Source organism: Convolutriloba macropyga, unplaced genomic scaffold, assembly GCF_964194025.1.
Source record: "Convolutriloba macropyga unplaced genomic scaffold, txConMacr16.3 SCAFFOLD_1118, whole genome shotgun sequence".
Lineage (NCBI taxonomy): Eukaryota > Metazoa > Xenacoelomorpha > Acoela > Convolutidae > Convolutriloba > Convolutriloba macropyga.
In genome coordinates, this window is record NW_027451200.1 from 1 (window position 1) to 65000 (window position 65000).

Here is a 65000-nt window from a genome sequence, read left to right on the forward strand (position 1 = left end):
CAAGATAAACATGCATCTTACAAGGTTCTTCAAGATAAACAGTCGTCCTACAAGATTTTTACAAGATAAACCTGCATCTTAAAATTTCTTGTAAGATTAGCATTCCTGTTGCAAGAGTCTTCTCAGGTATGATTGACTTTGATGATTATCGACATATGACAAAAAGGGTTCTTTTCCGTTTGTGCCCCCTAGTACGTTATGCGCCCCCCAGTTACAGTGCACGTGCCGTTACATAGTAAATTATTATAAAAAATATGGCTCTTTTTTAAATTTGCCGGAATTTTTTTGAGAGAACGATTAAACAAACCTAAAAATTGATTGCAATTGAAATATTAAGTGCAATGATGTAAATATTTTGCATCTAGTTCAAACCTTTTAGTCAACATTTTGAACGTTTAGAAAATGAAAAATCTTCTAAAAATCTTCTGAAAATCTTCTAAGAACGTTTAGAAAATCTCTTATAATTAGGATCTTTTTTGTGAATTTTTCGCTTGACCGATTTTTTCTCCGACCCTTTTGACTTTTTGTCCTCAAAAACGGGATAAACAGGTATCGCCCAGGGAACATTAAGTATATGTTAGCACATGAATCTTAGCGGCCCGAGGGACTTAGTGCCCTGACACGAGGACGGTTGCGCCCGAGTCTGGGCACATGGTCCAAGGGAGTAAAGATTCATGTGCTTACCTGTTTAGAGGACCAAAGGGAACAAAGGGGGTTAAACTTTAATTAAAATTGAATCTAAGAGTACAGTTTTGCAAATTATTAAACAAGAAGTTTTCGTCAATTGTTTTTTCCTCATCGCTGTCAAAATTGTTGCTACCATAAGACTTTTTTGCCCTGTTTGGCAACCCTATCAGAGACATATTTGCCGGTTCTTTGAGAGCAATTCGCCCGACGTTAATTGGTTGTTTTTATTTCTTTTGTTAATAGCCGCCCTCATCTTCTCAGCCGGCTATTATTGCGCTCGTATTTTTTTTTTACTTCGTCAAACTTTTTTTCGCTTTACCATTTTGCCGCTTTTTCGACATTTTGCGTGAAATCTTTTTGACTTCTCTAGGCTAGTTTCTCTCTTCTCTCATTCTGCTAAAAGTGAATTTGAACATCAGTTGCTAAGTAAAGCAATTCAAAATGAACAGAGTCGGTATAAAAAATAGAAATAGAAACGGGATAAACCCATAAAGCCCAATTTTAGATGCCCGCTATTTGAACGTCGTTCCTATAAGTCTTAGTTACCACCTCTAATGGTTATTGTTGTTGATAGTAGCCCCTGTAGCCTCTCTCTAAGAATTAGAAGTATGTTCAACTACGAAATGCCATCAAAATAAATCGGACTTAAAAAATATTTTTATACAAAAATCTTTTTTTTTCAATATATTCTATTCGTTCAATCCCAATCATGCTTATTGGAATCAACGGCGGCTATTTTCCGGCAATCTGCCGGGTATGTTTAAAATTTTTAGCTGATAGGCACACTATTTTTGTGAAAATCTCACTAAAGTTTTTTGATGGCTTTGGGTCAGTCCTTATATGTTTGATACCCAAATTGGTCCAATTCCCCAAAATATGCAACCCAAATAGATCTGAAATCCCATTGCGCAAACTAAAAAATTCGGACTAGAGCTGATTTTGTAATGCATGCTCTACGGCCACTTTTGAAAGCTCAATTGGTCGAAACTTAGCTGTTTCTGCACTACCATGTAGGCTGCAATGAAACAGAAAAATTGAAACGATACAGAAACTCAAAAGATATCTCTACACATAATGAAAAAAAGTTGTTGATTTTTACACAATGTGTGCTAAAAACGGTATTGTATTGTTTGTTTTTATTGTTTTTTGTATATTTTGAAATAATCGCTTTGATTAAAATCAACGTCTCTATTCAATAGGTATTAATTGGTGTTTGTAAGTGTTTGTAAGTTGTTTTAATAAACATTTTGTTTGCACATAAGGGTGGGAATAGCTAACATAACACAGTTGACGAGCAGAGCTTTGATCCTAAGAATAGATCACATAGTTTGAAGCACGTAAACTAGTCGTGTGATCATTTTCACGCATCAACAAGGAGTTTTTGGTATGGCATAGGTCTTTTTAGCTGATGCCAATTTGTTCACGTCAATGTTCAAACAAATACCACTGTTTTTGAACGCTAACTTCGGTTTTCGATCATTTTCGGTACCTTTGTTAAATCTACTGAGAAAATACTGTTATTGTAGGCCATTTTGTATTGTCAGTCTTGTCCACAAAATGGCTCTAAAATCCCTTTGTGGACAACACTGATGGATTAGCGTAAGTCTATTTCAAATTTCCGTATGTAAAATCCCATTGGCCTAAAATAAGGAAAAGTTTGAACTCAATTAAGGGGTCTGTTTTGATCAGTAATGGCATGCAAATCGCCGAGAATATTTTGGAGGAATAAATACATTATGTTAAGGGCGCTTCTTAGGGAAGCGTGCTCCCATTTAGCGAAAATCTACAATCCTCCCATCCAGTCGGTCTGTAGTTTGACATGAATACAAACCCCCGTTTTCCTTTTTGTCACCTCGCCCTCTCCCAGTACATTTTTGTTCACTACCACCCGCATGCATGGTGCTACCCGGGGTGAAGTCCAGACCCAAATTGGTTTATGATCAGATCCAGTCGAGCGCACGCCCGTGTGTTCCCAGACCGGAATTACAGGGTCTGGAAGAAATTTCGAGCGCACTACAGTCTGGACGATGGTCTGGAGATGGTCTGATCAGAGGTCGATTTGTTCTGAAAAGTCTGGTCATAGGCGGATTCCAGCGCACTTGGGTCTGATCATAACCTCTTCGAGCGCACTTTTGTCTGATAAGAGGCGACTTCGAGGGGGACAATTAAATCAAATAATATTTCAAGGCTAGAAGGTTTTTATAACTCACTTTTTTTTGGAGTGTAAAAGACACAATCAGGCCCAGGATGGGCAAGTGATCTTTTCGGCGGTGTCAATATTAAGCAGTTCGGGAGCCCAGAGTACAATTTTATCGGTCACTAAAACTTATAGGCTGAGAGCTTATTTTGGAAGTTTGATACCCAAATTGGCCCAATTCCCCAAATTATGCAACCCAAATAGATCTGAAATCCCCGTGCCCAAACAAAAAAAATTCGGATTAGAGCTGATTTTGTAATGCATGGTCTACGGCCACTTTTGAAAGCTCAATTGGTCGAAACTTAGCTGGTTCTGCATTACCACGTATGCTGCAATGAAACAGAAAAAAGTGAAATGATACAAAAACTCAAAAGACATTTCTACGCATAATGAAAAAAAATTGTTTATTTTTACACAAAGTGTGCTAAAAACGGTATTGTATTGTTTGTTTTTATTGTTTTTTGTTTATTTTGAAATAATCGCTTTGATTAAAATCAACGTCTCTATTCAATAGGTATTAATATGTGTCTCATACGTGTTTGTAAGTTGTTTTTATAAACATTTTGTTTACACATAAGGGTGTGAATAGCTGACATAACACAGTTGACAAGCAGAGCTTAGATCCTAAGAACAGATCACTTAGTTTGAAGCACTTAAACTAGTCGTGTGATCATTTTCACGCACCAACAAGGAGTTTTTGGTATGGCATAGGTTTTTTTAGTTGATGCCAATTTGTTCACGTCAATGTTCAAACAAATACCACTGTTTTTGAACGCCAACTTCGGTTTTCGATCATTTTCGGTACTTTCGTTAAATCTACTGAGAAAATTCTGTTAGTGTAGGCCAATTTGTATTGTCAGTCTTGTCCACAAAATGGCTCTAAAATTCCTTTGTGGACAGCACTGACGGATTAGCGTAAGTCTGTTTCAAGTTTCCGTATGTTAAATCCCATTGATCTAAATCAAGGAAAAATTTGAACTCAATTAAGGGGTCTGTTTTGACCAGTAATGGCATGCAAATCGCCGAAAATGTTTTTGAGGCATTAATTCATAATGTTAAGGCTCTTCTTAGGGAAGCTTGCTCCCATTTAGCAAAAATCTTGAATCCTCCCATCCAGCTCGTCTGTATTTTGACATAAATACAAATCCCCGTTTTCTTTTTTGTCACCTCGCCCTCTCCCAGTACATTTTCGTTCACTACCACCCGCATGCATGGTGCAACTCAGGGTGAGGTCCAGACCCAAATTTGTTTATGATCAGACCCAGTTGAGGGCACACCCGTGTGTTCCCAGACCAGAATTACAGGGTCTGGAAGAAATTTCGAGCGCACTACAGTCTAGACGATGGTCTGGAGATAGTCTGATCAGAGGTCGATTTGGTCTGAAAAGTCTGGTCTTAGGCGGATTCCAGCGCACTTGGGTCTGATCAGAGGCGACTTCGAGAGCAATTGGGTCTGATCATAACCTCTTCGAGCGCTCTTTTGTCTGATCAGAGGCGACTTCGATGGGGACAATTCAATCAAATAATATTTCAAGTCTACAAAGTTTTTCTAACTCACTTTTTTGTAGTGTAAAAGACACAATCAGGCCCAAGATGGGCAAGTGATCTCTTCGCCAGTGTCAATATTAAGCAGTTTGAGAACCCAGTGTACGATTTTATCGGTCACTAAAACTTATAGGCTGAGAGCTTAGTTTGGAATTTTGAACTTAGAGTTAAAGAACTGGAAATATAACTTTTTGTCCTAAACTTAGTGTCCTATAAGACACCAAGCTTAGGGCAAAAAATCGGACTTTGACATCCTGTTTCAAACCACTATCAATCGGCTGCTCCGCTATCAGAGAGGGAAAAATTTGGTTTATTTCAACTCATATATATTTTTATGATAATTTTTTTTGCTAATCTGCCAAATTGTAATCATAAGTTCAATTTTAGGTGAAATTCAACACTTTCGTACCCTTAAGTTCCTTAAATACATTCGAACAAAATCTTGGTCACCCTCTAACGATTATTTTTTTGTTCGAACATATTCAGAGAGATAATCTCATTGGATGCAACAAAACAAATTTATAACTCTTTTAGACCGCTTAGACAATCATCTGAAACCTAATTGTTTTAGAGAAAAAATTTCAATCTTTGAAAGAATTATATTCAAGTTGTAAAACGCCACATATATCAACCCGGGTTGAGGAAAAGTCGGAAAAATATATGTAAGATAAGCGTTGAAAATTGTTTTTTTTCGCCCCAAATTTTGTGCACAATTTTGCGATGAAATGCGATGAAATTATGCAATTTCACTGCTAGAGTAAACGGTGAACTTACAGAAAGCCACCACATTTCACCACCTACTAGGCATTAACGTCTTTACATGGGTTCAAACCTCTCAACCCTTGCAGGTCAGCAACTTCTTCTTCCAATGCGCCTTTTCTCACCAACTTCTATTATTTTTGTTTTGAATATACATAAAATTCAATCTACTTTCTGTAAAACATTCGCGTTGAATTTTTGTTTGCGATTTGCGATTTTTAGCGGTGAAATTACAAATTTTAGCGGTGAAATGTAGTGTGTTTTTGTAATTTCACAGCTTACTCTAGTGGTGAAACTACATAAATTCACCGGGGGGTTAAATCTAACAATTCCTCCCTTACTCTACTTTACACCCTTCTCTTGCATCGTTTTAACCCCCTAATATTACCCCTAACATTACAGCTTTTTGACATTCTTTTCTTAGCGGTGAAATGATGCAAGTTCATCACTAAATTAAGCGGTGAAATTAGGTAATTTCATCGGATTCACCGCTTATGTCAAATAAATTGGACACCTTTTTCAAAGCTGTGAATTTATGTAATTTCACCACTAAAACCAGCGGTAAGATTATGTAATTTCACTGCTACCAATCGATAGAGTTTTCACCGCATTCACCGCCTGATTTATATAATTTCAACGCATTCACCGCTTATCTTACAAAATTTCCTGCGTTCACCGCTTATCCTGCATAGTTTTTCGTTGAATGGCGGTGATACCTCGACCCGGGTTGTGCCATATTCTACAGTCACCGTTTTTTTTTACTATAAAGGGTACCGGACTTGACAACTGCCAGAGTTCCAGGTTCAATCACGTTGACATCACTCTGCTAAATTTGCTGGGAAATTATCTTTTCACGTTTCTGATTAACGCCAGGAATGTCCCTGTGACGTCACTAAATTCACTTAACATATAATTAGACGACGCCACTATCTTTAGTACTACTACCATATCAATGCATTGTTTTACTACCCGGGCCGAGTAATTTCCCAAAGAAGACGATGAAGTAGGCGCTCCAACGTTCTAATAAAGGACTCACATATTCGTTAAGTTGGAGTGATTAGATAAAATTGGGTTGACGAGTTATCAGGCAGTTGATCTATATATGATAGTTGAGTTATTGGGCACTTTTTCTGCCATTTAGCTCTATAAGTTCAAAACACTAATGCTTTTTGACACTTACTTTTTTTCACTTTTTCTCTGAAATTTTTTCAATCCATTCATAACTGGATACGTCAAAAAAGCGGAAATCTAAAACTCACATACTTAGTAACAATTAGTCAATAAAAATAACTGCAACAAGTTTTTTAACTTCCCAGTCCGTTCATCACGAAATCGTGCTCCATCGAGGCAAAAGATACATCAGCAACTGTCAACTTGGAAAATTAACTGAGCGGGTGCAAAAAAAACTCTACTTGTCAAAACAAATGAAAAACTATGTGTCACAGTGGTGTTGAATAATATAAAACTATTGCTTACAACATACAAACCAAACTGGGCAAGTTTTTTTCAAGATCTTTATGGGATCCGGGGCATTTTGGCATTTAAAACCCCAATAATGGGTCTTTTTTATTCTTTTCAGGATATGGTCATACTCAAAATAGTCCTTTTCTATTCGGGGATATTGTTTTTCTCCTGTTCTGAAAAAAAGCAATTTTTTTTCAAGTTTGTTTTGCCTGCTTTTAAGACATTAATCCGATCATTTAAAAACATATTCATTTTATCAAATTTTATTAGATAAAAGATATTGCACAGTGAACCTTTCAACTAGTTAATCCATCAAGATAGAAATTTGTCTTGAACGGATATTTGATTGTTTGCTGTTTTATGAGTGTCTCTAAGTGTGATTTTCCACGCATCTGATTACTTTTTATGATGACTTTACAACAACTTAAAAACAACACATTTTTTGTCTTACACAAGCATTAGATAATGTCATTTCAGACCTTGCACGATTAAAACTTTTCTTATATATATATATATATATATATATATATATATATATATATATTTACATATATTTATATATATATATATATATATATATATATATATATATATAAATTATAAGACAAATTAACTATGTGATAGCCCTCACTACTCATTTTTGCGCCTCCTATTTGATGGAAAACTTGCTGAGTGTAATTTATTGCACCATTTTGGGGCTGGAAACGTTCTCACAGGCAACAAGTAAGTTACTCGCTTCTGTTAGTTATACTCTGAAAACTGTTACTGAACACCCTCAGAAAATATTTGTCATAATGTTGAAACTCTTCGTACGAAATTTTTATAGGCAGTTTTTTCAGCGAAGTGAGACCTCTTCTTTGAAGGGTACCAAGGATTGTCTAAAAAAACAAATCTAACATTGATTGCGATTGAAGTGCACTGATGGAACACATAATGCATATAGGTCATTGCTGTAGTATTTTGTACGTTTAAAAATGGAGGACTTTGAGTAAGATTCTTGATTACAAACTTGGCCGATGATATCCATTTTTGGGTCTTTCCCCTTATAGCTCCCAGGAAATTATAGCCCCCATTATGGTATATATACTATGATTGGGGGCTATAAGATATCTGACCTTTAAGCTGGGGGGGGGCTACTACAATGGGAAAGACACCATTTTTTACAATAATTCGAACATCCTGTTGATTTTCATTTTAATTTACCAAGTTTAGAGCCAATAAAACTCTCAGAATTAATAAATCTCTCCTGTTCTATTTCCACATAAAAATATAACCCTCATTATGGTTTACTTCCGGTAAAGCAGTACAGAATAAAAAATGTTCGAAAAAACTGTAAACATAACTGAGTAGTTAAATGCCGTATCTTCATTGGGGATTTTTCAAGTAACTGCTTATAAAAGTCCGAGAAATCTGGTGATTACAAAATTGCTAATTAGTTCAGAGAAAAATTTTCTTTGTGAACTGTTTTGTATTTTAACATTTCAAAGCTTAAAGTTGAAAAAAAATGTTACTTTTTTTAAATTTTCAATTGATAGGTGCACTATTTTTTGTGAAAATTGCACTAGTTATTTGATGGCTCATGGTCAACTAAAATATGTGTGATACCGCAATTAGTCTAATTAACCAAATTAGGCAACAAAAATAGATCTGACACCTCTGTGTGCAAACAAAAGAGTTCTGATCAAAGCTGATTTTGTTATGCATGGTCTACGGCCATTTTTGAAAGCTCAATTGGTCCAGCTTTAGCTGGCGTTGGTTCTGCACTACCACGTAGGCTGCAATGAAACAGAAAAAGTAAAACAATGCAGAAACTCAAAAGTTATCTTTTACTCAAAATTTGAAGAAAAAGATGTTAATTTTTACACCATATGTGCTAAAAACGGTGTTTGTTTGTTTTGTTTTGTTTGTTTTTTGTTTATTTTGGAATCATCGCTTCGATTAAAAACAACCTCTCTTTGCAATAGGTATGAATTGGTGTCTTTGTTCATACGTGGCTACAATTCATAGAAATAATTATTAATTGCTCTCAAACGAAGTTTGTAGCAATTATATTAGTCCTGTCGGTCTTTTTTTTATGCGATTTTTCGCTTGACCAATTTTTCGTCTGACGCTTTTGACTTTTCGTCCTCAAAAACGGGATAAACAGGTAGCGCCCAGTGGGCATTAAGTGCTCTTAGAGCCTTTTAGCTCTGTTTTAGCTCAAACAGTTTTGGAGTCTTATACTTATGGTGTGAACAGCGGTTCTTAGAGGTTGAAGACCCCCCCACCCGCACCCCCACTGCTGACCCCCCCCCCCCACTATTGCCCCCCACCGCCCTGTTGCCCCCCCCCACCCGACTGTCGCCACCCCCATCGGCACCCCCGTGCACCCTCCCCCCACCCGTGGCTAGCTACTGACGAACAACCGCTAGCTAAAAACGCAAATTTATACTAATTTTCACAATTTTTTTCAAGATTTTTGAAAATTTTTGTCAGTTTTTTAAGTTTTTTCAGCCCTAGCAGCCCTAGGTGTCAAGGAATCCACTCTAGGATTTGATAATAGGTTATTGAAAAGTTTCTAGTGGTAATAGAATGGTTTCAACATTTCAACACTGCGAATTTTTTGCATTTTTTTGATAAATTTTGCAAATTTTTTCAATGTTTTTGAAAGTTTTTGTCGTTTTTTAGGTTTATCCAGCCTCAAGAGCCAAGGAAATTCCTCGAGGGTTTAATAATAGGTTACTATGTAGTTTCTAGAAGTAATGGAATCATTTTCAAGATTTAAACAACACGAATTTTAGCATTTTTTGACAAAAATTGCTATATTTTTTAAAATTTTAGACATATATTTTCATTATTCAAGATTTTTCAGCCTCAGGGTTCAGACAACCCCCTGAAGGGTTTGATAAAACGTTGCTGCTTAGTTTCTAGTGGTAATAGAATGTTTTTCAACATTTAAACATCACGAGTTTTAGCAATTGTTGGATAAAACATGAATTTTTTTTTTCAAATTTTTCAAAGTTTGTCATTATCTAAGTGCTTCCAGCCCCAAGAAACCTCGTATAAGTTTTGATAATAGGTTACTGAACAATTTTTATTGCGATATAATAGTTTTGAACTTTTTAATATCACAAATTTTATCGATTTTTTAATAAAACTTATGATTTTTTCAATTTTTTTTGAAATTTTTGTCTTTTTATTTGCAGTTTTTGAGTCCTTTTTTGAGTTTAACGATTAATACTGGCCAACGAAGCTTTTTAAGTCTTGCAGATGGGTTACATGACAAAAATCCAGAGGCAAAAATTGTTCTTTGAACATTTTCGTCACTGCGAAATGTGGAAAGTTTTCTTCTGAATTTTGCACTTTCAGTTTTTTATATGATTTAGTTACTAACGAGGCTAGAATCTCATGGAAAAAATTTCTAGCTCTCTCTCTTTCTCTGTGTGTGTGTGTTGGTTGGCGTTTCTTTCCCTCTCTTTCTCGCTCACGTTTTACCTCTCACTCTCTCTCTCTCTCTCTCTCTCTCTCTCTCTCCTTTACTCTTTTGTTGACTTCAGCGGCTTTTGTGGCGTGATAATATCGTCTATTACCCTAGCCTCACACCTCTTCAATCAAGCGAAAGCTAACCTCACTAAACAGTGGCTAGGTGCTGACAACCGCCCGCAAGTCGTTTGAGAGCAATTCGCCCGACGTTAGTCGGTTATGTTTTTTTTTACGCAGCAGGGTGGGGATAGCTCATGATCTTATGTAGAGATCACACCCCAAAACATTAGCATGTTGATCAGGCTTAACATATAGTTAAATGCTCTCAAACGAACTTCCAAGCACTTTAATTAGTCGAGTGATCTTTTTCATGAATCGACAATAAGACCAATTCGGTTTTCGAACATCTTCGTATGTAGTAGTAGCTGTTTTGTATGGTATAGTAATTGAGAGAAGCAAAATTTGGTAGCAATATTTGAGGCAAAAAGGTCAATTTGAGAACATTTGATCCCTTGTAAGTTCCACTACCTATCGAAACTACAGACCAAGTATCTACCGATTCACCCCCTCCCCGCTTACCGCAACCTTCCCCCTCCACATCTATTATCTACAACCGTCAACTCCTATCCCCCACCTACCTATGTACCTACCCAGACTTGCCTTACTAAAATTGGTTGTTTCTAACCATATATTGGTGTTTTTATTGCTGGACTTCTCCGATATTCAACAAGCTTTGTTTTTAATGTGAATTTTCACTTGCTCAATTTCTCCTCTGAGACTTTTGACCCTTCATCCTCAAAAACAGGACATGAAAGTAACGCCCAGAAGGCATTAAGCTCTCCTAGAACTACAGTTCTCCGGCTTACTAAACTCTATGCATTAGTGGTCAGTACAGAGCCCCAAATTGGGCATAATTGACCGATTTGTGCAAGTGGATTTTACACATAATCTTAATAACCTAATTCTGTGGAAAACACATATTCGCTAAACTGGCCTGGATTGAAATATGTCGAGGAATTAGTCAGTCTTCTTGACAAACGCGTTTTAATGAAAACACTTACAGATTAATGTAGATTTTCAAAAGGCAAAAGTATTTAGATTTGACAATTTGAGTAATTAAATTTCGCGATATATGTAAATCGGAATTAATTGCCCTTAATTACAGATGAAAATCTCAATTATAGGAGAAAGGATATTTTTGCATATAATCATCGGTTAAGTATATAAGTGATTAGAAAAATTTTTGGAATTAACGAAAGTAAAACTGCTTCATGCTCTGTTAAATCTACTGACAAAATTCCGTCACTGTAGGCCATTTTTATTGTCAGCCTTGTGCACGAAATGCCTCCAAAAGCCCTTTGTGGACAACACTAACGGAGCGTAAGTCTAGCTCAAGTTTCTGTATGTGAACTCGACTGGTCTGAAATAAGTGAGAAAATGAACAAAATTAAAGATCTGTTTCGACCAGTAATGGCATGCGAATTACTGAGAATACATTGGAGACACGAATTCATTATTTCAAGGGCGCTTTTCGAAAATGTACAATCCTACCATCCAGTCGGTCTGGATTTTTGACAAAAAGTACAAATCCCCGTTTTCCTTTTTGTCACCTCGCCCTCTCCCAGTAAAATTTTGTTCACTACCACCCGCATGCATGGTGCTAGTAGGCAACACGCTGGGATTAAAATTAAAAAACAGAGCAGATTAACATGGATAATGATAATGTTGGTATTGTAGCCTTAGAAATACTGGATGTACTCTTTCAACTAATCAGAGATTGAGAAGACCTTTTTCTCTTTTATATAGCAGTAACTTCACTGACTGTAGTCACTCTGTTAGTTTAGATACTCCCTGTATATACTCTTGACTCCAGTGCTGTATTTTATTACCACCGTATTAATAGAAGTTTATCTTCAAGGTTATACAGAGTCGATTAGGCTGAGAGATATAGATAAGCCTACTTCGAGCGCAGAAATATGTAGCCCTAGCTCTTTATACCTAAAAGCTGTAAAAGCGCCTGCCTTAACTGGTGTGACCAGTGAGTTATCAAACTCTAACCGTAAAAAGAACCCACAAAAAACACACTATTCCCTTTCGAGAAAGAAACTTAGAACTAGTTTATATAATTTTATAATTTTCTTACATTTAAAGTTCAGAAAACGGGGAACACAATCCCATAAAATACTTCAGAAAATAACAAAAGTACCTTATTATTAACAGAATGAGCCGTCAGACTGGCCAAACGTCATTAACAACGGATTCACATTCCCATGAGTTACAATTAGCTGTTTCTACAAAACGGAGCAAAGCTCTTATACACAAATGTTCACCCTTTAAAATTGCACAATATCAACACCAAGATGAATTAAACATACTTTTAAACACAGCAAAGCAACTCAAATACCACTATTTTGCAGTAAAGCAACAACCTTTTCTCACTTTACCACATAAAGCTTCACAAAACTCACGAATATCTTTCTTCTCATACTTAATCGAAATTTATGGAGCTCAATTCACAAAAGGCTCAGTTGTCTTTATCTGTGATCAATTAAACACAAAGTTTGTCTCACTTATACACGATACATTATTTAATCCACTATCAGACAAACTATTTGAATATCTCAATGGAGATCGGACATAATTACAACATTCAGATAGAGCTGACACATTTGGGAAATCATAATTCGAATTTCTTAAACATTTAGCGCCGGCACTAAATACTGCCGCTTTACAACCACGAAAAGAGAGCGTGCATAAAATTGCTAGACTAGAGATTGAAGGTTTCACTCGCCTCAAAAAACAAATATAAGCTCTGCACAAGACAGAGATTTATCACAAGAAGAGATAATAGATTCTCTCTCACTTTTATCCTGGTACAAACACAGATTTCGGAAAAAACTACTAAAACATATTTTTCAGGCTACAAAACTAAAAGCCGGCACATAGCCGCACTTAACGAATATATTGCCCGAAACACTACATTATATTTATGATTCAAACCTTATAACTATCAAAGAAATTCCATCAGAAATTATTCAAAAAAAAAACAATTTGTTAAAATAATATTGAAATTAAAAACTACAACGCGGAAAATCAACCATTCACCTTCAACATACATTCCGGAAAACACCAATACATCTCTTGAAGCATCACCAACAGATAATATAGATACTATAGTCAATTCTCGACCAGTGGACACGAATCATAACGAAACTAAAGGAACATATTTCAATTCTACATTATTAGAAGATCGAACACTTTATCATCACACACAGTAAATACTCTCTCACTAATTGACCTTGAAAACTATGACAACAGTAGTAATCACTATATCAACTATAATGATTTTGCGAATGACACTAAAAACATAGACATTTACGAAAATCACAGGCAACCCGTAAATTCAAATGAATTAGCACACAATTCAGATCCCTTGAACACAAGTTCAGTCCACTTTAAAACCGAACCGGCCTTTTTTTGAAGACGTCCGACCAACCAACATCAACCACTAATCAAATTATCCAACTGGCTCCAAAACAATTTTTTAAATTTTATTAGGCAGTTTACAACACAAGATAACCAACAAAAAAACAATTTCTCCTACTCCTTACTGTTTACAAGGAGCATCGACTCGAACACTTTCACTTGTTGTTAGACGCACAAATGATTAATCTATATTTAGGAGGCTCAGTAACCTTGCGACAGTACTTAAGACCATTTAATTGTACTGACCCCAAATTCACAACGGAAGATTTTTAAATGCTATTACAGCAATTATGGCAATGACAACAGGACCCGAGCAAGTTGATTCATCGTATCATGAAGTATGGATTCTAAAGCAAATCTTCTCGATACAAATGTCCTTAATCGGCCCGAAACAGCAACGGTGCTTACAACTAGCAAATTAAGTAAAATTGGCAAGCGTTTTGCCGAGAATTCCAGGAAACTTTTCATAACCAACAATTGCAAACACAAGTGAAACTTTATTACATAAATTAACACGTGCTTCTGGAGAAAAAAATCACTAGCACGCAGAATCGTACAAATGGCTCGAAAAGCATATGTAAATGGCTCGAAATATGAGAAATGCACAAATGAATGACGCACTCGTTAAAGCACTTGATCCACAATTAGCTCGAATAGCTCTTAAAAATATCGCAAATTGAAAATCAACTGCATTGGAACCACAACTTCCCTTTGCTCAACTAGTTGAAAAAGTACATCGAGAAGATAATTACTAGAACACACATAGATAGACGTAAAATACTCACACATTCCACTCTTTCCTCGTCCATAAATTATATATCTCTAGACATTGATAATCTCACAAAAGATGATATACGCACAATCGAGCAAGATATAGCCTACGGGATCATCGTGCGACACAAGTACTCAAACGATCCAAATGTAAAGAAAACCCATTTTCCATAAATTTGTAAGAGGTGTTCACGATCAGGACACCATCAGACCTGACAAACGAAATGCAAAACCGCTAGTTAAACCTAAACTCCAAAAACAAACTTTCAATCAAGCGCTGAAAGGGATCCAAAATCTCCCTAAGAAACAAATCGAGTAAAATATTATGACTGGTAAACTACTACCACTTCCCTGTCGCTCTAGAAGCAACAGTCGGGATAATCGAGACACTTTTCGACCCAAAAAAATTCCAACACATCATTCTTTGCCAACTCGAAGACTTATTTTGGAAGCATTAGCTTTAGGCCACTAGGTAGTTCGGATTCACTCTACCCAAGACTATGAAATTCTCAGAAAAAATCCAATTATAACAAAAACAATGATAGCTATTCTATTAACTCTAGACCACAATCGCCTAATTATAATAGAGATAGCAATCGTTCACGACGACCCTTCTCTTGTAATTGCCTTAGGAATGTACGAAGCTACATGAAGTCACTATTAGACCAAGAACGAACGTGCGATACAACGACTAGCATAGAACATATGGAAACACAAAGTGTTTGAAAAGAACAACTCCTAGAACAACAATTCAATGATTTACTGTTAGAATTAAATCAAGATACACAAGACAAATACTTTAATTGTCACGAAGAATGTAACACTATCACAGAAGCATACATTCTTTCCACATTGTGTATAAGTAATATTTGGGTATCATTACTTACGATATAGACACAACAAACACTCGATCTCACAAATTAGTTTCTCCACCACATCTTGAAATTGATTTCTTAATAGACTAGGGGGCCACACTTAATGTATTGAATAATGATTTTTGGAGCGAAATCAAAAAATACCACAAATTACAATTAAAAACATCGACATTTTGTTCTCTCAGCTGCAAAAAATTGTAAATAGAATCAAATGGAACAGTTAAACTCTATCTAATTTCTATCCGGACTTAACGAAACACAGAAATTATCGTAATATAAATTTCAAACTTAATTTTCACGATTCAAACACAAATATTCTAGGAAAACCGTTTCTAGAAAAATATGTTGAATCTATGAAACGCTCATCTCACACATTAGAAATAAAGCACAATAATGATTTGAATCCTTAAAAATTTTTGATTTGTCAACAAAGTCACATTCACGGTGATGTCCTGTTAATAGTGACCATTCATCCTATTTTTAACCCTTTGAGCACAGAATCCCAACTTATTCACTCACTGCATACGAATGCAAACATAAATATGCAACTGGAACTGAATTTTATATTTCTGATTTCACATTTATACCACTACGTAGAAACATGTTCTTCTCTATAATGGATATAAATAATCTTGAATACCCCTACCAATCATATATTCAAATTCTTATACAAAATTCTTTAGATCGCCCACTAATACTTGTTAAAAGATGAATAGGATACGCACAACAAGACAATTCCAAACAAGATTTCCAAACAACGAATTATAGCGTAAATAAATATCACAGAATTCATGGACGCCTATACGAAATTCGCAAAAATAAAGTAATCACATATCTTGATGGTGTTGTCATCCAAGACACCACAAAAAACACAATATTAAAAACACTAGACCAATATCACAAAAATGAAAACCTCAAAGCCGCTCCAGGTAAACCCTTCCTTTTTTTAGAATCAGTCAAACTTTTAGTACATCAAATACAAAATAACCATATAAATTCAATAAAATAAAAAATAGACGGATTCCAAAAATTCACAACCACCAAAAAACAAAAAATAAATACAAAACTATTTTGGTTTTCTCACTTTTATCTCAAAATTTATTTATAATCTACAAGTTATTTTGAGGCCGTTCCACCTTCAACTCCGAGACATGACAGATTTTAAATGGACTCCAGAACTCCAACAAACATTCGATAGAACAAAAAAGGAACTTACAGATGGCACACTACGCAAAGCAATTCCTAATTCAGATAAACCCTTTTATAATCTCTTTGACGCCTCCATCTATGGCATCGGAGCTGCAATGCTTCAAAAAAATCAATTCGAAAATTCGGAATTAGCTTCCGCAAGTTTTCGTTTATTTTCAACCACTGAACTTAGACTCTCAACTATTCTTTGTGAACGTTCTGCAATAATTTACGAACTGTCTGAATATGAATTTCTAATCCAAGAGTCACAACACCCTATTTTTCTCCACATTGACCACAAAACCATACTCCTTTTGCTCACACAGAAGAACAAACCTAATCAAGGAGTGTACAAATTTCAACTCAATCCCAGGAAATTTCCAAACTTTCACACAGTTTGGACGGAAGTCAAGAAACTTTCACTTCCGGATCTATTATTTCGTTCACTTACAACAACATCACAAGACAAACACCGTCCAAGAACAGTAGAAATTCCGGTTTCAATAAAATTCTTTATGACACATAGCTAACAAAAACAACCGATAAATTGCCACTACGCTTTATCAAAAGAATACAATAACACAGTAACTACAGTAACTACAGACACTCCAATATACCTATATACTTTCCTATATACTTTCCAATATACCTAAAAATCAAAATATCTATTTTAAACCACAATTAGAGAAAATTTTCCCTATCTTCCCGTTTCATATCACGGATATAAAACAAAAGAACAACCTTTAGAGCTTGTTCATTGCTACAAAACTCAGCAGTTGAAATAAAAACAGTCACATTTTGAAACCTATCCTATTGTACAACACACAGATGTTACACTGAATACAAATATAAAAGAACCATTCACTCCAAATACTCAAAATGCAAACTATGCAGAACTGATAAATAGCATCAAATTTTCACTACCAGCAATGGTTGATTCTGTACCTAACACACCAGATATATATATATATATATATATATATATATATATATATATTTCAATAATTAACAGACAAAAAAAATTTATTACAGGAAACACAACAACGCGATCCTGTTTCATGACAACTTCTTCTTTGGAAGAAACGCAAATATCGACCCTCTCTTCCTCAGCTAACAATTCGAGCAAATAAGGGATTGTTACTTCAATAAAGACGCTTTCAGAATTTAAGCATAAATGAAACCAACCAACTATTATACTATAGTCAAGAAAAACAATATACAAAAAAATGCCTACCACACTCTCTCTCTCTCTCTCTCACTCTCTCTGTCTCTCTCTCCTCCTAATAGTATTTCAATTTGCACATTCACGCAATCTTTTCGGTGATCCCGGCCGTGAAAAAACGTACACAACAATAACAGAGAACTGTATAAAAACATGTATTGCAATCCTTACACAAGATTGCCTAAACGGCCAAACCAACAAACCCATGGCGGGTCTTCTCATGGGTTCATAACAACCAGAAGCTTCTCCATACTTCAATCACCATAATTCAATGGACACGAAAGGCCCAATTTCTCCATCCTCAGATAGAAATTCTTATGCACATGTCTTTTTTAGATGCGTTCACACACTACGTTGTTCTTCACCCCTCTCCAAAAAATGATCCAACAAATGCATTAAATACATTTTTTGACCATTGGATAATTACATTCGGAATACTTGACATCTTAGTGACAGATAATGGAAACAAATATATTTTGCCGTGTATAAAATGTACAATTTAAACCACGTACGCCATATGCACAATGGTAATACGGATTAGTAGAATATAGTAACAGACAATTAAATATATTTTTACGCACAGTTTTGGCAACGCAATACAACAAATGGTCGCAAAAGTTAAAACATTTTACTTTGCATTTAGCTCACAAATTAAAACGAACACGAACCTTTCACCATATGAACTGGTTTTTGGCATGAAACCCAGAAAGCCAATAATTTTTAACCTATCTTCCACCACAGATAGCTATCATAAATGTCAGTCTTCACAAAATTCAGCCCGTTACTTTTTTCTAAATACACACAAACTACCAACTTAATCACTACCCGCATATTAAAAAATTGCAAAAAGGAACCTTCGAACACTGGTTTCTAAATTGCGAAAAGATACACTCAAATGTTTACAATGAAGTTCACAAAAACCTGAAACAAAATAAACATTTACGCAAATTCATAAATGGCCGTTTTAGAACGGCTCAACTACTTAAAATTAATACGTATGTTCTTGTTGCAAATAAAGCTCCACCAATTGGTATCTCACACAAACTCCAACACAAAAAATTGGGACTTATAAAATAATTGATACCCCATCACTGGTCACATTAAAATTAGAGGATTTTTCAGATAAACAAATAACTCGCCACCGCAGTAATATTTTACCATATTACCCCAAAAAACTTTTGGTTCGAGAACAAAGGGAAAAATACTTTTCCGACATCTCCCTATTACGACTTCAGCCTCACAAACTGACTATCACCAAGTCCAAAATCTGTCTCGTTTAGTCTAGACAACTCAGACATACTATCAAATAAGGAACCTTCCCACCACCACGTTGTAGTTTTTTCAGAAATACCCGAAAGTCACTCAGAAAATACAATACAGGGGACCCTCGTTTACGGAAACAACCGACGAAAGAATACAGAATCTTTAAACAACAGTCCAAAAATTTCAGCTTCACGGGAAACACACTTTTGAAGCATGTATGTACCACAACAAAAACACATAAAATCGCTTCTCTCGCTCTCTTTAGCCCGATTCAAATTAGGATAACACACTAAATGGCCCATAAATAGAAAAACAATAAAAAAACAATTCCCCAGTTCCCTTATATGAGAGGGATATTTCGGATAGTTCTTTCACCCCACTCCCCCCTAATACATTTACTTTCACTGGGAAAAATAACAAAGCCCCTCCACACAGCTAACAAAGAGCCGGGACTATCTTTCCACTTTCTACCCTAGCAGAACCACAAAAACTCCTTCATCAGGAAATGAAAAAGAGGGAAATAGAGGCCATTCCCCACGAGAAAACAGGGAAGTAAATTAACTAAAATTTGAGTTAGTAGCCGACCCACAGATCGGTATGCAAATAATTCCCCAAAATAATTAATCTAACGAGATATGATTTGGTAACTTTTTTCTCCCCAAAGGAAGTAGTAGTCACGCTCAACTGTCTGGTCTTAAATGGATTCACAGTCCACACAGTTTGCAACTATTTTTTTTTCTTTTCTCCTTCTTTATTCTTGAATCAAAACTATACTGTGCATTTTTCTCTCTCGCTCTTTCAGAATATCTCACCTTTTCAACTTCTAAGTTCCTAAAAAATTCAAAGTTCCTAAAAGCTACTCTCACTAGTTAATATTTTTTCTTTCTCTAAAAATAAGAACTGTCCCACAGGACAGTTCTTACTACAAACCATAAAGACAGTGTCAAACAGCTCACAGCAGCGCAAATTGAACAAACCCGCTCACAGTAGCCAACATTTCAATATAATCAACAAGTTTCAGTCTCTAGCACTGAAAGTTTAAAACGTCCTTCATACAACGAGCAGGTATTCAAATTACTTCACAACACAAACTCGAAGTGTTGTTTCGTAGAATTCCATACGCTGACACTGTTACTTATATTAAAAGAAGGCTTACTTATATTAACAACGTTTTAAAACAAAGCAATTTCTTTTGCGAGGTATTTTTTTAAAATTTAGATCACAATTTATATTCACACACATGTTGTAAATGGGTCTTTATATTAAAAACTTTAATAAAGAAGTTATTGCTCTCTTTTTTCTTTCAATTTTTTCACCACATTCAAAATCCAAAACAGCTGAAACTCTCTATAACGATATCGTATATACTCTAAATCTAGACGCTATCCCAGCTTCTTATGATATCAAATATACTAAAGACCTTCCTAAATTGGATGAACAATACCAACAACTTGCAAAGCAGCAACTCACAAAGGGAAATCACGTATCCACACACTACTTTTTCTATCGCTCAAAAAAATTACACAATTGAAGAGTTGCTAGTCTTTTTTTCTACTGATTTTATAGATCTCACCTCTCAACAGAATGTCTTCCCACCAGAATTACCCTTTGCAGTAATCCGAGTTAGAATACCTACTTTAAGTTTAGTGATAATTGTCATTCCATCTTTCACTCATTCTAAGCTATTCTTCTGTGATAATTGCCCCACTCTGGGCCAAGGATTAACATCACAATTGTGTCCTCTAATCAACAGTGAAACACTTACCCAAATGCTACCCCAGACTCAGAATCACCAAGTTGCTCATACAGTGACACTAACAAACAATCCACACTCAAAAAGTCCTCATTTGAACTCTTTAATAAAATCAACAAGCACGACAGGCCGAAGAACATCGATTCTTAGTCGTTACTTCTGCCAAGTCTACAGATAGACCTCGGCCTACTGGACACTCTCCCCACTTTACCCCTCAGTCAATAATCCGATATCCACCCATCAAAGTCAAGCGCAAATACACCAAGCGCAAACACAACAACAACAAATAAACACAAACTTTTTTGCCAAATTCAGATTTTTTTGCGAACGCAACTTTACAACAACAAACACCACTAAATTTGCTCCACCACGAGCACCACAACCAGAATTGCTTAACTACTCAATTACACTACAAGTTTCTACTCATCTCATTGAGTCCACCAACACAGATAAAACAAATAGTTATGAATTGCCACAGCTAATAAATACTGTTTCTACTATAGAAACTGCTCCACAAGATATCATGTTCATCTCTCATACTTCTAGCTCTGATCCACTTAACTCTCAATTTTCTTCAACTACTCCGTCACAAATTGCAAACAATCCTTTTAATCCGCCACAAGGACCAGGATCTAATATTGAACGTTTGCTTTCAGAAGCTCACTGGAATCACTGTCACCCATTTAATATAGTCAAATCATCTCTTTCCTTCCAAAGCTCACTGCCACTCAGTTTCCAAGGTACTCCACCTATAACCTCTCTGAGCTGAAATTCACCTACATCAGACCCAAATCATCGTTCTCACCATTGAATTTGAAAACAACCGGATACAGCAAGAGCTTATCCAACTTAACCACTATAACTTGATCAAAAAATATATTCCCCCCCGCCCACATTTATTGAAGACTAAAATAAGGGTGAACAATTACACAATTGGATGAAACAACAAATTTCTATATCATACAAAATTACACCATTTCAAGAGTAACGAGAACACGATTTATTGAAACAATCGAAAATTACTTTCTCCGTTGAGATTGTAGTCGAACTCGATAAATTAATTTTTCGCCCACAAGCTGCGAATTTGCCGATCTTTAGGGTAAAATTAAACCATCATCAATCAATTGTCAAGAAATCCACTATCAATTTGACAGATACACAAAAAACATTGCAGGATATTTTGGTTTTTCAAATCCACACTCTGGACTTTCTTACACATATCTATTACAAATATAATCTTATTTCTCACTATTCTATTCCTTTCATTCGCAACTCCCATATAGCAACCAAATAAATTCGAAAACCGCAATTTTTCCATATCTAAGTCAGGAGTCCAAGATTGCTCCCACAGCTTATCTCAAATATGCAGTATTATAAGCTTAAAAGAATTGGTGAATGTAAAATAAGTCGACAGACTTTCAAATCTTTCCTACCTAAGTGTCTATCTTCTCTCAAATTCGAACACTTCAAGTACGCGCATACGCCATATATGCATTGATCACCGATAAAGAAAGCTTTTGCCACCAAATCTCACTTAAACAAGGCTTCCAAAACGAGGTAATTGGAGTGTTAACAATATGGAATGACTTTTTATTCACACAGAAACTGAAGCACGTAGAGTAATTGCACGCATTGGTCTCGTAAGTAAACATCACTATCACCCACAGATGATACAAATTGATGTACTAAATGTCCACATTGGCAGGCAAATATGGAAGCCAAACAAGGCCGTTTCTACCTCGATTGCTACCGACCAGTTGCTTTCAAACACGGAAACGTGGTATATTATCCACGGGACCACGAATGGATCCCTAACGCCAAAGATATTCCCTGGGCTAACTGTCCCCGCAAAAACCCAACAAATTAGGAATATCACTTCATCCACACACACTACGGTGGTCACTTCAATTAACTAACATCACGCGTTGTTTTGACGTCAAATCAGGAAAAACTAACTATGGAAAAAAACATATTGAATGTGCTCTCGCGAGAGGCTTTTCCCTCCAAATTAGGCTATTAAATCCACAGTTGTTTGGGAACCCAATAATCACTGCAGAGTTTTTGATGTTGGTAGATCTCGCACACGCAAGATAAAATTTTTAAAACGCTTTTTTTGAATCACTTGCTAGTAACAAAACAAATCGAGGACACCAACAAAATGCACACTTGACTACTAGTCGTTTTCTAGACCGCCTTTATGATGAATTAGCACTCTCTCAAACTGAAGTACTCACTAAACCTATTCATAAATGTAAGGGGGATCGCCCTATGTTAAGCGACACAAAATAATGAATTTTTTATACAGAATCACGAAGGTTTTAATTTCGTATCTGGAAATCCATCACTTGAATTTGAAGATATTCACTTAACTATACCAAATTAAGCACCCTCAATAACACCGTATACTAAAGCAGATATCCGTAACAGTGTCATATGTAATTTCACAAGAATCACCATAATAACGAAAATCTGAAAAGTACGAACTTTTTTGTAAATAAAATTGGTTTGCCGCTGTACATCCTAATGCACAGATTAACGCTAAACTCGACTATTTGATTAGTAGAGTACTACTTGAAATGGATCGCACATTTTTATCCTTTTATAAAAAACTCTGCGAACTTGATCGCAATCTAAAACAAACCGCTTTTATTCTCTGAATACAAAAAGTCCCACTTGTCGGATATGTTAATACAGGACAGCGAAACACATTCGCTATACTCAAAAACTCTAATGTTCTTTCACTTTTTCAATGAAAAACTGTCTCTTCAACACTTTATGTTCTAGAGAACCAGTGTTTAGAGCGCAATCCTATATTTTACCAAAATAAACACCGACTTGTTGATCAAATTCCACGTAAAACCTTCACTTGGTCTTTTAAAGCACCATGTAAAACTGTAAATCACGTACCCACACACAATTTCTTCTATCGCTGGAAAAATTACACAATTGAAGAGTTGCTAGTCCTTTTTTCTCCTGATTTTTTAAGATCTCATCTGTCAACAGAATGTCCTCCCACCAAAATTACCCTTTGCAGCAATCCGAGTTAGAATACCTACTTTAAATTTAGTGATAATTGTCATTCCATCATTGACATTTTCTAAGATATTCTATTGTGATAATTGCCCCACTCTGGGTCAACGATTAACAATTGCGTCCTCTAATCAACAGCGTCCTCTAATCACAATTGCGTCCTCTAATCAACAGTGAAACACTAACCCAACTGCTACCCCTGGCTCCGAATCAACAAGTTGCTCATACAGTGACACTACTAAACAATCAACCCCCAAAAGGTCTTCATTTGAACTCTTTAAGAAAACAACAAGCACGACAGGCCGAATTACATCCATACTCAATCATTACTACTGCCAAATCTACAGTCAAACAGTAATCCAAGTGCTACCCCCGACTCAGAATCACCAAGTTGCTCATACAGTGACACTATCAAACAATCCACCCTCAAAATTCCTCATTTGAACTCTTTAATAGGAAACAACAAGCACGACAGACCGAAGAACATCCATACTCTGTCATTAATACTGCCAACTCTACATATAGACCTCGTCCTACTGGACACTCACCCCCACTTTACCCCTCAGTCAATAATCCGATATCCACCTATCAAAGTCAAGCGCAAAAACACCAAACGCAAACACAAAAACAACAAATAAACACACAAATTTTATTGCCATGTTCAAATTTTCTTGCAAACGCAATTTTACAACAACAGACACCACTAAAACCTGCTCAACCACGAGCACCACAACCAAAATTGCCTAACTACTCAATTACCCTACAAGATTCTGCTCATCTGATTGAATTCGACAAGACAGATAAAACAAATAGTTCTGAATTGCCACAGCTAATAAATACTGCTTCTACTATAGAAACTGCTCCACAAGATATCACCTGCATCTCTGATACTTCTAGCTCTTGTCCACTTAACTCTCAATTTTTTTCACCTACTCCGTCACAGTTTGCAGACAATCCTTCAAATCCGCCACAAGGACCAGGATCTAATATTGAACGTTTGCTTTCACAAGTTCACTGGAATCACTGTCACCAAATTAATATAGTCAAATCATCTCTTTCCTTCCAAAGCTCACTGCTACTCAGTTTCCAAAGTACTCCACCTATAACCTCTCTGAGCTGAAATTCACCTATATCAGACCCAAATCAACGTTCTCACCATTGCATTGGAAAACAACCGGATACAGCAAGAGCTTATCAACTTTACTACTATAACTTGATCAAAAATTTATATTGCCCCCGCCCACATTTGTTGCAGACCAAAATAACGGTGAACAACTAAACAATTGGGCGAAACAACAAATTTCTGTATAATACAAAATTACACCATTTCAAGAGTAACGAGAACACGATTTATTGAAACAATCGAAAATTACTTTCTCCGTTGAGATTGTAGTCGAACTCGATAAATTAATTTTTCGCCCACAAGCTGCGAATTTGCCAATCTTTAGGGTAAAATTAAACCATCACTAATCATTTGTCAAGAAATCCACTATCACTTTGACAGATACACAAAAAAAACTGCAGGATATTTTGTTTTTACAATCCACACCCTGGACTTTCTTACACATATTTATTACAAATGTAATCATATTTCTCACTAATGTATTCTTTTCGTTCGCAACTCCCATAAAGCAACCAATTAAAGTTGAAAACCGCAATATTTTCACATCCAATTCAGGAGTTCAAGATTGCTCCCACAGCATATCACAAATATGCAGTATTATAGGCTTAATAGAATTGGTGAATGTAAAATGAAGTCGACAGACCTTCAAATCCTTCCTGCCTAAGTGTTTATCTTCTCTCAAATTCGAACACTTCAAGTACGCGCATACGCCATATATGCATTGCTCAGCGATAAAGAAAATTTTTGCCACCAAACCTCACTTAACAGAGGCTACCGGTTTAATCACCGTAATTGGAATGTTAACAATATGGAATGACTTTCCGTTCCCACAGAAACTGGAGCACGTAGAGTAATTGCACGCGTTGCTCCCGTAAGTAAAAATCACTATCACCCACAGATGATAGATTGATGTCCTGAATTATCCACGCTGGCAGGCAAATATCGAAGCCAAACAAGGCATTTTTTAAATCGATTGGTACCGACCAGTTGCTTTCCAACATGGAAACATTATATATAACCCACGGGACCACGAATGAATCCCTAACGCCAGAGATATTCCCTGGGCTAACGGTCCCGGCAAAACCCAGAACACGAATATCACGTCATTGACACACACTACGGTGGTCACTTCAATCAACTAATATCACTCATTGTTTTGACATCAAATCAGAAAGTATTTACTAAGAAAAAACACATATCGATTAGAGGCTTTGTCCGTCCAAATCAGGCTATTAACGCCACAGTTATTTGGGAACCCAATAATCACTGCAGAGTTTATGATGCTGGTAGATCTCACGCACGCCTGATAAAACTTTAAAAACGCTACTTTATTGAATCACTTGCAAGTAACTAAACAAATCGAGGACACCAACACAACGCACACTTGTATACCAGTCGTTTTCCAGACCGCTTTTTTGATGCACTTTCCCAACTTGAAGTACTCACTGAACCTATTCATAAATGTAATGAGGATCGCCCTTATTACGCGAAGAACATTTTTATACAATTTCACGAGGGTTTTAATTTTGTTTCTGGAAAACCATTACATGAAATTGAAGATGTTCACTTAACTGTACCATATAAAGCACGCTCAATAACACCGTATACTAAAGCAGATATCCGTAGCGGATATATAACTCCACAAGAATCACCAGTATACCAACAGTCTGAAAAATACGAAATTTTTTGAAAAGAAAATTGGTTTGGCGCTGTACATCCTAACGTACAGATTGACCCCAAACTCGACAATATGATTAGTAGAGTACTATTTGAAATGGATCACACAATTGCATCCATTTATAAAAAACTCTGCGATCTGATCGCGATCTAAAACAAACCGCTTTTATTCTCTGAACACATAAAATCCCACTTAATGGATATGTTAATACATGACAGCGAAACACATTCGCTATACTCAAAAATTCTAATGTTATTTCACTTCTTCAAAGTAAAACTGTCTCTTCGCCACTTTATGTTGTAGAGAACCAGTGTTTTGAGCGCATTCCTATATTTTTACCAAAATAAACTCCAACTTGTCGATCAACTTACACGTAAAACCTTCACTTGGTTTATTAAAACACCATGTCAAAACTGAAAAATTTCGTCAACAAATATCACTCGATTCAGATGGCGATGAGTAATATCGCTCAACGTCTTATCCAATTAAAGCGCGAAACCCCGTAACTTTTACACCTGGCAAAGTTGAGAACCGCTTCAACCATGCGGACTTAAAGCACAACAACATGGCATATATAGTCAAAGAGACTGGACAAACTCAATAGATAAGATGATATTTAACCAATTAGTAGATGACGCCGTCGAAAAATTTGAAGTAGCTCAAGCAGTAAATTTTGCAGATCTGGCAAAATTAGCACTAATGCATGCACAATTCTCGCAATTTCAAAGTCCATACAAAATTTATTTTAACAAATTCCTTGTTAATGGAAAGGAATTTACACTTCGCCGTCTCGATTTGCGTGTTTTTATCAACGGCAACTAATTAAAATAGTCCCAAATAGGAATCTTTGGATACCGTTTGTGCGTATTAAAAGAAATAGCCATAATATGGACTAATTTCAATTTTTTACAGTGCCTCTTCGGACTTATTCGTAGCGCATTTAAAGCGTACAATCCTAATTCACTACTAAGCCCCAATATCACATTAGCTAAGGTTACCACATCTGGATTTTTTGGAGTATTTTCACAATCTATCTTTAATGTATTACAATCTGACACTACAACATTTGAACAACCATCACCTAAGAAAGGACGAAAACACTCGGTTGATAGTAATACTTTGTACTCTCAAGACGAATTGAATCTATTAAAAAGAGAATTTAGAAATTTCTAAATGAAATTTTCCTCTCTCGTAAACAACAACTCTAACAAGCATAGAGCCTCTACTCTTCCTACTCTTCCCATATCTATTTATGAATGCTATGGAAAACCTCTAGAATCACATCGAAAACCTGATTTTCAATCACTCCACTTACACACTTTTCAAGCTAGCAAACGTAAACACTCACGTGTAATATCATTTTCTAAGAATTTTTCTGAGGATGATCTTGATTATCAGTCCCAGAAGAAATGTCCCAGAAGAAATGATTTTAAACTTACCAAATTCTCGTATCTAACACTTTTTTGTTCTAGCGATACCACAGTCGCTGCCACACAAGAAGCAGGGTCACATATCCCCCCAAATGTCGACCCGACGGCATATAACCTCATTATGCTGGATGTTGACGACATCCTGCCCTCTACTCTAACGCCTTTGGTGCTAACTACACCTGTAGCAGAGCCTGTGTGAGAGATACAAACGCCGGCCCTCTTCACGATGGCCCAAACCTCTCCTCAGCCACAGTTTGTGGACTAAGTAACCGATGCGCGGGTGAGTCCACTGTCTTCACCCGCCACTTCCTCCTCCTCATCAGGGGAATCACATTTGTAGATAGAGAGCAACACAAGCCCTCTAACACAAATCGGACGTACAAGTTTGTTACCAGAACTTCTATTAAGCTCGCTCTCATACGGTGTCATAATCACCAAGCTGTGACGCTAGTTACTCTCTAGCGTCACAGCCGCCATTCTCAGTAACCCAGCCATCACATCAACTCCCGAACAGCTCTTCTTGGGCTGATGAAGTCGCTGCGGCACAATGGGGTCGGTCAACACCCGAGACAGTAGCCCCAAATTGGGCCTACTGTAGTCGAATCCGTGGCCTATGACCACGTAGCCGACCACTAGCCTACCCTCCACCAGTGATGCCCACACCACTGTCATTTGCCACTGCCAATCCGCCTTCACACAGATATGGCCCGGCAATACCTACAGTCCGGCCCCAACCAACTTTTCCCCAACCCCTCCTTACGATCGGCCAACATCTACCGATAATTATCCTTGCACGGACCCTTCCCCACGAAGACGCCCCAGGGCCATGGCTCACGAGATTTACCCATTTCGCTCCTCACCAATGCAGACCTCACAACCGCCGACACGGCATACTGCCAGCCCTCCCAGAGGACCACAGCCCTCATCCTCCAAGGGTCGAGTCAATCCCTTTGCCCCTACACAAGGTGTGATGCACAAGTCCTCGGGACCCAAATTTAGATTCCACCAATTTTTAAATCCTCTGGGCATAAACACGGATCACAGTATTTATGTCTCCGAGAGGATTCGTTACGTTTCAACTCCCCCACACCACACGTTGAAACCATAATCATGTTCCTTGGGTCAGCTGGAAAATGAATATACTGAAGAAAGATGGGATTAGGACCTCCCATTTGATTGTCTCCATTTCCCGACAAATCCCCAATTTACAGAACGCTTTTGGGCACCTTTCTTTGCCCTAGCAGATCGTCAAAAAGACTATCTCAATACCTTCTTCACGGGAGATGTCGCCCCCTAACCGCATGTATCAGAAGTACGACCCTATTTACCTACAGTTTGGTTTCTTGCATCCCACACAGATTGATGTAAACAAACAAACTTACAAAGTCGTCATGACGAACATGTTAAACAATCCTCAATTATCTCTTCGTCCAGCACCACTTTCAACGGACAAACGCACTTGTACGTATGAATTCTCTCCTCGAATATGCGAACATTAAACTAACACCACCTTATTATCTCAATTACAGTTATATAACAAAACCCACTTATTACGTGGAAACACTCAGAAACTTCGATCCCATAAAAAAATAATTTTTTGTTTTCGCCACTCTATGCAAAAACATAATGCCCGACACTTGTTCCCACTGGATACCTTTAGTGTGTAGAGGGAGGCGCAACGAAATGCAAGTACGGACACACATGCAACCTCCTCTACAAAGACTGGATAGTAGACCAGTTGGCCAATCGAGAACCGACACCAGAGGAGACACAGGTCCTCAACCACCTCTTCGCATTGCAACCCCACTGAAACGTGGATCTCTTCCCTCGGGCACTCTCCGCTTGTCTTGAACGAGACAATGACTTCCTCGAATTTTTCAGGGATCCGGACAATCGGGCCCCTGATTTCGAATTCGAAATTCGAACATAGGCCACAGCCCTACCACTTGGCGCTCACAGACCCACAAAAACTCTGAGACTCACTGTTCTCTCATACTCACTCTAAAGTGATTTTTTTTTCTTTTCTTTCTATCTATCTTTTATATTATCTTTTTATTTAAAATTCTTTATTCTTTTTTTCATTGCCACAATTGAAGATTTGGATCAGTTCTTTATTTCTTTTCTCAGGTCGGAGCTTACTCAGCAGGCACTAAACTTCACTAAAAGTTTAAAAGAATAAGTAGCTCACACAGTAGTTAAAAGACGGATTTCCACCAGAAGGTAACCTAGTAAATCCGACTGCTTAAACCCTGTACCAGATGGAGACAAACAAAACATCCTTGTACAATCAGACAGAGACTACAGAATACAACCGATCCTCCAAGTGGGAACAAATCCTCACTACAGGACACAGAGAGACAGTTGGGTACCCTGACAGGGCTCATGTTACTGGCCAGCACACCCTGTAACTGGCATTCCTACTGACTCCACACTTGAGGAGGATAAATTACTGAGCACACTAGTCAACACTTCACTGAATGGGCTTCCTGACAACGGCACAAGTCACAACTTCACTGCAACGACAACACGACTCTTCACTCCTTCTACACAGAGGAACACTCATCCGACGTATTTCTGCTACAATTCACAGATTCGGATTTAAAACTCTTGACCCCGGATGGATGTAGCAGTAGATGTACTGGATGTGCTCCTTCAACCAATCACAGACTGAGAAGACACTATTTTCTTTTATATAGCAGTAAATTCACTGACTGTAGTCAGTCTGTTAGTTTAGATACCCCATGTGTATACTCTTGACTCCGGTGCTGTATTGTATTACCCCCGTATTAATAGAAGTTTATCCTCAGTGTTTTACAGAGTCGTGAGTCTAAGAGATATAGGTAAGCCTACTTCACGTGCAGAAATAAGTAGCCCTAGCTCTTTATACCTTAAGACTGAAAAAGGAGCCCACCTTGGGTCTGCCTTAGTATTAATTCTTTTTTGTTGTATTGAACTGCCATGCTGGAGAGACAAATTAACGGCAAAGAGGAATTCCAAAAAATGTAATTTTACATAACGGCAACAGTGTTAAATTGGCACAGTCATTGATATCGTAGTTCGTCTACCAAAATGGCATTGAATTATCTTGCCTTAATCCCCATATGGCCTGGTCCTCATTTTCGTTTAAAACACGATTTTACTTACGACACAGGAAACATGTAATTGAGAATGCTAATTTCTGATCGGATTATTAAACAAATTGAGTTGTTTCTTATACTTTCTTCTTAAATGAGCCTAAATTTGGACCCTGTATAGTAAAATGATGTGAGTTGATATTTTCTTAGAGGGTGAATGATGTCGTTGATGAGATGTCGACCTAAAACCGATCGCTGCTGTCGACCCATATGAGTATGAAAAGAATGTGATCGGTCATTATTGCTCAAAAGGTTCTGTCAAATTTCTTGGTCATGTCAATCATGTTGCTCGGGGTCGTTCTTGATAAATTACTGATGGGGGGGGCTATAATGGGAAAGACCCGCGGGGACCCGCGAAATCAACTCTCACCTCAAGAATATATTTATTTTTGTATGGCCGATCTTTCAAACTGTTTTTTTTCAGAAATTTGGATTTTTCACGATCCGTGCACCTGCAAAGCAATAAAATTACAGTTTTATAGTGTTTTGTCTCAATTTAGAATACGAACATAATGATACATCTTTATTGAACACTGAAGTGGATTATCTGGAAGAACATTCTGCCATTGGAGTTCGCAACCGAACATCTAACAAGAAATTAGAAAGGAAAAAATGCGACTGGATGTCTTTTTACAAAGGTTAATACTTTGACTTATCCATAAGTAACCCTCCAGCTGAGAAAAACCATATAAAAATACTGTGCTCGGCTCAAAAAAACCCATCAAAATACTTTAGCTTGGCTTATGCGTTGAATTAGATTTTAGTTTTAGATTTGAATTAGATTCGATCCAAATTATCGATGATGGACTAAAACTTCACCCAATTTTTGGCCTCTGGTCCTTAGCTGAACCAAATTTTGATGCTCAACTTCAGTTCGACCAAAAATGTTCTCACAGAAGCCCAAAAATTTGGCTAGTGTGTATATCAAAATCAACGGGTCTGACGGACAGTTCAATTGAAAAGAGTGATCTGTATTCTTCTATTGAAATATTGTTATAGTCAAATGAAGTTATTCATTGCACACTTAACTGATTTCTGGTGAAATAATGTTAAAATTGTGCTATCTTGTTCCGTTCAGCCATTCAATTTTTCGTAAGAGTTTTTTGGAGAAGTTACAAATGCATTGCAACGCTGGTTACCTGTTGCAACGCTGGTTTGATGTTGCTGGTAGATGTTTGTGCATCAACAGAAAAATAGTTTTATATTAATCGCACGAGAGCAATGTCTGGACTCATGAAAAGAGCGTGGTGGACCATAATTTGTTATGAAGAGAAAGGTTTCACTTCGAATTTGACAATACTCTAATTATTTATTTTTTGATGGTCAAGCCTTGTCCTCCCTGCCAGAAATGTCAAGTCTTTTCATAAGTCGTGGTAAATACTAGGGTTCGTCTTTTTCACATTATAAAATATATAAAGTTCCCTTGCAGACGAGCAAGAAAAAATTTGGCTTCGTTTATGATATGTAAATAATTTTGAGCCTATTTTTAATGCAAATTTTATAAGACATAAGTACTTTTTATTACCATTTTAAGAGCTATATCTTTTGGTAATCCAAACAAAGACCCGCAAATTATACTAATTGTCACAATTTTTCTCAAGCGTTTTGGAAACTTTTGCCAATTTCTCACTTTTTAGCCATAGCTGTCAAGGAACCTCGACTAGGATTTGACAATAGCTTAATGCATAGTTTCTAGTGGTTTTCAACGTTCTAACATCACGCAATAAGCATTTTTTGTTAATCGTGTAGAACCAAAAAACCTCCTCTAGAGTTTGATAATAGGATATTTTATAGTTTCTAGATGTAATGAAGTATTTTTTTTTTGAAGATTTTAGCATCAAGATTTTTAGAAATTTTTTTAAAGAAATATTTGCAATTTTTTCGAATCTTTTGAATATTATTGTCATTATTCACGTTTTTTCCAGCCTCAGAGACCAGCAAAACTCCTTTGGAGTTTGAGAATGAAGTACTAGAAAAACATTATTGGCCACGCATTAGTTTTCAACTTTTTATTATCACAAATTTTGGAAATTTTCTATGAAACTTGCAATTTTTTCCAACTCTTTTGAAATTGTTTGTCAATTTTGTCTCCAGCTTCAAGAGTTCAAAACCTCCTTTAAGGTTTGACAATGGGTCACTGCATAGTTTCTAGTGGTAATGGAATTGTTTTAAAGACTTTAACATCACGAACTTTACCAATTTTTTCACATTACTTGCAATTTTGTTGATATTTCTTGTCCTTATTCAAGTTTTTACAGTCATAAGGGCAAGAAAATCTCCTAGGGATTTGAAAAAAAATTATTAAATATTTTTCATTTGCCATGGAATAGTTTTGAATTTTTTATTATCAGAAATTTTGGCCCCTTTTTTTATAAAACTAGCGATTTCATGGTTTTTGAAAGTGTTTGAAATTTCGTCAGTTTTCACAGCCTAAAGAGCCAAGGAACTTCTTCTATACTTCGATAAAAGATTACTGTTTAGAGTTCCACAAGAATTTGATTATCACGAATATTAGCATTTTTTGACAATAATGCAATTTTTTGACAATAATGGTTATTATTCAGGTTCTTTACAGCCTCAAGGACCAGCAAAACTCTTTTGGGGCTGGATATAAACTTAATGGAAATATTTTTGACTATGGATTAGTTTTCAACTTTTGATATCACAAATTTTTTCACAATCATTTTTTTTTACTTTTTTAAAAATTTTATCATGATTTAGGTTCCTCCAGTCTAAAGAGCAAAGAGATGTCTTCAAGGATTTGATTATAGGGTACTACATTGTATTTAAATATAATGGAATGGTTTTAGAACTTTAATGTCACGAAATGATATTTTTTATGGCCCCAGGGGTTTTTTCTAATTTTTATGGCCCCAGGGGTTAAGGACCTCCTCCAAGGTTTGATAATAAGCTGCTGCATAGTATTTAGGGTTAATTGATTGTTTATCAATATTTTATTGACTCGAGTTTTAGCTTTTTTTTTTCAATTCTTCTGAAAAATTATCATATTCCATTTTTAAGAACCTTTATGAGGCAGTGAAACTATTTAAGGCTTGAAAAAGGATTACAGGAAAAACCGTGGAGACAATGGATTTGTTCTGAAGATATTATATTAAGAATTTTAGCGAGATTCTGTTAAACTTTGAAATTTTTTTGTCCTTTTCTGAGTTAAGCGATCCTTACTAGCCAACAAAACTTTTTAAGTCTTGTAGATGGGTTACATGGGAGAACTGCAGAGACGGATATTGTTTTGAAGTTTTTCTTCACTGCAAAAATTGGAGTTTTTTTTTAAAAATTATGCACAGTTTTTAAATTTTTTCAATTAAATTACAAACAAGGCTAGAAGTTGCGAATCCAACCTCATCGTGAAAAATATCCCTAGCTCTATCTCTCTCTCTCTCTCTCTCTCTCTCTCTCTCTTGCTCTCTCGCCGTCTCTGTGTGGTGTGTGTCTGTATATAGGTTGGGTTTTTTCTTTTCTTTCTCATTCACGTTTTATATATCTCTCTCTCTCTCTCTCCCTCTCTCTCTCTCTCTCTCTCTCTCTCTCTCTCTCTCTCTGTTTTTCCCTAACTCTTTTGTTGATGCCACAACTCAGCTGCTCCAAACCGCTCACCTTTCGTTTGAGAGCAATTCGCCCGACGCAAGGTGGTTATGTTTGTCATTTTTATAATTGATTATACCTTCTTTTTTATCCTTTCATTTTGCGTAACCTCAAATAGTAACTAATAGTTTGGTCACAAATGTCTGTCAAGCCGAAGAAATTGTAAACAACAAGAGAAAATTTTCATAAATTTCACAGGTTTTTAAGAAGTGATAAATTTTTCAAAAAAAAATTTGCCTTTTTCATGACCCCTAACATTTTTCTCTGCGAAAAAATATTACTTAGTTGAAGAAGATGTGACTCTGAATGGTTGCTCAGAGGATGGGACTTCAGATGCGCAAAAACTATTACACTGCAGAGACAAAATTGAGTTGATTTTGATTGTTGTTTTAATTTGTCAGGCTACTTTCTGAGTAGCCTGCCTTTTGCTATAAAAAGAAGTTTCCTAATTATGTGGAACAAAGTTACGATCAAAAATTGAATCCGCTCATAAAATCCTGCACATTTTGGACCCAAATTACACTTTGTTGAAATCCACAAAATGCATTACTAAATGCAACGCGTTTGTAGCTAATTGTACATTTAGCTACACTTTATTCCAATGGAATTAAAATGTCAGCAAAACTGGTTCATAAATTTGAGTTAAATTTTGCAGATGTGTCTTACTTATTAATAGCCGCACAGCGATAGCTGAGGCTATTATTGGCCTTCTCTTGGTTTTTTACAATTCAACGAATTTGAATTGTATTGGGGCGCTGTCTTTTTTTTAAGATCTGTTCACACATTTTCATGATTTCTTAAGTCAAATTGGAGTAGTGATTTCGGTCACGCTGAAACAGGAAATGGAGCGAAAAAGCGAGTGGTTTTGCGGCGTGAAATTTTTTCGCTCTAAATTTAAAGTAGAGTGAGAAAACGGTGTTTGAACAAAAATTCGCCTTCTCGCTAGTGATTTTTTTGTTCACATGCGGAAATTTCACTTTGATTTTTTACTGTTTTTTCAATTTTTTGGATCGGATTTTTTTCTAAATGGTTTTCCCAATCCATTCATAGTCCGTTCTAGGTCTAGTTTTCTGTTTGGTTAATGAAAATTCTTTGAATTGTACGTCAGGACTTGTCCTGCTATGTTTTTTTATTTCGTCGTCATGATTTTTGTTACAACCATATGACGTCACAGCCACTTTTTGTTCATTCGTTCATGCAATTTCAACTGAATTGCATGCGTGACGTCATTTTTCGCTCTTAGTTGCGCGAGTTTTTTTGTTCATTTGCGTGATTAAATTTTTGGTCACACTTGACTTACCTCACTCTCAAAAATGACTTCCTCACTTTGAAATTGACTTTTATTTAATTTAATTCAAAGAGATAAGGTCAAATGGGTGTGTGTCACTCTAAATGAAGGTTATTTGAGATCAGCTAATAGAGGCAGCAATGACTTATACAGATTTTTAATCAAAATATAACAGATCAGCCTTCAATGAAAAGACAAATTTTTTTGGTCTGTCTTTTTTACTGTTCTTTTGAGACTGCCAATCTACGAATCTATTGCGGCTATTTTCTGGCAATCTGCCAGCTATGTTTAACTCTTCGCAAACCATGTGATAAATAGAGTTGGGAATTGCACTTGAGAACACCTCGCAAAGGTAATCTGGAATTGCATTTGGTTTATTTTGCCCTCTTGGATTTCGGCAAAAAAGATTATTATTACGTTCAAAAACGGAATCCTGTTACTAAGTCCAGGAACTCAATTCCACAATTGGGTACCCAAGTTGTACATTGGTGAAGTCAAAAAATTGTTTTACTAGAGGCCACAAATTTTTAGCGAACTTTGCGCTTAACTGCATTCAATTGTAATCGGATTTTTTTGTTGCTAAAACTGGTTTTTACTTTGAGTTACATTTGGGAGAATTGTCTTACTTAACAATTGCTCTCCTTTTATCGTCTGACCCTTTTTTGTTTTTCGTCCTCAAAAACGGGACAATTAATTAAAACTCGAAGGTGATAAAGAGGCTGGGCTTTCCTCTTAGAGCCTTACGCCTTAGGAGTGTCATAGTATGTGTTTCACCGAAACAAATTTCAGGAGACAATTTCAAGGTGTGAAGGGCGGTTCCAAACCGTAACCCTCATCGCTCGACCCCCATCTTATGCATATTAATAGGAGAACAATTGAAAGAAAGATTAATTTATTGTTTCGACCCCTCTTGAGGGGGGAGGAAATATATACTCAAATGGGTTTTTTCTATTCAGTCAATTTTCGCCGATCGATAAATTCATCGAAGAGAGTTGAGACTGGTATCATTAGAAAGCTCGTCCAGCGTAGAATTTAGAACTAAAAAGATTTATTTTTAAATTTAAATTCTAGAAGAGCTATCGAGGTTTAAACTTCTGAGAAAAGTAGAGTGAATACACGTTGTTTTTATTCACATTTTCCAAAATTTTTGCCTAAATTTTCGTCAATTTTGCTAAAGTATGTTAAAATTTTTATAAATAGTGTCGTTGATTTTATTTTTAAAGACAAACCAGCATTGTTGATTATTTTGATTTAACTTTTTTTGGTCAAAATATTTTGGATAAATATTTCAAAATTCAGCCTTTTTCATCAAAAACAGCACAAAATAAGCTACTTTAGTCACCTTTGATTAAAATTACCGGCAGTACAACCCAAAACAACACAAATATAAACATTGTAGAATCACAAGGGGGTTATCCATACTTCAATTTCCGTTGAGAGTGCTCTGTAATTAAAACTTCGCCGTTTTTTGTTAACTTTACTTGTTGATTATCAAAAATGCAAAATTTATTTTTAGGTTTTCAACTAACAAATTATCTACATCTACAACATTCGAAAAATCAATTCTTCCTAACGGACAATAGACATTTGCAAGGCTAGTTTTGGGCCAATCTTGGACTGTTACAATCCAAAAAAAATCGGTTTGTTATCAGTCGGCATTTTTTTGAAAAAAAGACCTTTTTATATTAATAAAGAACAGAACATATCGAATCAAAGCTCAAGAGTGACAGGTTCAATTGGCTTCCTAAACAGCTAATGCATTTACTATTTTACTTGAAAATTTATGGTCGTTTCGACTTTAAAAAAAGTTTTTAAATAAATAATGGCTTAATGAACTTTTCTTCTATTTTTTTCCTAATTTGGTCAACTTCTAGCTTAGTGTCAGCAAGAAAAAATGCTTCTTCATTCTACTGAATTAAAATTGAGTCTCGATTGCGGTTATTATGGTTGTTAAGTGAAGGTGTCAAAAGGGATTGGTGTCCCAAATTTTTTTTTAAAGAAGTTGTTATGACCTTACTGGTTTCGACACCGGTTTTTCACGAAAAAAGTAAATTAATTTGATTTTTGTCAAATTTTACGTTCTTTTTGTGGACGCAAGACATATCCAAGATAATTGCAGGTCTCAAGGGCTTCCTTTGGTCGAATAACGACCCTATTTAAATTTTTCATTTTATAATTAATGTCTTTCATGACTTTGGATGTAATTTTGTCTCCAAAAAATCAAAAGTTTTATATACTTTTGCCCTTTTCTCCTTTTTGTCTACTTTTTACTTAGTCTCACTAACGAATTTTCACATACTACATTATCGGTGTTTGAATAAGGCGCAATCGAATATATTTTGAGGGCCAAAATATGGCTTGACGGTTTTGACATTGGTTTCTGGCAAGTTTCAATTGAGTTTTTGTTTGTTGTTTCTTTGTTATTCTTTTTAGCCGCTTAAAAAATTGAATAAAGACAGGTCCTAATGCCCTTCTATAGAAGCATTGGTAATCGTAAACCTTTAGGATCTTTTACTTGATTTCTAATGGTTTTTATTACTTTGAAGTTAATTGTTTAAAAAAATAAGCGAACATTTTTAACTTTACTGTTATTGTTCTTTTTTGTCTAATTGTTACCAAACCTGTCTATGGACTGGTCCCGTATCTTTTCTGGTGATTTATAAGTTATTATTTTAGTTTTAGGTTTATCTGACGGTATGTTGACTTTGTTAATAAATTTTGTTTTTTAAAACGGACATAAAGTTTTTGAAGTAATTAATGTTTGTTGTTGTTGTTGTTTGATTTTGCTGTTCGTCTTCGCTTTCTTAATATTGGCATATCACAGCAATTGAATTCGTCAATTTTTACTCCACTGACTTATTTGCTTTGGAGGCTATCATATCGTTTATACACAATTTTTCGAAAAAAACTTGGACTTTTTTGGGTTTTTTTTTTGGGATTCCCAAAAGTATTTTTTGGGTTTTTCTATCTGTTCCTCATTTGGTAGACAATTATGCCAAAATTGTGGATGGGCGGGGTCGGAACCTTATGTGCCATTGCACATTACCGAGCCGCCTTGTTTTCATTAAAAACCCAAACCCATGTTTAGACTTTCGTATCGTTGCCTTTTGATATTTCGCATGGCTATTTCACAGGAGAGAATGACGAATAAATAAAAAATAAAAAGGGGAATATTTTTCGGTAAATTGTCGTGCAAGAGAGAAACCAGGACGAGTTTGAGACATCATTTTCAAGTTCAGCATTTCACAAATAGGAAAAGCCCATTTTGCATTATTAGCCCAAAAACATGATCATTAACACAATTTCAGTCTCTTTCTTCCTTACTTTTAGGAGGAAAAATTAACATGATCTGCTATTGTGAAAAACAACCATTCGATGACTATCTTCTGTCTTCCGAGGAAGAGGAAATGTACGATTGTTGTGTTGAATCTTTGAGAGACGCCAGAAAGAAAGACTGTTTGGATTTGAACGGTAGCAAAATACCCAACAATGACAAATGTTCCAAATACTCGGAATCTTTTGAAAAGTGTTTCGTCTGGAACGGCAAAAAAAGTACCCGTTCAATTACAACTACAATTCCTGTTTTTCTGGCTGCACTATGGTCTTTCAATTAATTTGTTTAATAACGCAGCACACACCAAATAAAGTTGAGGTCAATTTTTTAAAAGTTTTTAGGTAAACCGTTGTTAAGATTCTTAACATTCGAGCTTAGTTAAGGCAACGTTAAGAAATTTTTTTTGGCTACCGTTAAAGTAACGAATCAAGATAGTTTTAAGGCAAGTTAGAGTAAAGGCAAGGTCTTTGTTAAGGTAGACTGATTCATTCTTTGCAATATTCTTGCAAGATGATCAAAAACTTGCAAGAATCTGGCAAAAATATTGTAAGAAATGAATCTCGACCCAAAACATTAAAAGACCATTTGTAACTCTGATGGTTAGTAATTTAAACTACCCATTGTGACGTTAAAACTCATAGATGACCTTGGAATTCAAAGTCTCACAAGAATCTTGCAAGCTTTTGCATTCCTGAAAATCTTGAATTCAGTTTCTCCAGAATGAAAGATACTGAAAATTTACTTCAATTTCAATTAGTGTGCTCGTTAGAATCAGAAATTAACAAAACAAGAACCTGCCGAGAAGAAAACCTAAATGAATAATGAAAATTTGTAAACCGGTGTATTTAATGAATTAGAATTTGTTGATTAGAAAAACGTGCTGATTAACTTATGAAGAAAATTTATTGATTATTATCAATGAATACATGTAAATGTTGATCAAAATATACTAACCCAATTGCCCTATTGAAGATTGACAATTTCAATTTTTGATTTCAATAATTCTTTTTCATTTCAAGTAACTTTCTTTGAGTTTGTATCACTGTCACGTTTTTATATTCCCTAAGGGTGAGAAAAATATTTTATAGAACACAATTTTGGAATCTACTACCGCTAAGATGTTATCTCGAAGATATGAGGGGAAATAAATAAAATACTAAATTCTACTCTTATATTAATTAAATTTACATATTGTCGTCTTCCAATAACAAAGAAAACAAAGAAACATACAGTTTAGTCATAAACGGCACATGAAAACAGGTAAACTTTTTCTTATCAAATGGGCTAAAAACAGCTGGCAATTGCCTTGGATTCAATTTCGTACTACTGCTTAGGCTCAATTCTTAAATATTGCCAACATTTTGTCGTAATTTTGGCTATTTTTTTTTACTTTTCATATTAGCTTTTCAGTGTTCTATACTAAATAATGAGATAAAAACAACTCAAGGTCACGCTTGCAGATCTGAAAAAAGACGAATTGATTTTAGATCAACTATGCCGATCAACCTCGTTAAAATCGTTTAGGAAAAATACAGGACATGAGCTCAAATATGGCAAAATATTGCGCTAAAACTTGGCAGCATTTTTAGAAACAGACCTGCTGGTACTGATCACGTCCTATTTCAAGCTTAAGACTTATGAAGACTTGATCAAAACTTTTCAAGTCCAAGTCAAGTCTTGACCAAGTATATAAGCAAAGTAGGAAATTATTTATAATGATTGCTTTTCAAATTTAGCTAAATTTAGTTTAAAAATTTCCCAAGAGATTTTGTTAATATGGTCAAGCTATTTCTGATATGAGCATATGCCAAATTAAAATGTCTAAAAATGTTCACCTCGAAATCATTTTTTTCGCATAGGCAGAAAAAGGTGGCCTTGACTGGTATTTTTGGGCGATCTCAGTTTTTTTTTCATTCTCTATCAAGTGAACTTTGTAGAAAAGCTCGCGTTTTCGTGTGCTTTTTTTCACTTCGGAACGTTTTTTAAGTGCGCCACTGGAAATGGCACAGAAAAAACCAACAGAAAACCAGAATACTTGACCCAGTACTTGTCAAGTCTTGGCTAAAACTTGCAAAAGACTTGTCATGTCTTTGTCAAGACATGTCAAGATTTAAGACTTGATGACTTGATTCAAGATGTACAAAGTCTAAAAGTTGTCTTGATCAAAGTTCTGCTACACTGCTGAACCCAGACTTGCAATTTCACTGAATCAGTACTGATCAAGACTTGACGTTCAGGCCAGGCTTCCTTACGCATTTTTTTTTACATATTTTCATAAACTAAGTGTATTCAACACAACTAAATACAAAACAATGCGCAAAAACTGTGCCGATACTTGCCTCAGTTCACAACTTCGACCAGAACTTCTTTCAATACCAGATTCGCTGCCAAATGAAAAGCTGAAAAAATCCTACGGTAGATATATTACACGTACTTCAAAACAAGTTTTAACTAAAACTTGACGCGCAGTCACACGTTAGTAATGGCAAACACGACAAGAGTTTAAGAGAATAACTTAATACAATCTAACGGAGAACTCCCGAAAACAAGCAAGAGATTGGCTTTAGTTGTTGTTAGTTATAACTCAGAAGGCCAGCCTCAGTAAGTCAGAAAAACAGTTATGTACGTGGCGGATGACAGAAATTCATGCTACAAAATGAGTTCTTCATGCCATGATTTTATCAGGCTTCGCTGAAATCTACGAATAGAGCTTACCAAGGCTGTTAAAGAGATCCTTAGAACTTTAAAACCGTTAGGTCTTACCAGTTTATCTTGTACCTGCCATCAAATTGAAAACAATTGAGTAGTTGGATCTCGTGAGGGGGTCTTTTAAAGAGGTTCAGAGCTCCCAAACTACTTTTTAACTTTAGAAAATATTGAATGACTCCAAAATTGTTTCTGTATATTAGAAAGAGGCTACGAAATCTATTCCTTATACTGGTTCCCATCGTTTAAAAAAACGCTCAGAAAGGGATCAAAATTCAAATTATTAGGAATTTCCTTACTCTTAAAAACAATCTGAGAAGCAAACTGATGCTTTTCACTAAAACAGATATCTTATTCACATGCGAACATCATAGTGGCTTTTTGAAACTTGACAAAAGTATGACTTTAATAGAAAATTACAAGCAATTTGATGTAAACTTGATAGGTGAGAACTCTATTCCAAAATTTTTAACGCCTACTATGTTGCTTGTATCGCATCCCAATCTTACTCTCTATGATTTTGCTGATGCTTATCAAAAATTTTCCAATTAATTTTTAGCCAAAAAACACTAATATTCTGTTAATTTTCTTTCAGCTTTCCATTTTCCGCAATTCGTTCTTTTTTTTATCAAATTTAACAACATTGGCACTCACAATTTTCTGCAAACATCTCAGAGTTTGGAATATAAGAAGTTTCTGTCCTTACCCTTAAAACCTCCATATTGTTTATAAAAAGCATAAAAGTTAAAGCGCGAGTGGCACAAACAATAACCTCCAAAAATTTCTTCATGAGAATTAATGAAATGATGAAATCCTCTATTACAACGTCTGTGAGTTCGAAAGTTGCCAGAATAATGGCAACTATTTTTTTCAAAAAAAAATACAGCAGGGTCGTGTTGTGTACAAACATATTCCTTCAGAAAAGAGTAATTAAAGGAGAAAATTTCAATTCTCATTGCTCAAAGTAATCTCTTAAGTGTTGCACTCAAATCAACTTCAATTACTTTTTAGAAAAACAATTCTTTATTTAGCAACAATTACACTCAAATCAGTTTCATTGTATTATTTTGCACTGTATTCAGGTTTTCGCATCCTTTAAAAATATCTCCAATTTTAAAATTAATGTTGATCGTTAAATATCAAGAGAGTGTTTACAAATTTTCCTTCCAAATTTATAAACAAGCAAAACTTTTTGTAAAAACAACAATAGTACCATTTATTTGGCAAATAATAAAAATAGCGTTTATGATACGTTTTTCTTTCGCTCCTATCAACTGAAATAACTACTCAACACAACCAACATTTTCAGGCATCACTTTTTGGTACAACAAATTGCCTTGTCAATCGTAATTTTAAGTGCCCAAAATGCCAATACAAGCTCTGCTGTAAGGTATACTCTGTGACTGGAATTAGTGACACATTTTTGATAAGATGTCGCGAATTTGGAGCATTTATCAGTGACTTTGACCTGATTTTTCGGACGGTCCAGACATTCGGCCCTCTTCGCATCTCGTAACGCGTCCACACAACATGACTCCTTTTCATCCTTTTCTGTGGTTGTCAACGCATCCAGCCTTTTCACCTCGCACTCACATATTTCCGCTGGAGTTTCATCTAAAACAATGAAATTTAAAATTTAATTTTTTTTTTTAAATTTTGAACTTGAGACAGCTTTCCTTGAGTTCTTTGTGACCCTTAAAAAATTACTCCAGGAGGTCGATTTCGAACAACAAAATTAAACGACAGAGTTTGCGCAAACGAGAGACTTATAGAAAGCAATTGCCACTCTGGTTGTTCTGCCTAAAAATCCAAAACCATTCCTTGAATCTATTTTCCGAACCTCCATTTTTTCTGCTTTTTATGTCTTTCTTTTCTTTCAATTGTTTTATTAGTGAAAGTTTTTGTTTCTTTTCTCTTAAGTTCAAGTCAGAAATAGCAGCTCACGCTCGCTAATATAGTTAGGTTGAATGCCAGAGTTTAAGCTAGTAGCTATTGACAAAGGTGCTAATAGCTTTGTCTCCCAGATCAATAGATTTTATCACTAGAACTAAAGGAAAAGCTCATATGCTTTCGTCTTACCGCCATTTGTGAGCTTAGTACAAAAATTAAATTGGTTTTATTAGAACCTTTTACTTGATGCAACTGTAGTGGACTCAGTTCAGTCACATTATACTTACTTTTTGAATATATCTCAGCTACCTTTTCACCCTAACGAAAAGACAGATTTAACAATAAATTTGTCTCCTCTATTTTCTCAGGTAATTTTTTTTCGAAATGTTGCCTGATGAATTAACGGAAAACTAACAAGCTACGATTATGCAAATTGTTGATAACAGACAAGGAGTTTTCATAATATTGAAAAACTTCAGGACAATAGAAGAAAAGTGAGATCTCAAATCCAAAACAAAAAAAGAATCATAGCAAGTCAGGTCCTGAATTATAATAAAATTATCATCTATGCGTCAAAATTTTTCATCAACACCAAACATCTAAAAAGCATATGACGCTGAATACGCAAAAGCAATAAAAAAAATACAAAAACTGTTCAATCCAATTTTCTTTTGCACAAACTAGTGGCGTAAATTCCATTTACACCATCAACAGCAGCATTGTATATCTTAAGACTGTACGCAATACAAAAAAACTTGTCAAAATTATTGAGAGACAAAATACAAATGCGTAAAATCCCAAATAGGCATAAATCAGACTTTTTGAAAAAAAAGTAGTTGCCTGAAAAAATCAATACAAAAGAAATCATTAACAACACTAATGCTAGAGCTTAAACATAAACAACAGATTGAGGAAAAAGCCGCCGTTGACTCGCTAGACGCTCATCGGGATTAAAACAGAAAAAGAAATAGATAGTAATTGACAGAACTTTCGAACAATTTCTCCTAGGTTTCGAAAACTGTTCTAACTTATTGCGCAGTTTAAGTTAGATTCTAAACCTATAGTTAATTCAGTTTTTTTATTGAAAGGCATTAAACTTAAGATAGCTATCGCTATAAAGAAATTTGATTACTTAATGCACTATTACTTAATGCTTTGTCTGTTCATTGTTCACTCATTTCTTTTGATTTAGATTATGCTCAAATCGTTTTCACCGTATTCCTTACCGTATTATATTTACCGTATTTATTAAATTACGTAACTCAATGCGTGAAAGAATTTAAAATCCATTCAGTTGATACTGAGTGAGGTATGTCAGAAGTTAAAGGTGAAAATCGTGAATTATGTAAAACGAAAAACGTGATCAAAAAGTAAAGCGAATTTTAAAAAAGGAGAGCGCTTAAATAATAGTCGTTGAGAGGCTGATGGCGTCTATTAAAAATATTAAAACAATTTTTTAATCCCACTAGTCGAAAAAGGACAACATGAACTTCACAGAATGGCAAGATCAGAAATTTTTCTAGAACACTCGAAAAATAAAATGGCATCTAGGCCATCATAATCGTAGCTGCAAATTCAACAAATTTGTTTCAAATAAAATCACCGTAAACGAAGGGCATTAAGAACTGTTATTGTTTTAACTGATTGACAAAAATGAGCCAAATAACTCTAAGTTCCACCAACTTTTTAATATATTGTAAGAGTAATTAAAACCAAGGGTATGAATTTGAACAACTATTTGAATTATTTTATGCCTCAGTAATAGCAGATCAGAAGCTTCAATATTAGACAAAAGTATATTCAGACAAAAGTAAAAGAAACACTCAAAAGTCGCAACTCGTAACAAATTAGCGAATAGTGTCAGAAGTATAAAAATGAACTAGCTATGAACTTAAAATGCTAATTAGGCTCATCTATTTCCTCATTAGCAACGGTTGAGACTTGTTTTCATTAAGATTAACTGATAAGACAACAAAATTTAAAACGCATGGGAACAAAGCAGGACACAATTACGCATAAACTGCGGGGTTTATTATGATTCACTTACACCTCTTTATCCACCGATCTGCCATTAACACGAGAACAAGCGAAAACGAAAGCACAGACATACGGCCAAACATCCGAGAATTCACTAATATTTTCTTGCAACAATTGCTTTCAGAGTCCTAAAAAGTACAAGGTCCTTGATTAGCGAAAAACACTGGTAACAGTAGTTAAAAGAGGCACTTTAAAATTAACACAATTCAAAACCGAAGGTTTGTTTAAACGCCAAAATCTCACTCCACTTTAAAGCAATTTGAAAAATTACTGCAAAACCGAATGGTACTTTCGCACTTTTTGCTACTGCAGCTTGACTGAAGCCATCACTCTAAACTGATTTCTCAACGAAATCAAAGTCGGAAATGTAAACCTATCTTAAGACCCTGAAATAGATTTAAAACAAACAGTGCAGCCATGCAATTGGAATCTTTGAATTGTAAAAATTATCCTTTTTTAACCAATGCTAAGAAAGCAGATGACAAAACAGAAAATATGTCAGTTGTAATAGCGAAGAAGAAACACAATATTGATGTGTGCTATTGGAATTCAAAGGGCACTAAATTTGTCAGAGTAGAGTGTAACTCTACGCCTGTAAGTAGTGGATAAAACAAGGAAATCAACCAGCAGCAAAGTTTGGCCTGTTCTCCAAACGCTAATCGCGCATGTCGATTCGGGCCAAATTTTACTGCTTGTTGATTTCCTTGTTTTATCCACTACTATACATTCTCTCAATATTCACTTCTTTTAGATTTTAAATCCATCATTTCTTGTCTCACTTGGTGCAAATCACTAGTACAGAGTTAAGCTGGTAATTTATCGTTATCAGACGGATAGTTTGGGTTCTATCCCCACTGACTCCAGTGGACGTCCCCAGACACTAATATAAAACAAATCAGTGAAACTGCTTTGCAGATGAGACCGTGTAACAAGCGCGAAAAAAACTTGAACAAAAAAGAAAAGTTGAACAAAAATTGAAAGAAGTATTAAATTAATAAAAATTTTCAAACATCCCCTAATCAATATTAATTCAATCTAAAACTAAAACTTTCTGTCTCACTTAGCGTAGTGGTTAAATCATCATTGACTGTACAATCATCAGTCTAGTTAAAATGCTTTAGAAAACGGAAGGTTTGGGGTTCCTTCCTCACTGACTCCAGTGAACGTCCCCCGACTCTGACGAAATAGTATAAAACTAAGTGAGATTAAAAAAACAAATTCACAGTTCTTAAAAAAGATGATCCCTGCTGTGAGACTTTATATGAGACACACTGTGATGGGTGTACAGTCAAAAAACACTGAGATCGGCGGAAACACAGTGATTAGTGTTTTCCAGTGTCTTCTTGAATATTGAACTTAAAAACATGCCCCCTGAATTGATTTCTAGTATGTCCATATCTATATCTATGGAGATAAATACATAGTCTGCATTTCCTATTTCTAAATCTATATAATGATATATGTTTATAAACATTACACATACTACATGTTAGATATCGATCAGGAGCAGAATAATGACATCCCAAATGTTCTATGTAACCTTTAACTTTAACCATATTTTTACATACATAACAAGAATACTCTAATTCTTTACAATTATTACAACATTCTTTCCAAGGTTTATTGTACACTTATAGCATTTGATTTTCATTTTTCGAAAAATTATTTTCTGATTATTTCCCTAAATAAATACATCCTGTCTCAATCAACTAATACTAATGTCATAAACTTCTGTGATGTCTAGAATCTATCCTTTGAATTAAAGAAGGGTTTATACAGGCATCAATCATACGATCTCAAACATAAGGAACTATTGGAGAAAATGTTTGAGTCTGATGAAGAACCTGCTTCACCAATGGCGGAGCATGGCGAAGCATCGGTGAAGCCGGTTCCCGGATGGACAAAGTCATATGATCAAGGATCTATAGCGAAGCATGAAGGATCTAAGGAAAGGTTGTATGACCAAAAAGAAGTTGATTATGTTTACAAACCTATGGCTAATACTAAGGATATTATTAAAACTAAAATTGAAACAAACTAAAACTAAACCTAAAGCCGAAGACAGCATCTACTCTAAAATTAAGTATGAGTGTAAAGAATGCCAAAAAGAATTTAGGAATAAAAAAGCTCTAACTACTAACTCTGTAGTAATAATCGTAAGTCTCTAGAAAACACAGAAGACCTCAATATAAACTCCAGTCAGAACATGAGAGAGTTTTATATTACAGATAAAGGTGGGAATTACATTGAAGATATAGATGAAGCAACTAATTACTCTTTAGAAAAAATTAAAAATTGATACCAGTTTTATAGAGTTAAGAGTTTTAAATATATGGTCACGGCTGAATGTGATTATAAGAAGAGAACTAAAGATGAAGTTAAAACTATTAAAAATATTCTTCATTAAAGACTATATTAATAATAATGCAATATATGAATATGGTGACTTCGTTTCACGGGTGACTAGATTTCGAGAAAGACTCATATGAAGGTTATGGTTATGATTTCGAGTTTCTTGGAATAAGAAGTATTCAGTTAAATTTTGAACCAACTAAAGCATCTATTGGTACCCATATAGATTTACCAGCTGATCTCAAAAACTCTAAATCAATATTAAATATACGAAGTTATAAATACAACTGCTTGCAACTAACTATCATCGCATGGTTACATCCAGTCATGCGTAATGATGCATCTCGAGAAAGTAAATATGTAGATAAACTAATTGATCCAAGACAACAACATGAAGATGACTTCGGCTATATATTAAGAATACAGAAATTATACAATATTAATGTTTGGTTATACACCCCCTGTGGTAGAGGTAAAGTAGAATTGTTTAAACAAGTGGATGATTTTAATAAAGATAGAAAAGATGTAAGAATACTTGTTTGGAGTAATGGACAAATAGAACACTGTGCCCGAATAAAAAATATAGAAACCCTGTTAGTTCGCCCAAATAAAAATAACATTAAATATTATTATTGCGATAGGTGTACCTAATTGCTTAACTCACAAATAAAATATGATAAACGCGAATGCAACAACTCATTCAAACCAGAGATTGTTGGTCCTAAGAAAAAACATATTACTTTTATAAATGAACGCAAATGTCAGAATATAAAAAATACTTTAACTGCCGATATAGAATGTTGCATTTTTGAACTCTCAACTAATGGTTATGGCGAAGCATGGTCGGAGACCCATAAATATGTAAAAGCTGAACATATTCCAATTGCTGTGGGTTACACCTGGCAAAGTAACTTCAAGCACTACTTCGGTCTAGGCTGCATCAAAAGATTTGGTAGAGATCTATTAGAAATAGAAACAGAGAATAACTTCAAAAATAATGAAAAGATGATATTCACAGAAGAAGATAAGTTTTATCATGAAACTAATAACACTTGTTATATCTGCAGCAGTATATGTGTTAATAAAGTAAGAGAGCCTTGTCATGAAACTGGTAAATATAGAGGACCAGCATGTAAAATATGTAATCTAAGATACAAAAAACAAAACTGCATTCCAGCAATATTCCATAATCGCTCTGGCTATCACTTCAACCTACTATACGGTGAACTCCTCAAACAGAATGATGATAAAAGAAAAGTAGATAACATACCACTAGTTGCTGGTAAGTCTAAGATGTTTAGCATTGGTCGTCTCAAATTCTTAGATAGTTATAACTTCTTAGCTATGCCTCTAGATCAAATGGCAAAGATATACCGCTGTAAAACTAAAACATTACATCCATGTGAATACTTTGGTTTAGATCAACGTACTTGCAGCCCTGCTGATGAGTTGGCACCACGACGAAGTCGTATGGTAGTGGAACTACCAGTGGTAGCAAAGCTACCTATGACAATTTTATACGTAATCTAAAAATAGAAGACTTCAAATCCTCACTACCTAATAAATTACCAACACAAGAAGAAGTAGATAACTTCAACAATGAAAACAGTCATAAAACTGGTAGAGATCTAACTATAGAGTATTTACAGAATGATGTCGAAATATTAGATTACTGCATGGATGAATATGTCAAATTAACTTTGAAAGAATTCAAGCTCAACCCACTACACTATGTAAGTCTCCCAGGTTATAGTTTTGATTGTTGGTTAATGTTAAGCGGTGTTACATTAGATACATTGCAAGATAAACGAATGCTAGATGATTTAGCAAGAGAGAGATGATTTAGGAGCAAAGAGAGGTGGTATGTGTGGAATAATGGGTGATAGATATTTAAATAACAGTGATGGTAAGTCCATATGGTACATAGACATATATGTTTATGCAATGATGCAAAAATTAACTAATAAGGACTTCCAATTTACTGCTACTACTCTAGATCCACGAAGCGGGTTCCTCGATGCAATATTGATTACTCCAGATGATAGTGATCATGGTTACTATATAGTTTGTGATATTGATTATACTAATGAATGTAAAGAGAGAACAGAACAGTTAGCACTAATGCCCGATAGGAGAAAGATAAATGATAATGAATTAGGTTACAGAGAAAGAGATGGAGGCAAGGCAAGATCAGAGAAATTAATCTTAGACCAAAACAACAAAACAGAACAAATTAATCATTATAGGATGTTAAAGTTCTATGTTAAGATGGGAGTAAAGTAACAAAAATACATATAGTAATTAAATTTAAACAAGATTATATATGGAGAGATTATATACAAAACAATACAAACAAAAGAGCAACGCTAAAACTGAAGCAGAAAAGGATGTAAGGAAATTAATGAATAACTCCCTATATGGAAGAATGTCAATGAATCCTCTACACTTCTTTCAAAGAAAGTTCTTGCATGATGAAGAAAAGATGAGTAAAAGTGTAAGTAAACCAACATTCAAGAATATAACTATTTATAGAGATTATAGCCAAACAGAATAAATAAAGAAAAAAAAGAATATAGCTCATCTGTATATGTAGGAATAACAATACTCGAACTTAGAAAAATACATATGTTTGATTTAATCTATAATATTCTTCGACCATCCCTCAAAGATCTAACACTTCACTATATGGATACAGACAGTTTCGTATTAGGTTATAGTGGTGGTAAAGTTAGTGATGAGCATATGGACTTAAGTAATCTAGACATACCTATAAAAACTAATAAAAAGGCCCCGGAAAGTTTATGCACGAGCTGGGGAGTAGGATTTTTGAGGAATTTATAGCATTGTACCCCAAAACACATAGCTCCAAAATTTATCCTAAGAACACTAAAGAAAAAGGAATAAAGAAGCATAAAAATGCTAGGCACATAGATTATTATAATGCATTAATGAATAATACACAGAGAACAGTAGATGAAAGCAGAATACAAAAAGTTTGAGATAGCATGACACCAACAAAAACAAGTAAGATTAGTTTAAATATATTTGATGATAAAAGATTTTATGTAAACAGTATAAAAAGTTATCCACATGATAAGGAACCATATTTATTTAAAAGGGATTTTATGAATAGGCTCCGGGAAGCGGCTTCACCGATTAAGAAACTATAGAAGGATAAGGATAAGGATAAGGATAAAGATAAGGATAAGGATAAGGATAAGGATAAGGATAAGGATAAGGATAAGGATAAGGAAAAGGATAAGGATAAGGATAAGGATAAGGATAAGGATAAGGATAAGGATAAGGATAAGGATAAGGATAAGGATAAGGATAAGGATAAGGATAAGGATAAGGATAAGGATAAGGATAAGGATAAGGATAAGGATAAGGATAAGGATAAGGATAAGGATAAGGAAAAGGATAAGGATAAGGATAAGGATAAGGATAAGGATAAGGATAAGGATAAGGATAAGGATAAGGATAAGGATAAGGATAAGGATAAGGATAAGGATAAGGATAAGGATAAGGATAAGGATAAGGATAAGGATAAGGATAAGGATAAGGATAAGGATAAGGATAAGGATAAGAATGAGGATAAGGATAAGGATAAGGATTAGGATAAAGATTAGGATAAGGATAAGGATAAGGATAAGGATAAGGATAAGGATAAGGATAAGGATAAGGATAAGGATAAGGATAAGGATAAGGATAAGGATAAGGATAAGGATAAGGATAAGGATAAGGATAAGGATAAGGATAAAGATAAGGATAAGGATAAGGATAAGGATAAGGATAAGGATAAGGATAAGGATAAGGATAAGGATAAGAATGAGGATAAGGATTAGGATAAGGATTAGGATAAGGATAAGGCGGATAGGCGCAGCTCTTTTAATTTAATGAGTTATTATAATTATATATCTAATTCATACTTAATATAATATTTTTATATAAAAAAATGACTAAGCTAGATGAACTTATAGAATTAAACTATCTAGAAAAACAAAACAGAAAGAATAGATTAGAAGATAAATTAAAACAACAAGAATTTTATTGTGAAATAGAAGATTTATTTGATCCTTTAACTAAATTACTAAATGCAAACAATGAACACAATCTAGCATTAAGTGAACAAACATTAAGAGCAATAGATTGCCAAAATCAAGAGTTAGATAAACAAACTAGGATTAATACCTCAATTATAGTTAAAGTTCGGAAATTTAGATATAGCTGAATTTGAAATGAATGGTGTTAAACTAATTCATCAAGAAAATGCATTTATAGTTAAGTATAAAATATATGAACTTTCAGATGAATTAAAAACTTTCTTACTAACCCAGATATAAAATATGGCGAAATTGAGGAAGATGAAAACAAAATTAAAAGGTTTTCACTAGATATTAGATATGTTTTAGTACAAAGGTATACAAAAGTGCTAGATATAGAGCAATAAAACTTATAATAGGGGTAAAAGGTGATGTATATGGTATGGGATTAAATAGCAACCCAACAAAGTTATTAAATTTTAACCAACAAAGTTGCGACCACTACGTGGACCCAAATAGTTCAATAGAAAGATTAGGATTATTAATACTAGAAACAAAAGCTGGTCATGATGGATTATATAATAAAATGCTAGATATATCTAAGCAACTATTATCGATGAATATTATTAATCAAGAGCAACTAGTTAATTTTGTTTTTAACTGTAGTAAATAATTATTGATGGAAAAACAACATCAATTATTAGCTAAAGAAGTATTCAGTCCTCAAATAACATAATAATAAGGATATTTGTTATAAACAAAGAGGAGATACTAAAAGTAATAGATCAAAACTTATAAGAAGAATGTTGGCTAGTATTGGAGAACCCACTTCGCAGATTATATCAATGTCAACCTCAAGTGAAGATGAAAAATGTCGACTTGATACTAGTGGTTATGAACAGGGGTGGTAGAAGAAGAAGAAGAGGAAGAAACTGATTAGGAGACTGATAAACAAACAGATGCTAGTGGTCTCAGCAAGGGCCTCCGGCCTTGGTTTCCCAAAGCCGACCCCAACAACTTAAAAGAAAGATTAGAACTACTTATGCTAGAAACAAAGGCTGGGCATGATGGTTTACATGATGAAATGTTAAATATATCTAAACAACTATTGTCTATGAATATTATTAATAGAGAACAACTGGACAGTTTTATTTATGATTATGGTAAATAAATAAGGGTGGAAAATCAGCAACTACAAGCTAGAGAAGTATTCACTCCTCACTTAAAAAAAACTTAGAAGAGAAAAATATTACCATTATATAAAGATGAAAGATGGTCAGCTGATTTAATTGATAAGTCATCCTTAATTAATTACAATAATATTTATAAGTTTATATTAACAGTTATAGATGTATTCACAAAATATGCATGGGCTATTCCCTTGAAGAATAAATCTGGTTTATCTATAACTAATGGTTTTAAAATAGTATTAGGTGAACATCCACAAGGTGGCTCTGTAAGTCCACAAGGTGGCTCTGAAAGTTGAAAATCAGAAAAGTTATGGGTAGATAGTTAAATCTTTACTTAAAAAATATGAAACAAAACTATATTCTACTTATAGTGATTTTAAGGCTGTATTTATTGAGAGATTTAAAAGAACAATAGTACACATAATAATTAAACCTATGTTCATCAATTGTGATGGTAATTGGGTAAATATATTAAATGATGCTGTTGTAACATAAAACAATAACATTCACTCTACTATTAATATGACACCTGTTGATGCTTCTAATAATCCTGATAAAGTTAGATACTATATCATTGAAACTGCTTCGCAGATTAAATCTACCAAAGCAACACCAAAACTTAAAGTTGGTGATTATGTTAGAAATGCAGATAAACGTAATATCTTCTCTAAGGGATACACTTCTATTTGGAACAGAGAACTATTTAAAGTTAATGAAGTTTTGAAAACACAACCATGAACATATAAAATAGACGATATTAATGGTGAGATAATAGAAGGTAAATATTACGAACAGGTTTATTAAAATCTGAGTTTGACTTTGAATCTAATAGTAAAGTTATGGAAACATTAGGTATAGACCCCCGGTCATTAGCCAGCAAGCTGGATCAATTTTTATTGCAAACAAATACAAAGGTGACAAGAAATAGGTTCAATCAGGCTAAACATCAATCAACATCAACATCAACATCAACAAACAACTTAACACTAAGTAAGGCTTGTGGATTGTTCCTAGAAGATATTGATAATATTGATATGAAGGATAACTATAAAATTACAAATGTACATCCTCCATTAGATGGAAAAGATGTTGTTAATGAAGAGTATTGTGATAATAACTTATTATCTTCTGTTAATAAAATAGATATTTCATGTAGAAACATAACTGAACTAAGAAAAGTTGAATTTGATAAATTCACTACTAAAACATTACAACTAAATGAAACGCAAGTTAATGATGAACTAATTAATAAGCTAATTGAATCAGCAAATGAAGTAACAAATACGTTAAGTTTTGCAATAAAATTGCTGCTGATACTATCTCTAAATATAATCAATTAAAACAAGAATTTGATAATAATAAGTTTAATCAGAATATCACTAACATACAACTGGATGATATCTTTACTACGGGTCTAAAAGAATTTAAGGAAATGATTGAAAAAGACTAATTCTGCCGTTGATGAAGCACCTATAAAGAATAAAAGGACAATAGTACAATATAAAATAGCTATACTATTACAAAGTAAGTTACTTCATAATAAAGAGCAAGAAAAACTAGAGAAGCATTATGGTTTTAAACAAGAAGATATAATGAAAGATATTGAGAGTTATTTTATGAAAATAAGTAAAGCTATGACGGAGTCCATGACCAATCCAACAGCACCGAATGAGAGATTACTATATCCAGATCTGTCTTCGGTATCGGAAAGATTGATAAATGAAAATATTCAAGCTAAAAATGATTTTAAAAACAACATTAACATTATAGAAGATATTAGAAATTATCATGAAACTGAAACTAATAACTATAATAAGAAGTTAAATAGATATAAAAAATTATATTAACGTAGCTGAGATAACAGAAATAGTATTATCATCAATAGCAACAACGGCAACAAAAACATCATTTGCTTTAACAGGTATACGATTACCTTATTCTATACCAACAGCTTTTGCTACAGCAACTGTTTGTGGTTCATTATCAAAAATAATTAATACTGAATTAAGAAAAAAAATTATGAAGTGTTCACAAATATATATTTTAAGTAAACAGTTTAGCGACAAGTTTAATAAACTATATACTAAATCAATGATTGATAGTAAAATAGATAATGATGAACATAATGAATTAGTCAAGGTATATGAAGAATATAAGAAGAAAAAGAAAAATAAGCTGAGTATTTTTTTAAACTAAAGTTAATAGTGTTTAGTAATAATAGCAAGTTTAGTAATAATAATAATACTATTAATATTTATCGATAATCATAAACCTAATAATCATAAATATAATATAATCATAATCGTAAACATAATCATAATTATAATAATATCATAATCATAATCAAACAATTATCTCTTCTTTGTACCTAAGCATAAACCTCTTCCTTTTTGTACTACATTTATACCTTCAACAGTAGTTGCAAATTTAATCAAATCAGGTGTGGCTGATAAAGCAGCTCTAAGGTTTCTACTTGCAGCCGCACTTCCTATTTTATTTTCTATTTCTAATGCTCTCACTGGATTATTAGCAACTTTTTTTCCAAAGTTAACTGTAGCTTTACCAACACTTTTAAAAAATTCTTTCAATGCCTCTGCTTCTATTGTTGCATCAGATACTGTCATTGATTTATTCCTTCTACATGTAACACAATTACTTTTTAACATCTTAGTTCCTCTAGCTGAGATAAACCCGTGAATATTATTAGTACCACTATAATGTCTGCCACCAACACAAAATGAATTAATTTTAAACTTGTTTAAAAGACTCATTTCTATATATAAAAATTAATGGAAGTTAGAAAGTATAATCCTCTTGTTGTTATTAAGCCTAAGCCTAAGGCTAAACCATTACCTAGGGCTAAGATAAATCCTTAGCCTAAAACTGAACTTGAAGCTAAGAGATTGACTTTAGATAATAAAAAGAAACTGGATAATATTTATGCGAAGGGGTTGATAAGACTAGTTGGAAATAGTTTGATTATCACTGATTTAGTCCTTGATTTTGTCATTGATTTAGCCATTGATGTAATCATTGATTAAGTCATTAACTATAGTTATAATTACGATATAATATCAACGATCTTATTACCATCACTATTAACACTAATAACCTTTCTAGTTAATACTAATGCATGACATATATTATCTGCAACTGCAGCACTAAATTTACATTTAAGTTGTATTGGTTGTAGTCCTATATGATCACTTTGATATCTAGTATCAAATACATGTATTCTATAATTACTTTTGAATGTTCTATGGTTTATATATGGTTTTATATTATGTGGTAGCCCCTTATAATCTTTATTAAGGCTAACAATCTCTTTAAAAGGCTCATTCTAATTATTAGCACTATAATTAATATTCATTCTATCCTCAGGATAAAACTCGCTACAATCTTACAATAACATTCAGTAACATTATTATATGAAATGTACTTGCATCATGAGGTCGTTCATTAACATTATTATTTTCGAAACCAACTATTATATATTGTGGTCTTTCCATCCCACTTTCCATACCTAGATCAAACAAGAAGTTGTTAGCATTGGATACATTCTTATAAAATGTCTTTCTTTCAAAATAGCTAAAATGTACATTATTCTTTTTACCTAAACCCTTTTGTACAACGATTCTATTGCCATTGCTAGGATCAATGCTAGGCAAACACCAAGATATATCTCTAACATCTATATTACCATCAATAGCAACTGCACCAGGATTAGCATTAACTCCATATAGAGCTCTATCATTATTATTCCTTTTTACTATAAGTTTAAATCCTAAACTATATATAATCTCTTCTAAATCATTTACAAAAACCAAATTGATCACTCATCTTAATCATCATATACATATGACCTGGTTCTGCAACAATATGGTCACTTTTAAGTTGACTATCTCTATGGCGTTGATTTTTAACAAAACCACTCTCATATTCATCACCAATACTAGTTAATAACTTGTACATCAATAGATTAGGATGACAATGATCTATATATTCAATAGTCCTACCACCACTAGTTTCAATCTTAATTGAACTAAACAATGCCATCATACCATAATTGACTAATCTGATATTAGCATCATTAGCAAAATCACCACCAGCATCATCTGATACAACAAACTCTATCTCTAGATATGAATCATGCAAATTTAAATGATTCTCTTCTCTATTGAGTAAGATATTAATGTTAGTATTGATTGTATTCATTGTTGCTAGATTATTTGGTTTATATTTTTTAATCTTACTTTTGTGAATAACATTATTATAGCCATAAGTTGTATCCAAAATAGAATCCATTTTTATTAGATAAAAAATGACTGACAACTTAATTCTATATGAACTACAAAAGATACATGAAACTCTAACTAAAACTAAAGAAGAGCCTACACCTAACTTTAGAATGATAAAGCCAACAGAAAAGTTTAACTTCAATGAACTTATACTTAACTCATCAAAATTAGGTTTAATTAGAATATCTGTTTATAATTCGGTGTTTAATGTTAATAGAAGGAACAATAAGTTTTTGTATTCTAATTCCAATATTAACAAAGTCATTACACCAGGAGCATATGAGTTAACTGAAATAGCAGAAATAATAAAAGAAGAAACTGATGGTAATGTTATAATAGAACCTGATAAGAATACAATGAATAGTTTAATGGAAATAAAGCAGGGGACAATAGGCTTTGATGAAGAGAACTCAGTAGCACCATTACTAGGATTTATTAAAAAAGTATATAAACAAGGTAAATATACATCTCAGAAAATTGTTGATATAATGGGTTTCAATACTATTAACATTCATTGCAATATTATATCTGGAGCTAAAGATAATGGTAAAGATAGAGACATACTATATAATTTTAATCTAACTGAACCACCAGGCTATTTGATAAATATTATACCAACTAATATCTTATATCAAAATATAACTAAAGATAGAATAATATATATAGAGCTTCATATCAAAGATGAGTATGGAAGACCTATAGACTTTAATGGCGATGTATTAAGTTTTACTTTACATTTGTGTTAACAGTTGGACCTAGATCTAGACTAAGCCTTTGACCTAGACCTAGACCTAGACCTAGACTTAGACTTAGACCTAGACTTAGACTTAGACTTAGATCAAGACTTAGACTTAGACTTAGACTTAGACTTAGATCAAGACTTAGACCAAGACTAAACAGTTCCTATTTCCTAATAATCATAACATATTTGAACTAATATTTCCCCTTAAAAAAATAGTGAAAATGTTTTGTATTAAATGCGATGAATATAAAAATAAGTCCTGGAGTCATTGGTGTCAAGGTAAACCATGTCAATGTTTTGTATGCAGGGTTGTAACATATAGAGATAAACATGATCATTTACTAGAACATTATAATAATCCTAATCAATATCTAACATGTAGAAAATGTAAATTGTATAAACATATTTCTAAATATAGATTTAAACAATTCTATTATAGACTATGTGACAAAGAAAGATTTAGGAGAAGGAAACCAAGTGAAGCATGGAAATCAAGTGAAGCATGGGAACCAAGTGAAACATCAAATTGTATAATAATAATTAATTTATAATACTCTCCGATCCCAATTAGTTCTTAGTTTACCATTAATATTTTTATTTTTAGTTATATCAATGACAATATAATTATAAGCCTCTTTCCCTACCTTATTACATATATTAGCAAAATCATTATAACTAAGTTCAATATTATTAAAGAAATCTTGATATATAGATATGGGGACTTTAACTCTCTGTTCAAATAAAATAAATAAATTACAGTTGTCTCTAACACTCTGCATATCCAGAGAGAACAGGTTTTGATTAAGATATATCATATTGCAATTATTATTTCTACCTCTACCAAAGTATTCATTAATCAATGGTTCTTTGGCTCAAACATCATCGAATATTATTAGTTTCTTTAAGTCTTTGGGTAGTTTATCAGGAGATGGTAAATCTATTATATCTTTAATAAATTCTATAATTGAGTTATGAGTCTTCGACCATGCTTTGCCATCGTTTATTCTTTCTAATCCTTTGTATTGATCAACAGTAGGTCCAATGATGATCTTACCACATTCACTAGGACCAGATATTATACATCTAAAGTTATCTGGGAATGCGGCTTCAGTAATTATATTATCATCATTTAGCCATGATTGTAGGTCTTCATTTATTAGTATAGAGATATTGTTAGTAGGACTATTGTTATTAGGATTACCCCTTTGATGTTTTTCACTAAATAAATATACAAAAATTATCATCTGCGAAGCAGGTTCCCTGATTACCATTATCATTAACATTATCATTGTCCTTGTCCTTATCATTAACATTATCATTAACGTTATCATTATCCGTAACATTAACATTATCGTTATCATTATCATTATCAATATCATTATCATTATTACTATCATTAACATTATCATGATCTTTAACATTAACATTATCATTATCCTTATTATTAACAGTATCGTTTACACTATCATTATCTTTAACTTTATCATTATTATCTGCGAACGAGCTCTGCTCGTGGCTAGCCAAGCAGGTTCCCTGATTATCATTATCATTAACATTATCTTTATCATTATCAGTAACATTATCATTATCAAAAACATTATCATCACAACCTAAACAAAAACACTCATTACATGTTCCCGGATATTTACATTGATTAACTAGAATATTTAAAGCACTTTTAATTCTAAATCCTTTATCAATAAGATAGATCATGTATAAACAATAAGCCCCACAATAAGAGTCATCATTTTGTTGTATTCTTTCATTAGAGCCTAGATCAACATATTCTTCTAAAAAAAATGGAGGGATCTCAACACCAAAACTATCAAAGTAATACACAGGAGCACCACCTCTTTTTTTAACTAAAACCCAATGTGTACCATCAGTTGGATGTAGATTTACGATTTACAATAATGTTGAAATTATTGTCATTAATATTATCTGGAGTCTCATCTCTCATTACTGTTTCAATTGGTGTTAGACTTATATCTTTACCTATATCTTTTATTCTGATATCACTCATAGCACTATTATCAAAATTAAATTTATTATTGAATCCCTCAAAATTTAGGATAAGCGTCTTTATATAATAATTTTAATAAGTCTAAGTCTAAGTCTAAATCAAGTCTATATTTTGTATATAATAATGGAGACGGGTAGTGTAATTTTTATTTTATTTGTAATAATTATATTTTGTTTTATAATATATGATTCAATACCAATCAAAATATACAAAACTAGAAGAAAGCTTTGGTGGATTTATAAATAGGAGTCTAGTTAGACTTGAATATGAAAAGTCACCATTCCATATTATTGATTATGGTGGAACTGGTACAGGGAAAACATATTTTATTAGGCAATACTTAAAGTTATACTCAGTCCAAAACCAAGACCAAAACCAAAACCGGGACCAAAACCAAAACCAAGACCAAAACCAAAACCAAGACCAAGCAAAAAATATAGTTATCGTGTGAAAAGATGACAGAGACCGGATAGATCCTGAGTCTAATAAGTTTTATAATGGGTTTAATAAATGTGATATAAATATGATCACAAAAAATAATATGCATAAATTTCAAAATTGTGTAATAGTACTTGATGATATGGGTGATAGGTTAAATAAGGATATAGCTTATTATTTAACTGAAGGTAGACAATATAATATTCAAATGATTGTAATGTGTCATAAACCCGCTCAAACAATTAATACAGCAAGAATGAGTTGTGATGCTATTTATTTTACAACTTATAATGGACCTGATCTATTTAAAAACTTTAATGAGATATATAAATGTGAACATGATTATAGTAAAAAATAATTAGTGATTTAAATAGTAACCATTATAATCGTACAGATGGAATGTCAAATGAACTTCGTTATGTTATAATTAAATATAATGAGAAGGAAAATACTTTATTATTAATTGTAATAGAACAATGATATATGATTCAATAGAAGGTTTCCTTGATTTAAAAGCTCTTAGTTTAAAAAATGAATTAGAAAGGGAAGATATAAATAAACTTATAGCATATATGAAACCACTCATGATAAATGCAACAGATAGAAATACCATTAATCATGATAATTATCAGTTTTATTTTAATCAACTTCTCACTTTAAATAATATTAACATTCAGAATGATGTTTTAACAAAAGAGATGTTTAAAGCAAAAAGTTTAAAACAATTATCAAATATTGGTGGAATTATATGTTGGGGTTTATTTATAACTAGTTATATTTATCCTGATTCAATAAAAAAATGTTGGAGCTCTGGCAATGAGTGCATGCAATATGTTGAATAGAGCAAACACTTTGATTAACAATGGATATAGAGAAGATCTGCCAAGCAGGTTCCCTGATATGAGAAATGATTATACTGATCTACGAAGTAGCTTTGCTAATATGCAAAGTGATTATACCGATAGTGAAACATGGGAAAAGTTCTATCTAAAAAATAGTTTAGTTAATGGGGCACGTAAATTTGTTACACCCTTAGAAAAACTACAAGAAGAATATATAAGTGGAGAGATGGGAATTTTGAATAGAAAGGGAAGAAAATTTTTAACCAGACTATATGGAAATAATGAGGAATTTAGAGAAGAGATTATAAATTTTGTTAGAGATAAAAAAGAATTAGACCTTGAATTGATTTTAGATAAGAGATGTAAAACTAATACACTCAATACGTTAGGAAATAAATATTTAGGACAGTGTATCACATCTAAAGATAAAACTAAAGATTTAATTGAAGTCGTGGCTAAATTTTATCTGCAAACGGACGAAGTCCGTGGCAAGCCAAGCAGTTTGGTAAACCACGAACAAAGTTCGTTGGAGAATGGCAAGCCTTGTTACACCAACCCGGAGCAAAGCTCGTTGGAGAACCACGAACAAAGTTCGTTCACTGATCTGCGAAATGGTTAGGTAAATATTGTAGTTTACCCTATTATAAATGCTTTTAAAATGTTTAGAGTGTAACTATAAATATGGAAACATTGCTTGTTTAAAATATCATTATGAATCATGTCATAAAGATAAAACTGATAAATGTATGTGTGGTAATATAATACTAAGTGGTATTTGTGCTAAAAATTTTTCTAAAGATGCAACGGACAAAATTACTACTTTGGTGTTTTTAACTGATTTCAACTTTAGAATCTAACAGTTCTATGAAATATGAGATTCAATTCCAATTCATGATTTTATTTGTTGCATATTTACAAATTAACTTTGCGGAAAAGTGGAATTTTCTGAAGATTCAATTTGTAACCAGACTAGATGGTTTGACAGAAGTCAGCACATCGGTCGCTTAAGCATCTGATCAGAAATCAAAGTGTCGAAAGTTTTCTGTTTGGAAGAAAAAGGTGGAGAAGGTAGAATCCATTTGAGGAAGATTTTCTTTAAAAGGCAAACCGTAAAAAATTTTCTCTGCGAGTGCGGGGGCAAAAGTTGGAAAATGGCCTCATCAGAAAGAAAAAAAGGAAAAAAATTTCCTAAGAAAACAATGAGGAAACAACCTGAGAATTTTTTTGCAACAAGTAAATTAAAATTATAACCATACGGTTAAATATACGGAATGCTTTCTTCCTAAAAATAAAAATAACTTTCAAAAGCTCCTACGTTACTATTCATATCGGGAAAAAACATCATTCAAGATTTTTTTCTTTCTGTCCAATTAGTTTTCCTTTGATATTGTTGATTTGACTAGGCTTCCATTTTACGGTAAAGTTATCATTTTCCATTCTACCTCATTTAAGTATGTATTAATAAAATGAATGAACTATACTTACAATTACGATCATTCCAATCGCAATCGGTTACTCTTTTTCTGCTCGAACCAAATAGAGCTTTTTCTGACTTCTCGTCGTGCATTGTCATAGTTGAATCACTGCTCACTTTTCCTGATTGAGCTCCTAAAAAGTTTTTAAATTGAATAACTTTTTAATTAATTAGTTATATATCAACACACACACACACACACACACACACACACACACACACACACACACACACACACACACCGTGACGTCCCCAACCATTGCGATTCGTGTTCCACGTGGAAAATTATTGAGTCTGCTAGCCAAAAAAAGCTGTTGATGTCCAAGTCAGATTTAAAAAAGAAAGGATAGCTTTTTGAACATAATAATGATGAAATGTAGAAAATTGGCTAACGCAATGCGTGAAAGGACACAAAATGTTGCAACAATCATTAAAAAAGATTCACAAAAAAGCGGTAAGGCCATCTGTAGTTATATTTTCCTTGATAGGAGAGTTCAACTTGTGAAAATTTGAACTTGTGAACAAATGAGGGCTGATTAATTGTCAAACCAACGGCTTCTGCCTAATTATAGATGTTTAAACATGCATTTTGTCGTTAAAGATAAGTAGGCTTAGAGAATTTATAGAAAAGTTGAACGGAAAGAATTGATAAGCGACTGAATTCTACTCCTCATTGTGATCAAAAAAGAAAACTTCAATCTAGTTTTGTCACGAGTTGGGACACTCCACAGTTTACCAAAAGTGCAAAACATTTCGGTGGTAAAGAAAACAACTATAAAATTTTTAATTTGCTTGTTCTACTGACCATATGTTACCCAAAACAATGCGTGCGCTCTGATTAGAGATCTACACTCTAAAAAAATTGCAGGTAAATTGATTATAAAAATGCAGGTAATTTTACCTAGAATTTGCAAGTAAATTGTTCTTTAATGCAACTTACCTAGAAACTACCTGCAAGCAATCTAAACTACCTGCAATTCTAGGTAAATTTGCCTGCAAAGTACCTAGAAATTGCAGTGTTACCCTCCTAGAATTTTACCTGCAAAAAAAAATTCTAGGTAGTTCTACCTGCAAATTGCATGTAAAAATTGCAGGTAAAATTACCTAGAAGTTTCATTTTGCAGGTAATTTTTTTAGGTGAAAATACCTGCAAATTCTAGGTAAGTTCTAGGAAAATTTACCTAGAATTTTACCTGCAAAAAAAAATTCTAGGTAATTCTACCTGCAAACCGTTTATGCAATTTGCAGGTAGAATTACCTAGAATTTTTTTTTGCAGGTAAAATTCTAGGTAAATTTTCCTAGAACTTACCTAGAATTTGCAGGTATTTTCACCTAAAAAAATTACCTGCAAAATGAAATTTCTAGGTAATTTTACCTGCAATTTTTACATGCAATTTGCAGGTAGAACTACCTAGAATTTTTTTTTTGCAGGTAAAATTCTAGGAGGGTAACACTGCAATTTCTAGGTACTTTGCAGGCAAATTTACCTAGAATTGCAGGTAGTTTAGATTGCTTGCAGGTAGTTTCTAGGTAAGTTGCATTAAAGAACAATTTACTTGCAAATTCTAGGTAAAATTACCTGCATTTTATAATCAATTTACCTGCAAATTTAAACACCATTCTGATTAGCAAGCAGCTTCTGTCGGGTGTGCAAAAAAACCTGGTATGACCAG

The 65000-nt window shown here is 34.0% G+C and overlaps 2 protein-coding genes across 2 annotated transcripts; one reads left to right on the forward strand and one right to left on the reverse strand.

Annotated features, from left to right (window-relative positions):
* Positions 1-7307: 7307 nt before the first annotated feature.
* LOC142356486 (uncharacterized) lies at positions 7308-39626 on the forward strand. Its single transcript, XM_075408380.1, has 3 exons — positions 7308-7374; positions 31567-31704; positions 39288-39626. The coding sequence occupies exons 1-3, from the start codon at positions 7308-7310 to the stop codon at positions 39569-39571; spliced, it is 489 nt and encodes a 162-aa protein (XP_075264495.1). The 3' UTR covers positions 39572-39626.
* A 3359-nt stretch (positions 39627-42985) lies between these two features.
* On the reverse strand, positions 42986-63456 carry LOC142356487 (uncharacterized). The gene is made up of 2 exons (XM_075408381.1): positions 63338-63456; positions 42986-43611 (listed from the first exon to the last, which is right to left on the reverse strand). The coding sequence occupies exons 1-2, from the start codon at positions 63423-63425 to the stop codon at positions 43310-43312; spliced, it is 390 nt and encodes a 129-aa protein (XP_075264496.1). The 5' UTR covers positions 63426-63456; the 3' UTR covers positions 42986-43309.
* Between the last annotated feature and the right edge of the window lie 1544 nt (positions 63457-65000).

Coding starts and splice junctions, on each gene's coding strand:
- LOC142356486 (XM_075408380.1), top strand. CDS start 7,308: ATGGAAAACTTGCTGAGTGTAATTTATTGCACCATTTTGGGGCTGGAA. Junction 7,375..31,566: donor AACGTTCTCACAGGCAACAA/GTAAGTTACTCG, acceptor GTCTCAATTTAG/AATACGAACATAATGATACA. Junction 31,705..39,287: donor CTGGATGTCTTTTTACAAAG/GTTAATACTTTG, acceptor CCTTACTTTTAG/GAGGAAAAATTAACATGATC.
- LOC142356487 (XM_075408381.1), bottom strand. CDS start 63,425: ATGACAATGCACGACGAGAAGTCAGAAAAAGCTCTATTTGGTTCGAGC. Junction 43,612..63,337: donor CGATTGGAATGATCGTAATT/GTAAGTATAGTT, acceptor TCATTGTTTTAG/ATGAAACTCCAGCGGAAATA.